The sequence below is a fragment of the Anguilla rostrata genome, chromosome 2 (genome assembly GCF_018555375.3).
Source record: "Anguilla rostrata isolate EN2019 chromosome 2, ASM1855537v3, whole genome shotgun sequence".
Classification (NCBI taxonomy): domain Eukaryota; kingdom Metazoa; phylum Chordata; class Actinopteri; order Anguilliformes; family Anguillidae; genus Anguilla; species Anguilla rostrata.
In genome coordinates, this window is record NC_057934.1 from 73,034,236 (window position 1) to 73,104,908 (window position 70,673).

Below are 70,673 nucleotides of genomic sequence, written 5' to 3' on the forward strand. Positions count from 1 at the left end.
AGAACGCAGCTGGTTCAGAACGCAGCTGGTTCAGAATGCAGCTGGTTCAGGGTGCAGCTGGTTCAGAATGCAGCTGGTTCAGGGTGCAGCTGGTTCAGAATGCAGCTGGCTCAGAGTGCAGCTGGTTCAGAGTGCAGCTGGTTCAGGGTACAGCTGGTTCAGAATGCAGCTGGTTCAGGGTGCAGCTGGTTCAGAGTGCAGCTGGTTCAGAGTGCAGCTGGTTCAGAACGCAGCTGGTTCAGAGTGCAGCTGGTTCCGAATGCAGCTGGTTCAGGGTGCAGCTGGCTCAGAGTGCAGCTGGTTCAGAGTGCAGCCGGTTCAGAACGCAGCTGGCTCAGAGTTCAGCTGGTTCAGAATGCAGCTGGCTCAGAGTGCAGCTGGTTCAGAGTGCAGCTGGTTCAGGGTGCAGCTGGTTCAGGGTGCAGCTGGCTCAGAGTGCAGCTGGTTCAGAATGCAGCTGGTTCAGAACGCAGCTGGCTCAGAGTGCAGCTGGTTCAGAATGCAGCTGGTTCAGGGTGCAGCTGGCTCAGAGTGCAGCTGGTTCAGAACGCAGCTGGTTCAGAACGCAGCTGGTTCAGAGTGCAGCTGGTTCAGAACGCAGTTCCGTGATCCGTCCTCCACAATGAGATGCACTGGAACCAATGTAAAACCTGGGATGCTGTTATTCTATTAATGACCACTGAGTGGCACTGTTGCCCTTCTCCAGAAATGCCAAAGGTGACCGCTTGCTGAGTGATTTTGCCTATGTGTGACTAGGACGTCCGTTCCTCTCATCGGGATGGAAAGAACAAGATGTTCCTGAGATTTACTGTTGGTGTGTGTATATATGTTTGTATGTGGTGTGTGTGTATGCATGTGGGCTGTGTATGTGTGTGTGTTTATGTACGTATATGGATTGTGTCTGTGTGTTCATGTATGTATGTGGGTTTTGTATGTTTATGTATGTATGTGGTGTGTGTGTATGTGTGTTTATGTATGTATATGGGTTGTGTATGTGTATATGCAGGCTGCAGCGTGTTTGTGTGCAGTAACTGTCTGAAGTCAGAGATCATGTGACAGGAGTTCGTCAACAGCATGACAGCGAACACACTGCAAACATGAGAACAGGTCACTGTTCAGTTATTGCGGCAACTAATCAGTTAAGCAATTGAACAATATATCAGCGTGTGCAGCGGACTGCAGTCTACCCCCAAGAGCTGTGTGTTCTGCTGCCTCTGCTGCTTTGGGTACGGTGGAGCAGTGGTTAGCACTGCTGCTCCTTTGGGTACGGTGGAGCAGTGGTTAGCACTGCTGCTCCTTTGGGTACGGTGGAGCAGTGGTTAGCACTGCTGCTCCTTTGGGTACGGTGGAGCAGTGGTTAGCACTGCTGCTCCTTTGGGTACGGTGGAGCAGTGGTTAGCACTGCTGCTCCTTTGGGTACGGTGGAGCAGTGGTTAGCACTGCTGCTCCTTTGGGTATGGTGGAGCAGTGGTTAGCGCTGCTGCTTTGGGTACGGTGGAGCAGTGGTTAGCGCTGCTGCTGCTTTGGGTACAGTGGAGCAGTGGTTAGCACTGCTGCTCCTTTGGGTACGGTGGAGCAGTGGTTAGCGCTGCTGCTCCTTTGGGTACGGTGGAGCAGTGGTTAGCACTGCTGCTCCTTTGGGTACGGTGGAGCAGTGGTTAGCGCTGCTGCTCCTTTGGGTACGGTGGAGCAGTGGTTAGCACTGCTGCTCCTTTGGGTACGGTGGAGCAGTGGTTAGCACTGCTGCTCCTTTGGGTATGGTGGAGCAGTGGTTAGCACTGCTGCTCCTTTGGGTATGGTGGAGCAGTGGTTAGCACTGCTGCTCCTTTGGGTATGGTGGTGCAGTGGTTAGCACTACTGCCTTGTAAGAAGGAGGCCAAGTTCAAGTTTGGATCCATCTGTGTGGCTGACTGAACTGGAGTTAAACCTGCAGACGCTGCGGCCTCCAGGACCAGTGTTAAACCTGCAGACGCTGTAGCCCTCCAGGACTGGAGTTAAACCTGCAGACACTGCGGCTCTCCAGGACTGGAGTTAAACCTGCAGACCCTGCGGCCCTCCAGGACTGGAGTTAAACCTGCAGACCCTGCGGCCCTCCAGGACTGGAGTTAAACCTGCAGACGCTGCGGCCCTCTAGGACTGGAGTTAAACCTGCAGACGCTGCGCCCTCCAGGACCAGTGTTAAACCTGCAGACGCTGTAGCCCTCCAGGACTGGAGTTAAACCTGCAGATGCTGTAGCCCTCCAGGACCAGAGTTAAACCTGCAGGTGCTAAAGAAATCCATGACTGGAGTTAAACCTTCAAACACTAGTTTTCCTCTGTGGACTTTTTGACAGTGTTTCCATAAAAATACAGCATTTAACTGGATTGGGTTAATCCTGCAGCTGCTTTGCACTCCCTTGTTAAAGGCTTACAGTGTGCATTTGCAGGGCATGATGGGAAGGTGAAAGGTGCTTAAAAACCCAGCATTGCACCCCATCACTGAGGAGACCAGGAGGGGTTAAAACACGGGTGCACAACCTGGGCCGATCTATTTTAGGATCTTGTGCCAACTTCTGCATTCAGTTTTTTAATTAGCTCAACCACAGTCTGATCTGACAGTTGTATAAGGACCAGCTACAGTCACAGACTACGTATCCTAAAGATTTTACTGTGGTCAAGTGCAGGAGTGAACCAGCGTAGTTTATAGAGCTGTCAGAAAACTAAAACTAAGGTAACTGGTTGGAAGAGAAACCAGCACCCAGGACCGGGGTTGTGTACCCCGGGTTAAATCCACCTTCACCCTGGGATCCTTGTTGCCCTTTCTGAGTTTATATGTTTTTCCTTCAGAACACAGACAGCGCAAAAACACTCCTCCTGGCACCGATAATGCATTTTCTGCATAGTTTCCATCTGGAGTAGATCACCACAGTTACACAAGCATGTCTGCACATACACACACACACATGCTACAGTATACACACACACACACACACACACTACACTATACACACACACACACACACACACATGCTACAGTATACACGCACACACACACACACACGCTACACTACACACACATACACACACACTACACTATACACACACACACACACACACATGCTACACTACACACACATACACACACACGTTACACTATTCACACACACACACACACACACACACACACGTCACACTACACACACACACGTCACACTACACACACACACACACACACATGCACAACATTTATATTTTAGGAATTTAGTGTGTGCTCTTAGCCAAAGAGACTTAAACACAGCTGGATATTTTACTGAACCAATTCAGGTTAAGTGCCTTGCCTGAAGATACAATGGCAGTGTCCCAACTGGGAATCAAACCTGTGTATGTGCCTGTGTGTGTGTACTGGATGTGTGTGTGTGTGTGTGTGTGCAGGTGTATGTACTGGATGTGTGTGTATGCATGTGTATGTACTGGATGTGTGTGTGTGTTTCCATGTGACTTGATATGTGTAAGTATGTGTTTATGTAAGCATTTCTAATGGGTTATGTTTGCAGAGTGATGAATGTGGGCTCTAAGTCTAGAAAACAGGAAGTGGTGTCACAAAGAAAAAGGATCTGCAGCCAATACTCACAGCAGCAGTGGCTACCCTCGACTCCCCCCCTCCCCCGCCCCTACCCCACCCCCACCCCGACCAGTCATCTGCACACACAGCAGTGGCAGATTAGTCCAACCCGTCAATCAACCTAGATGGTACTGTCTAAACACGGTACTGTCAGCAGAGCCATCGTCCCAGCACACAGTCATCCAGCACAATGGGCCTGCGACCATAACCACACAGTCCTGGCTGGAGGGAGCGAGGGCACAGTCTCCACTCAAAGTGCTGCTGTTTTGTTTTGTTTTTTTCAGAATCAGAGGAACCAAATTAAGGTTGGAACAGGGTCGGGCTGTGCTGCTGTAGAGCTGTATTAGTTTATGGCTAATATAATCACAGTGAAAACAATTACCGCCCCCCCCCCTCTACTGAACTCAGACATGCACAGATCATACACATGCATAACGGGGGGAGGCCCGTTTAGGCCACAGCGCTCACTGTCTGGTTTCATCAGCACAAGATGCAATTAGCCCACTGAGCTTCAGACCAAGGGAACTAACCACACTGTCATTGCTGCTCAGTGAAGTGATGTCACATCCTGTTGCAGACGTTCACATGAGCACACGCTCACGCACACACACACACAGGTATTGTCGTGCAGTGGTTTAGGAACTGGTCTTGTTCTGTGAGAGATTGAGCAGGTTCATAGTCTTCCTGGGGCTCTTGCATTCCAGCCTTGACTGGAATACCACCACCAGTAATGGGATAGAATAGAATGGGATAGAACTCGTTTTCCCAGGAAGAACTTCGGGTTTGTTCAAATATAAAGCAGCTGTACAATGGCATAATAATACTTTAAAATGTTTTATTTAAATTATAAGTACCTCTGGATAAAGTACACGTGCCAGGAATAATGACATATATGAGGAACACGTTTCCTAAACTTTATTTTTGCTGCTTCTTTTTTGTACTTCCAATGATTCTCCTCAGTCCTTCTCATGGTCCAACAATAGGGGGCCCCCTTTTTCTCTCCCGATGAGAAATATCAGGCCACTGCGAAGCGGAGAGAGAAAGGCCTGTAGCTCTTTAAATTAACGCATGAGAAGCTGACAGAGATTGCGATTTTAGGGTTTTGATTTGAATACAGGCTACGTCCACGTGACTGAGCCTCACCAGCCCCCGGGGGACCCACAGACCGGGACCCCTTAGTCCTTTTTTGCACATCGCCTCGGGCCCGAAGAACAAAAAAAAACAACCAAAGTGCAGAATCCTTACTGCTGAGTTCCAGGTGATCATTATTGATCAATTTTGCAGGGGCGTGTAAATTTTTCTCGTGATTTCCTTTCCAATTATAATGTATCATGTGACTTTTTTCAGGTTTGGATGGAAGCTGCATTACAGATTACAGAATCAGACCTGGGTCAAATACGCATTTGTTTTGGATTCAAATACTTCTCTACACTATACTGATCTTGTCTGGTGTTTTGGAACCAATGAAATACTCTCAAAAAGTGCAAACCCCGCCTTCTGATCATATTGGCAGGCTCAATTACACCAGGCAAGATCAACAGAGCACAGAAAAGTATTTGAATCCAAAACAAATACGTATTTGACCCAGGTCTGTACAGGATATATACACATATATATATATATATATATATATATACTTTTTTCCACACAGTGGTCGAGAATGTCAAATAAAGAAAGTGAAGTGGGTTTCGGAGAAGAGGAGGAAATGCCTGAAGAATATGACCGTGATGTTTTCTTAGGAGAGAGAGGGAGAGAGAGAGTGAGAGTGAGCCAGCTGAAGCCAGATTGAATTGGTTATTTTTAATGATGTCACCAAGTTTAACTCTCCCTCCCTTCCCCTCACTCTCTCTCTCTCTGTCTCTCTCTCTCTTTCTGTTTGTCTTTCTCTCTCCCTCTCTTTCTCTGTTTGTCTTTCTCAGTTCAGTGCAATTCAAATTAATGCTCAATTTTTCATTGTTTTTTTTTTTGTTTGTTTGTTTTGTTTGTATGGGACAAATACAGTAATCATTGCCAGTAAATATATTAAGAAAAAAAGTAAAAATTTTTTGTAGCTTTGCGCAGTTGGCCTATTCTTCTCCCCCCTCAGAGGGTGGGTTGTATTATTATATTGTTCAAATTCAGGGAGTTAAGGAAGAGGTGTGAGTTTGTGGAAAAGGGGTCTGTTCATGTGTCTGTACCTGTGCCATGTTGAGTACACGTTTGGTGTCTGTGCCTGTGCCATGTTGAGGACACGTTTGGTGTCTGTACCTGTGCCATGTTGAGGACACGTTTGGTGTCTGTACCTGTGCCATGTTGAGTACACGTTTGGTGTCTGTGCCTGTGCCATGTTGAGTACACGTTTGGTGTCTGTACCTGTGCCATGTTGAGTACACGTTTGGTGTCTGTGCCTGTGCCATGTTGAGTACAGGTTTGGTGTCTGTACCTGTGCCATGTTGAGTACACGTTTGGTGTCTGTGCCTGTGCCATGTTGAGTACACGTTTGGTGTCTGTGCCTGTGCCATGTTGAGTACACGTTTGGTGTCTGTGCCTGTGTCATTTGAGTACAGTTTGGTGTCTGTGCCTGTGCCATGTTGATACACGTTTGGTGTGTGTACCTGTGCCATGTTGAGTACACGTTTGGGGTCTGTGCCTGTGCCATGTTGAGTACACGTTTGGTGTCTGTGCCTGTGCCATGTTGAGTACACGTTTGGTGTCTGTGCCTGTGCCATGTTGAGTACACGTTTGGTGTGTGTACCTGTGCCATGTTGAGTACACGTTTGGTGTCTGTACCTGTGCCATGTTGAGTACACGTTTGGTGTCTGTACCTGTGCCATGTTGAGTACACGTTTGGTGTCTGTGCCTGTGCCATGTTGAGTACACGTTTGGTGTCTGTGCCTGTGCCATGTTGAGTACACGTTTGGTGTCTGTGCCTGTGCCATGTTGAGTACACGTTTGGTGTGTGTACCTGTGCCATGTTGAGTACAGGTTTGGTGTCTGTACCTGTGTCATGTTGAGTACACGTTTGGTGTCTGTACCTGTGCCATGTTGACAGAGGTGGACATTCCAGGGGTCAGAAAGTAAAAGTCCTGCCATGTATTTCATCCACCTCTGAACTCAGCCAGCTGATTTAGCTCTACCTCCTGGCTGAAGAATGGTGCTCATTAGCAAATCCAGGTGGCTGGAACAAAATCCTGGGATGAACTTTTACTTTCTGAACCTGGATTGTCCACCTCTGCATGTTGAGTACACGTTTGTCTCAACATCCTCACCTTTTACACTGTGAGCATTGCCTTGCTCTGTGTCTCTACCTGTTATTCCTGGTATGGGCGCAAAATGAATCTGGATACAATCATAGACAACAGCACAGAACCTAAAGCTTAAAATAGGTGAATAAACAGACAAATATTCCATCCATAGTCTCTTCTTTTGATTGTGAAAGAGTTTCTCTTGTGTACTCTTGTCTCCTTGTCCCAACTTTCTCTCTTTTTTCATCTCAAGTGCAAGTCCAGCAGACCTAGGATTGGCTGAGGTCTCTGTAATGTCAGACACTGCAGGGCCAGTTCATCTGAATGCAAATAAAATAAAATGGAATGTTACGAACAGGGAAGACAGGCTCTGGTCAGTGGGGTCCCCTCCTGAGGACTGAGTCTTAGGAGAGAGCAGACAGAACAAATGACAGAAGGGCACTCTGGGAGTTTCTGTCTAGCCCACCCCCCAGTCTGTAGTCCATATGAGCAGGCATGGTTTCAGCCTCCAGGCTGCCCAAGGGAGAGGTGCTGAAGATACGTTGTAATTTTGGACCTGCTTGCCGCCCCCCCCCCCCCTCCCCAAGACAGATGGTGCCCTAAGCAACCGCTTATGTCATCTATACCTGGAACCAACCCTAGGCATGAGCCAGAGAGTGGGAGATTGCTCCAAACCCTGCTGATGTACAGCCTGAGACTCACTGTGGCTGTTCCACACTGAAGAACACACACTTGCCTTTTTGTGCAGTATACATAAGCGTGAACATATGTATATACTATCCCTGATATTACTTTGAGTACAGCAGTTATTTTTGTGGTCATTTGGAAGCATTCTAATTTTTTTTTTTACTCACAGCATTGCTCTATTTAAGGACATCTAAGAGTTTGGAAAACTGTAAAATACAGAATGCTGAATCCATAAAACAGTTTTTTGTTGAGACATCAGGGTTACCAAGAGTTATTTTTTTGTTGATGAATCTCAAGAATGTACTTTTCTGCAATCATATTTTTGTCATTTAAAATGTTCTGTTGGATTTCTCTGTGCAGATTCTCAAAACAGACAATTCTTTCCAAATGGGCCCATCCTTCACAGTCTTTGTGGTTTTGCTGCACTTAAATGATTATCTAGCCCTACAACCTATCACCAGTGCACCAGTTCATGAACCTCGCTCTGCTATGTAGTGAGGTGTGTCTGTAGCAATTACTTCTTTACCTGTTCATACCCGACAAATTGAGAAGATGAGTTTTTACGTGCAATGTAATCAGTTGCGATCTCTGTTCATGAAGACAGGACCGAAGCTGTAATTTATGGGTTGTGTTGTTAAAGGGGCATTTCACCCAAAAATAAAAGCAATATTTTCATTGACCTGGAGTGCTATATATCTCTCCAGATTGTTTCACTGAGATTTGTTAAGTTTTCTGGATATCCTCTGCAGCTCAAGCTGATACAACGGACCTCAACGGTACCAAAGTTTGTGTCGCTTAAAGTGCCAAAAATGTACATTAAAAAACTCAACAGCAGTTTGTCTTTCCAAATATAATGACACAGTTACTCACAAACGCCCACAGACCTTGTTATGCACTGTTTCACTGAGAACTACTTTCTGTCGAAGTACGCCAACCGTGTATTTGCGCAAAGTCACAACCAAAGCACCCCGATATTCTGGGGCTCAGTGTCAACATTGTTGTAAAACATATTGACTACTCCAGGCTACTACTAACACCAGATATTTCTGGGGATGTGGTAGTTTATTCTTTGTGTCATTGTGATGTTTTGTTGTTACTGCTGAAATCGCTGGCATCCGTTTTAAGTTCTGAAATCGAGGATGAGTTGGGACAAGTTAATACCGGGTGGACTGAAAGTCTTATCCGCCCTGCTGTGAGCAAAGACACAGCCTGACCTTAAAATACCGTGCGGAGCCCCGGCCTCGTACAGCCAAATAAGAGCGAGACGCAGGAGAAGGGTGAAGCGCGCATACTACACGCGAACCTGCAGGAAACACTGCGGGTCTGATTTATCCGCATCCCCGGGACAAACAGAACACGAGAACTGCGTCCAATCAGAAGTCAAGATAGGAGACCAGAAAATCCGTTGAACACACCACTGTTTCGCGTCGCCGTTCATAGTGCAACAACACGGCCTTTAAAAGTAGCCTACCTAACGAGCCGCTGGGCCGACCTTCAGGCGAGGGAGGGGCCAGACAGAAGAATGCGCCTGATCTCAGCGAAAATCAAACAGACGCGTAGAACGCGGTGGAAGTAGATGACTCGAACCAACGCATAACAACAGCCTACACGTTGTAACTTACTCATCGATCAATATTCTGCTGCTGGATTAATTAAAATAGTCTTTCAGCGCGATCTAGCCTGCGGAGGACACGGGAACTCCGTTTTTTCTGTGTTGTTGTGCCGGGAATCTAGTGGAAGAGAAAGGCGAGCGTTTCTTCGCGGTCCGCTTGTTCATAGATCGGTCAGTTATTAGTTTTTAGAAGGTATAAAGTCACACAGTAAGGCGGTGGGAAAATGACTTGTACTGTACGCAGTTTCTTTGCCACCCTGGTTGTGCTGCTTTTCTGGCGCGCTGAAGAGGTTGCAGAAGCGTGCAGCTGTTCTCCTGTTCATCCCCAACAGGCATTTTGCAATGCAGACATAGGTAAGTAGTACGTTAAAGAGACTTGCAACCGCTCGTGAATTTAGCCAATAGTTGTCATAGTCGGAGTAGACGTGTAGTTGCTTGGATCCCATCACTGAATAAGGGTTTGTGGTGAACGCTTATGCTACGTACAGCAGGTTAAGTCTGGCACGAGGAACACCAATGACGTACGAAAAAATGCAGCTAGGTACTTAGCTGGCTCCATCGTCAGCGCATTCAGTTTTATTTTGAATTTTGACAGCGAAAGCAATGCTCAATTTTATAGGCCTGCGTAGGACTACTAGCGTCAATGTTTTGGCTTTAGTTTTTTTTCTCGACCTATACATCTTATTCTTTGGTAACCGATCAACTACATGTAGCCTAGTTGGTGGGTTTGAAAGAGCACTAACGCTAGCTAACTTTTGAACCGAAGTTGGGTGTTTTGAGTACAGCTAGCAAGCTATGGAAATGTATACATTTTGACCAGGCCAATGACGTAGCAAATATAGTAAATATTTATTGCATAGCTGATGGGTTGAGATTGACTAGTTTCCCGTGCATTACTACAGTCTGCACAGACATGATAAATGGCTTCTGTAATACGCTCTGGGTTAATTGCCGGACCGGTTGAGTTCTGTTAGTTTCGGCTGCCCCTTGGCAATCGGATTACTCGTGGTTTCGAAAGAATCAGGTCACCCAAATCTTCTGCTGCCAAAATATTTTCCTCACACAGCGTGCCATGAGAAATGTGTTAGTATACCTCTTCATTGGCTGGATTTGGGACGTTTTAAAGACTCTGAAGGATTTTTTTGGCCTACTAGGCAAGTGGTTCCCAGACTCGGTCGTGGGACACCCCTGTGTATGCTGGGTTTCCTTTTCAACCACAATTGCAATCCCAAAATTTTAACTAGCTGTTCATTTTTCTTAATTAGGTGCTTATCATGTTTAGAGATGTTATTTACCCTCTTAAACCACATTATGTCAGAAATAGCTGTGCATACCATGAAGAATAAAATTCCTGAGGTCATATTGTTCTTATTGCACTATATTGTAAAATTTTGGTGTAAGGGGGCAAGTCATCCCTCTAAAAATGAAAAGCACCGAATTAAGAAAAAGTTACATCTTGGTAAAATTCAGGGATTCCATCTATGGTTTTTAATCGCATACACAGGGGTGCCCCAGACCGTTTGGGAGCCACTGCTGTGGGCTACTTAAACACGTAATTTCCCAGCTGTGTGCCAGAGTATATCTGGCTTGTCTGAGCATTTCGACAACGATGCCACTGTTACTGGGACATTATCCGTTCATGGGAGTTTATTCAAACTTGTGTTTGTTGGTAAAGCCGTTAAAATCTCATTTGTATAGTTGCCACAGAATGTCTTTGGACGTTTTTGGGAAGATGCGGTGTAGGGTGTTGGGATATTGGAGGGGAACGAGCCCATTGTTAATGCTGTATCACGGTGTAGTTAAGGCCCTGTGCTGTATGATGCAGACCTGCAGATTTTAATGCTGTTCTAAGGTGTAGTTAAGGCACTGTGCTGTATTTTAATGCCGTGTTAAGGCACTGTGCCGTATTTTAATGCCGTGTTAAGGCGTAGTTAAGGCACTGTGCTGTATTTTAATGCCGTGTTAAGGTGTAGTTAAGGCACTGTGCTGTATTTTAATGCCGTGTTAAGGCACTGTGCCATATTTTTAATGCTGTGTTAAGGCGTAGTTAAGGCACTGTGCCATATTTTTAATTCTGTGTTAAGGCGTAGTTAAGGCACTGTGCCGTATTTTAATGCTGTGTTAAGGCACTGTGCTGTATTATGCAGATCACTCGTAGGCCGTGTTTACCTCGTGCCGTGGGCCTCAGCGCCAGGACGCCCTGGCGTAGCTTCGCGGCCTCCCTCACACGCGCGTATCGCTTTGTCACGCTCTGTAGATCCCCCGTCTTTTTCACTCCCTCTCTGTTTATTCCCACCTTTTTTTTGACATGCCCCGAGCCCCTGAGGCGCTTGGCCGGCCCTTCGCCTCTTCGGGCTTCCCAGCAGATAGGAATCTCTGTGCTAGTATTCAAATACAGCCTGAAACAAGCCAGCAGCTACAGGCTCCAGCACCCCTTTCCCCGAGTGTGAGAGGCTGTCTGGAACACCACAGATGTGCAGAGAAAAGCATTGTTCCTCAGTCACACGTGTCTCATGTTTAAAAGGAATTGTGTTATTATTATTAATAATGTATGTATTTATTTTATTTTGCTAAAAACTTCCAATCAGAATTATATACTTGTCTGAATAGCAGACTGTTTATCAAAGTGCATTCTGGGAGGGCCGCAGTGTATGCAGGTTTAACTCCAGTCCTGGAGGGCCGCAGTGTCTGCAGGTTTAACTCCAGTCCTGGAGGGCCGCAGGGTCTGCAGGTTTAACTCCAGTCCTGGAGGGCCACAGTGTCTGCAGGTTTAACTCCAGTCCTGGAGGGCCACAGTGTCTGCAGGTTTAACTCCAGTCCTGGAGGGCCGCAGGGTCTGCAGGTTTAACTCCAGTCCTGGGGGGCCACAGCTTATGCAGGTTTAACTCCAGTCCTGGAGGGCCGCAGTGTCTGCGGGTTTAACTCCAGTCCTGGAGGGCCACAGTGTCTGCAGGTTTAACTCCAGTCCTGGAGGGCCACAGTGTCTGCAGGTTTAACTCCAGTCCTGGAGGGCCGCAGGGTCTGCAGGTTTAACTCCAGTCCTGGGGGGCCACAGCTTATGCAGGTTTAACTCCAGTCCTGGAGGGCCGCAGTGTATGCAGGTTTAACTCCAGTCCTGGAGGGCCGCAGGGTCTGCAGGTTTAACTCCAGTCCTGGAGGGCCGCAGTGTCTGCAGGTTTAACTCCAGTCCTGGAGGGCCGCAGGGTCTGCAGGTTTAAGTCCAGTCCTGGAGGGCCACAGTGCCTGCGGGTTTAACTCCAGTCCTGGAGGGCCACAGTGTTATTTTTCCCAGGGGGAACTTCAGCTGAAGTAGCCGACATACAAAAAATGAAATAAACTATTTGTGTAAATTACTTTAAGGAATAAAATTCCAGAAAGTGTATTTCCTGGTTCCCCAAATTACATTTAATGTTATCACAGATTCATACTAAAGAGTCCATTAAGGAAGAACATCTCCCTCAGAGTGGGAGAAGGTTGGGAATACTGTGATGGGAATGCTGTAGTGATAATGCTGTGATGGGAATGTTGGGAATGCTGTGGTTTAGCTCTGCCAGAGATTTCAGGCTTTCCCACCCATGTCCAAATTGATTTGATGGGACAGCGCTGAGCACAGATGCTGCCCATGGCTGGAATGGGAGTCAGATTTAGTTTTAAATCTCTGCCTCTCTGGTCCAGTCGTGAGGAGAAAGTGGCCTCTGTTAACAGGGTTATTGGAAGTCCTTGTGTTAAGGAATGTCCTCTGAGTCATCATAAAAACGAGCAAAACAAATTCCAAAGTCTTCAGCTTTTTAAACTGGGTCACATTTACAGTGCTACATTTTAACTGCCACAGTGGGTGATGGATTCTCATTGGACAGGCTTTGTGAATGTGCAAAATGACTGTAGGACCAGATCATGAATCTTTCCTCTTGAGTCCACAAAGAGAATAAAAACTTTATTTTACTGATTCCTCATGGTGAACATAGACCTGCCAGTTCCTGCCCCAGCAGTGAGGGTTTGTGTTGTGCGGTGCCTGTGGAAATACTGCTTCTCTGGTTTCAGAGCAGAAGAGGCTTTCTTTGGCTCATTAGAGGTCTGTTAAGCCCTTACTCATATCCTCTCTATGGCTTTCACAGGGCTCCTACCCTCTCTCTTTCTGTGTGTGTGGAGGAAAAAAACAAGCTAAAATTAGGGTTTGGGAGAGCGCCGGTGCCTTGGCCACTCCGCCCGCTGGCAGCAGAGGAGGGGGCGTGTCTGCAGTTTGTCAGGACGGTGAGCGCACCAGTCAGCCCGGGGAGAACTGCCGTGAAATGGTCTGCAAATTTTGACTGGTGTGTTTCCGCGGTAACCACGATACATTCCGGCTGCGGAGCCATCCAGTGAAAACCTTCCCCGGTGGAGATTGGGTGTGGTCTAAGTATGGCCAATGAGGTGCCGTTTTAAGTTTGAATGATTAAGTACAGTGTTACGCTGTATGCCAAACCAGGCTCGTAAATCCTAAATACCTGAGGCTAGCAAGCCCGTAATCTAGTGCCTCTCCCTACGTGTTGCGTTAGACGTGAAAGGTGTTACCTGGACTTTCCTGGGTGAAGGTAACCTTTCCTGTCTGGGGGGCGTGTTTGTGGTTGACTCACCGCCAGGCCACCGTTCTGGCTTCCTGCGACCAGCTCACTCGGACCGGGCGACTCTTCGCTAGACACCCCTGGGGTGCGGTTCCGTCGGTCCGGTCGGCCAGCCCGCCCTCCGATATGGATGTTCAGTTTAAAAGGTGTATATACAGTGACAGTTTGTCGTGGTGTGTGAGACAAACTCCGTCTGTTTGTCTCCAAAACGTCTTGCCTCCGGCGTCTTACTCGTGGTGTGCGATCCAGGTCAAAACCCCCCCCACAATACGTCTCCCCACAGGTGCGACTGATTTCAGCTGAATGAGTCAGTGCCACCACCCCCCAAGTGTGACGCCAGCTCTGACCCTGCCTCCTACCGCCTGCCGAAACCACACCTACGTTTCACAGACATTCACAAAAATAAACCACTAAAGCTTTATCACAACAACCGAAACTCAAAATCTCTGACCATTTATGTCCATTTGTAATGTATTGTGTGGGTGTGCTCATTAACGTCTGAGGCTTTCATGTTTTTTGTGTTGTTTTGGGTGCCACTACGGTTGCTTTTGCTGTTCCCAGTAACCAGCGGCTGTATTCACGTCCCTGTGTGTGTAGAGCTGGTTCTGCGTCAGGGTGTACCTCCGCTGTGAGGACCTTGAGTGGTGCAGGGTTTATGGAACAGAGTGTACACGCAGCTGGTCAAAGGTCTGAGTCACAGGTGGGCCACACCTATTACAAAACGTAAAATCCTAAAATGCCGGTAATATTTGAAAAATTCTGAAACTTATTGCCTTCAAAAAATATACACTGTATACATTTGTTTTTTGTTTTTTACTGTCAGTAATCTGCAGGATTTTTAAAAATGAATCACAAAGACTGCACATCATTGGGGTTAAACGGTAGAAGAGCACGGGGGTGTGCTACATAGTGGTGCTGAGGAGGATGGGTGTGACAGGGACGCGAGGACTGGGGGGGGGGACTAAGTGGATGGATGTGTTGGGGGGAGGTGTGTTTCGGTCTGCTCAGAGAGGAGATTGTGCACTGGCTCTCTCTGTCTTTTTTCACCCGTGGTGCAAGTCCCTGGCTGGGGAAGTTTTCAGACTTGCGCTGTTCTGTGGGGCCGTGCTGTTCTGTGGGGCTGTGCTGTTCTGTGGTGCTACACTGTTCTGTGGGGCTGTGCTGTTCTGTGGGGCTACACTGTTCTGTGGGGCTGTGCTGTTCTGTGGGGCTACACTGTTCTGTGGGGCTGTGCTGTTCTGTGGGGCTACACGTTTGGCTGTATTTCTGTGGGTCACGTCTGTGGGCTTGTTCTGTGGCTGCGTGTCTGGTGCTACACTGTTCTGTGGTGGTGCTCACACTGTCTTCCTGTGTCGGGGGCTGTTCTGTGGCGTGCTGTTGTGGTCTCCCAGCTCCCACTGTACTGTAAGGGATCCCAGCATCTCTCTCCTGGACGGGGGGTGGGTGGGGTGGCTGGATGGTGCTGTGCCAGGAGCCTTGTTTATTTACCGTTCAGCCGAGCTGTGGTTGGCTACTCGCAGGAATTCTGAGGGAGTCAGCAGGATCTGGAGGGAAAAAGAGGGAGTAAAAGAAAAAGGCGAAACCCCTGGAATCCTTTGGTTCAAACCAGAGTTATGCCCGACATGTACCACAGACCTGTTCCCGAATCCATCATGGGCCTGTCCCAGAATTCATCACAGACCTGTCCCAGAATTCATCACAGAATTGTACCCAGAATTCATCATGGGCCTGTCCCAGAAATCATCATGGGCCTGTCCCAGAATTCATCGCAGACTTGTCCCAGAATTCATCATGGGCCTGTCCCAGAATTCATCACAGAATTGTACCCAGAATTCATCATGGAGCTGTTCCAGAATTTATTATCAGCCTGTCGAATATGTCACAGGCCTGGCCCAGAATTGTCATGGACCTGTTCCAGAATTTGTCACAGATCTGTCCCAGAATGAATCGGGGAACTGTGCCAGAATTCATTATGGACCTGTCCCAGAATTCATCGTGGTCCTATACCAGAATTCATTATGGACCTATCCCAGAATTTGTTAGCGATTTGTCCCAGAATTTGTCGTGGACCTGTCCCAGAATTTGTCACCAGTCGGTTCCAAATTTCATCATGGACCTGTCCTAGAATTTGTCATGGGTTTGTCCCAAAATTAATCACGAGACTGTCCCAGAATTCATCATGGACTTGTCCCAGAATGCAAAAAAGAGACGGGGAAGTTGAGCGTTGGGGAGTGATATTCGGAGAGAGAAAGAGGGAGAAAGAGATGGTATGAAGGACAGAGAAAGAGTCAGGCAGTTATGTATGGAGAGAGGGAGTGGGAAAGAATGAGAGAGGGAGGGGGAGGGATTAACAGGGAAACAGTGCTGACTGCAGTCTGCCCTCTGTCTGGAAGAAAGGGAGGCTCCATGTACCTGGGTCAGAAGTGTGTGTGTGTGTGTGTGTTAGTATGTGTGCCTGCTAGTGTGTGCACATGTAGTCATGTAAGTGTGAGTGTATATACACAAAATGCTCAAAAGTATGTGGACACCCCTTCTAATTAGTGGGTTTGACTACTTCAGCAACACCGATTAGTTACACGTGCATGAACTCAAACATACAGCCATGCTCTCTCCATAGACAAACATTGGCAGTAAAATGGGTCGTACTGTAGAGATCAGTGCCTTTCAATGTGGCACTGCCATGTGATGCCACCTTTCCACCAAGTCAGTTTGTCAGATTTATGCCCTGCTAGAGCTGTCATGGTCAACTGTAACTGCTGTTATTGTGAAGTGGAAACGTCTAGGAGCAGTAACGGCTCAGCTGTGAAGCGGTAGACCACACTGGCTCACAGAACGGTCCCATTATGTGAGCACCCCGCTGAGCACTGAAGCGTTTAGCGCGTTAAAATCGCCTGCCCTCGGTGCAACACTCTCTAGTGAGATCTGCCTCTGAAAGCAACGTCAACCCAAGAAATCACCGCGCGCAACGCCAGGCGTCGGCTGGAGTGGTGTAAAGCACAACGCCATTGGACTCTGGAGCATTGGAAATGCGTTCTCTGGAATGAGGAATCACGCGTCACTATCTGGCAGTCTGACAGATGAATCTGGTTTGGTGAATGGCAGGAGAATGCTCCCTGCCCGAATGCATAGTGCCAACTGTACAGTTTTGTGGAGGATGAATAATGAGTTGTTTTTGTGGTTCTGGCTAGGTCCCTTAGTTCCAGTGAAAGGAAATCTTAATGCTACAGGATGCAATCACATTCTAGAGAATTGTGCACTTCCAACTTTGTGGCAACAGTTTGGGGAAGGCCCTTTCCTGTTTCAGCATGGCAATGCCCCCGTGCCCTGACCTCAACCCCATTCACCTTTGGGATCAATTGGAAAGCCAACCTTGAGCCAGGCCTTATTGTCCAACATCAGTGCTCAAGCTCACTAATGTTCTTGTGGCTGAATGGAAGAGAATCCCCTAGCCATGTTCCAAAATCTAATAGACAGCCATCCCAGAAGACTGGAGGGGGGGACCAACTCCAATTAATGCCCTTGGTTTTGTAATGAGGTGTTCAACAAGCACTTATGGGTGTGATGTTTGGTTGTCCACATACCTTTGGCCATGTTGTGTGTGTGTGTGTGTGTGTAGTGGGATGGTAATAAGAATGTATTCAGTGCAGCATAGCTTTGTGTTTCTTAACATAACATGGTGAGATAATAAGAGGCCCTCAGAGCAGTGTAGCATCGCTTAGCATGGCATCATGGACTATCTTAGAAGGGCATTGAGACACTAGTGCAGCTTAGCATAGTTTTGTGTAGCTGAACACAGTATAGCCTTGCAGTGCATAGCAGGATGCTAATGAGAGAGTAGCCTTCTTAGGAGAGGTGCATCTTAGGTTAGCTTAGCATAGAACCTCTTCAGAGTTGCAGAGAGTTTGGGCGGGTGCCCATGTTCTGCCTATTCTCCTGAGCATACAAACGGACCCTCTCCTGTCACACCCCGACCTGCAGACGTTGTCAGGAGTGGGGACCCTCTCCTGTCTGCCCTGCAATAAAGAGACACAGCATCGAGCTTTTTCGCATTCATTTAAAATGTCAGAGCTTTGCCACTGCCGACTCCCTCTAAAGTATCAGGCTCTGTTATCCGATATCCCAATTGGACGATGTTCAGAGTGGCTGATAGCCCGATTGGCTGATTCTTTCAGAACCTCTCTCTTGGCATTCCAACACAGGATATATTTCCAAGCAAACTACGATCAGTTCAGTTTTGTTTTTACAAAATGCACTGTATAAAAAGATGTCCTGGGAGAACAGCAAAAACTGTGTGAAATTACTTTTTTTCTTACATTTAAGTGTTAATTTCCCCCAAGATAAAAAATATGTTGTTTTTTCAAATTTACAAACAAGAACGTAACAAAATTTTATTTTGCCGTAAAGTATGCAGGTCCTGAACACTGCTGCTAAAGTTCTGACTCAGTTCTGTAGAGGTACTCGCGTCAAGCTGACTTCTGATTGGTAGCCCACTTAACGGTCACACTGCTGATTGGTTTAGATATTTATGCCATAAACATGGTTACTAAGTGACAAATCTCTGAGTACAATAGACTGACCATCATAGCATTTGTTTTCTTCAGTTGTTTATGCATCGTATGACTGTTCAAAGTAGGGATTTTGAATGCGGAGTCTTTTAAAAACGAGGTGAAAAAAGATGGCATGCTTATGGTAGATGTGCGCAGGTAAGTCAGCCTGGGGGCGTGTGAAAGTGCGCTGGTGTGGCGAGCGGTCAGTGCAGTGAGTGACGCGCGGTGTCAGGCTGTCCTGCAGGAGGCGGGTTTTTGGGTTTTTAGAGCTCTCCGAGTCCAGGCGTGACTCGCATGCCGCAGGCTAAATGGCCCGTGCAGATGGGGTAAACGGTCTGTTTTAGTCATTACAGCCTTTTTTTTTTGTTCGTCTTTTGAAAACTTACCCTGTCCTTTGGGCTGTTTTTGTGGGTGAGGGTTATTTTGGGGGGTGGGGGGGGAGGAGTAAGGGTACGTAAGAGATGGGTTGGGGTGATTCAGCTGGATTTACGCACCACCCCAGATCCACAAGCGAAAACTGTACCCCTCTACCCCTCTACCCCTCATTACCCATAATCCATCTCTTCTCAAGCTTTGCTTCATGCAGAGGGGTACCTGTGTTAAAGTCAAGCAGAGAGAGACTTTGGGTAGCAGTATGTGGTGGTTTGGAGTACAGTATGTGGGGTTTGGGGTACAGTATGTGGTGGTTTGGGGTTCAATATGTGGGGTTTGAGGTACAGTATGTGGTGGTTTGGGGTACAATATGTGGGGTTTGAGGTACAGTATGTGGGGATTGGGGTGCAGTATGTGGGGTTTGGGGTGCAGTATGGTGGTTTGGAGTACAGTATGTGGTGGTTTGGGGTACAATATGTGGTGGTTTGGGGTACAATATGTGGTGGTTTGGGGTACAGTATGTGGGGATTGGGGTGCAGTGTGTGATGGTTTGAGGTACAGTATGTGGGGTTTGGGGTGCAGTATGTGGGGTTTGGGGTACAGTATGTGGGGATTGGGGTGCTGTATGGTGGTTTGGAGTACAGTATGTGGTGATTTGGGGTACAGTATGTGGGGTTGGGGTCAGTTGTGGTGTTTGGAGTGCAGTATGTGGGGTTGGGGTACAGTATGTGGGATTGGGGTACAGTATGTGGGGTTTGGGTACAGTATTTGGGATTGGGTACATTGGGGTTTGGGTCAGTGTGTGGTTTGGGGGTACGTATCTGGGGTTTGGGGTACAGTATGTGGGGATTGGGGTACAGTATGTGGGGTTTGGGGTACAGTATGTGGGGTTTGGGGTACAGGTTGGTGGTTTGGTACAGTATTGGGGTTGGGCTACAGTATGTGATTGGGACACATGTGGTTGGGTACAAGTATGAACAGGTTGAGCGTACAAGGTGGTACAGTACTCTTGGAGTTTGGGTACAGTATGTGGATTAGGGTACGTATGTGTGGGTTTGGGCAGCATGGTCACAGTATGTGGGGATTGTGGTGCAGTATGTGGTGGTTTGGGGTACAGTATGTGGGGGTTGGGGTACAGTGTGTGGTGGTTTTGGGTGCAGTATGTGGGGATTGGGGTACAGTATGTGGTGGTTTGGGGTACAGTATGTGGTGGTTTGGACAGAGTGTAGCACAGTGGGTAAGGAACTGGGCTTGTAACCGAAAGGTTGCAGGTTCGATTCCCGGGTAGGACACTGCCGTTGTACCTTTGAGCAAGGTACTTAACCAAAATTGCTTCAGTATATATCCAGCTGTATAAATGGATAGAATGTAAAAAATGCTATGTAAAAGTTGTGTAAGTCGCTCTGAATAAGAGCGTCTGCTAAATGCCTGTAATGTAATGTAATGGTTTGGGGTACAGTGTGTGGTGGTTTTGGGTGCAGTATGTGGGGATTGGGGTTCAGTGTGTGGTGGTTTTGGGTGCAGTATGTGGGGTTTGGGGTACAGTATGTGGGGTTTGGGGTACAGTGTGTGGTGGTTTTGGGTGCAGTATGTGGTGGTTTGGGGTGCAGTGTTTTGGGGTTTGGGGTGTAGTATGTCTGGGTTTGGGGTACAGTATGGTGGTTTGGGGTACAGTATGTTGTGATTTGGAGTACAGTATGGTCTGATCCATTAAAGCACATGTACTCGCACATAAACTGATGCACACATGCACGTGCACACAAATGCTTATAAACATAGACGCACACAGAGACACACTCGTACTCTTGCGCATTTGCATACATATGATTAAGCTGCGTGTGTGTGCAAGTATAAATGCGCATGCATGCATACGTGTGTGCTTACGTGTGTGTGTGTGTCCATGCGTTCGTCAGTGCGTGCGTCTGTGAGTGGGCTCTAACCTCTGCTCTCCTCCCCCTTCCTCTCCCTCTTCCTCAGTCATCAGGGCGAAGGTGGTCGGGGGGAAAGAGGTGGATTCTGGGAATGATATTTACGGTAACCCCATAAAGAGGATCCAGTATGACATCAAGCAGATCAAGGTAAGATGACAACAATAATAATAATAACAATAGTAATCTTCATCATTGGCATCATAATCATCATCATCTAATATAGTGCCTTTCATGGTTTTACATGTTATGTGCATTTCTGAACACCCCCCCCCCTCCCCATATTATGTCATATTTGGTGCTACTGCTGGTGCATTTCTGCATGGATTTGCTTCCATTCAGCCAGAAGAGCATTAATGAGGTCTGGCACTGATTGGGCGATTAAGCCTGGCTCACAGTTGTCTTTCCAACTGATCCCTAAGGTGTTGGACAGGGGTGAGGTCAGGGCTCTGAGCTGGCCAGTCTCAACAAAACCTTTTCTATATGGACCTCGCGGAGTGCCAGGGGGCATTGTCATGCTGAAACAGGAAAGGGTCTTTCTCAAACTGTTGGGGAAGCGCAGAATCGTCTAGAATGTGATTGTGTGCAGTAGCATTAAGATTTACCTTCACTGTAACTAAGGGGCCTAGACCAATCCATGAAAAACAGCCCCAGACCGAGGGGTGTCCAGATACTTTTGGTCCTGTAGTGTAATTGACTTTCATCTCCTCTCCCTGTTCATCCACTCCACTGTGTCTGTGTCTCACGGGTGAAGTTAGAATCAGAGTTTCCCCCTCAGTCTGGTCTGCACTGAGCTAATGTGATTGGTCAGAAAATGTTGGTCATATCCTGAAAGGTGTGACACCTTTGCGTCAGGGGTCACACTTGAAAGGGAACAGGTGTGGCCCCTGACCCATAATTCCCACAGCAGTTGTGTCAGTTTGCTTGCATTTGGGGAGCAGGTACAGAAAGGTTTCAGGCCTGCCTTCCTGTGCTGAGTCACTGGGCTGTTAGGGGTGTGTGTGTGTGTGTTAACCTTCCTCACCTGTGTTCAGATATTTAAAGGGACAGAGGTGTGTGTGTGTGTTAACCTTCTTCACCTGTGTTCAGATATTTGAAGGGACAGAGGTGTGTGTGTGTGTTAACCTTCCTCACCTGTGTTCAGATATTTAAAGGGACAGAGGTGTGTGTGTGTGTGTGTGTGTGTTAACCTTCCTCACCTGTGTTCAGATATTTAAAGAGACAGGGGTGTGTGTGTGTGTGTGTGTGTGTTAACCTTCCTCACCTGTGTTCAGATGTTTAAAGGGCCAAACAGGGACATTGAGGAGGTCTTCACTGCTCCTTCCTCAGCTGTGTGTGGAGTAACCCTGGACTCCAGCGGAAAAAAGGAGTACCTGATTGCAGGTAGGCCCCATATGAAGACGAGTACCTGATTGCTGGTAGGCCCCATATGAAGACGTCCATGGAAGGATCGTGTTGTTCAAACCTAGCCACCAGAAAACATATACACTGGCAAGCAGGTCATAGCTAGCTGTGGCTATTCAAACTCCTGGTGATTTGAAATCCAAAGACGGCACATGTCTCCTATTCATCATAATTACAAGAAACACCCATTCGTAAAACTAAAATACTTTATACCACACTGTAGATAAGACCTTGACAAAGATATACATGTAAGAATCTTGTTGTTCAAACAAGTTTGCCCGATGACCTAGCCACCAGAAATAATACGCTAGCAGCTGGTTATATCTGGCTATGGAATAGTATTCTATCTGCTGGGGATGCGGATTCCAGAGGGATGCGCACGTCTCCTTTTCACCATAATTACAAAAAACACCCTTTCGTAAAACTCAAATGCTTTATACCACAATGTAGATAAGACCTTGACGAAGAAATACATAAGCCGCGTTTCCACCAAAATTACCCGGAACTTTCAGTCCCAGGAACTACTTTACCAGGAACTAAAAGGTTCCTTCAGCCAATGGTTGTCTGCGTTTCCACCGGGGTCTAAAGTACCGCGAAGATTAGGCAAATTAGCCCACTGACGTTGTCGTCGGTCCATCTGTCATATGATTTCTTCTGTAACTCCATACTACCACCGAAGTAGCCTACATTATTTTCCAATAACCGGGACAGCCCGGAGGGGTTTATTCTACTTATATACAACGGGTTACCAACAATGACTATATATGGTTACTTTTGTATTTATTGATTTTCATATATCCTCTCAAACACATTCATTAACAGCAGAAAACATGCACACGTTGTAAACAATTTGCTGTTTTATTACTTTCTCGTCGTCAATTCCATGTAGGCTAATCGCAAAATGACAAAAATAGAACGAAAACTCGGACTTGCGTGAAAATGTGAATTAGTAGTGGTACAGCCACCGTTTGCTTTCCTTCGAAGTTACTGCTAGCCGAGCAGCGAAGTGTGCCCTCCAGATGCGAACCATGCACCATAAATTAGTCCATAGTCTTCCTGGTCTTTTCGTGGAATTGAAAAATGGCAGTAAAATTGAGTAAAATTACGGCAGTCTGAAAAAGCTAAAGGGAAGATTACTAGAATTAACCTCTTATTTTACCCGGATAAAAAGTGCGGAAGGTGATTTCCAGTTTGCTTGTACTGTATCACCAATGTTAATTATGCAGAACTACCGCATACCTCACATAACTGTATCAAACGTTTTGAGTCGATTACAACGGGCTAACAAAGAAAATCCGGAAGAAAATATTCAGCAACCGAATTAATCCGTTTGAATGTTTTGGTAGCCTACGTAATATGCTGTCCCAGCACGAATGCTTGGCATTTTATAAAACGAATACTAAAGCAAGAAAAGAACAGAAGAGCACACGTTATAATTCCAAGACGTTGACAGGCTATAACCAAAAGTAGGCTACTGCGCCGCATAACATACAAGTTTGATTTGAAGTTATTATGAAAATAAATTGGTTTGCCGCTGCATATTTTCAAACATGGCGGGTAATGGCGGAAAATAAATACAACACAAATGCTACGAGTACTCGACCAATCAGAAATGTTCAGCGCTGCAAGCTCCACCCAAAAGGTTCCTGTACTTTCGGAAAGTACTACCCCCCGAGCAGGAACGTTTTGGGGGGTAAAACAAAGCCCCCAGAACTAAATTTAGACCCTAGTTCCTGCGGTGGAAACGCACTGAGTTCCTCAAAAGGTTCCTAGTTCCGGGGTATAGTTCCTGCGGTGGAAACGCGGCTATATTAAAACATCATTGTTCAGTCGAGTTTTAGCTGTCTAGACATCCAAGAAAACATTTTATAGGGCCTCTTCCGAGGCATAATTTGGACGCATCGGAGTTGTTAGGATGATGTCAAGACAGGGATTGGCTACAATTTGAATAACATTTCATTTCAGCAAAACAAAATCCCTTCAGGGGTTATTTTGAATAATATAGCGACTGCCGTTTTTTTTGTTGCCACATCGCTTCTGAAATGGCTGTGGAATTCTAGGTCCTTCAGGACGCTGGCAGCTGTAACATTTTTAGGACACGTAACTATACAAACGTATCGATAACTAATAACCAATTAATATTTGAAACATTTCACAGTGAGTTTTTCTTGTGGTGAAATGAGTAATAATGCCTTCAGTGTGGTTGGATCTTTTATAATGACCCCACTCATTTTGGTGAAGCGTTAAGTGCAGACACAAATGCTCGTAAACAGAGCCAAGTTCGCAAAAAATTCCTGATTCCTAAAGTAAAAAAAAAAGACATTGCTGAACTATTAGTGCACTTTTGAAACGATTTAATAGCTCTGTCTACTCCGATTTTGTATGTATCTTTGTTAAATGACCTGTTAAAGTGAGCCCAGATGCCAATTTTGTTTTACGTTTCTGTGTGGAACTCCCATTGTAATTATATTGCAGGCATACTAGTAGAAGTTTAGGCCTGTAGTAAGTACTCCAGGTAGATTACAGTGGCACTAGTAGAAGTTTAGGCCTGTAGTAAGTACTCCAGTTAGATTACAGTGGCACTAGTAGAAGTTTAGGCCTGTAGTAAGTACTCCAGGTAGATTACAGTGGCGCTAGGAGAAGTGTAGGCCTGTAGTAAGTACTCCAGTTAGATTACAGTGGAACTAGTAGAAGTTTAGGCCTGTAGTAAGTACTCCAGTTAGATTACAGTGGAACTAGTAGAAGTTTAGGCCTGTAGTAAGTACTCCAGGTAGATTACAGTGGCACTAGTAGAAGTTTAGGCCTGTAATAAGTACTCCAGGTAGATTACAGTGGCACTAGTAGAAGTTTGGGCCTGTAGTAAGCACTCCAGGTAGATCACTGCAGTCTGACAGGTTACACACCACTGGTGTCATCATTCCTACCACAGCTCCTGGGTTAGACTGTGCTGTTGCTCAGGTAACTATTCTAAGATGTTTCACACAGGAACCTCTGCTAAATGAATGCTATAGCCGCGTTTCCACCGCAGGAACTATACCCCGGAACTAGGAACCTTTTGAGGAACTCAGTGCGTTTCCACCGCAGGAACTAGGGTCTAAATTTAGTTCCTGGGGCTTTATTTTACCCCCCAAAAGGTTCCTGCTCGGGGGGTAGTACTTTCCGAAAGTACAGGAACCTTTTGGGTGGAGCTTGCAGCGCTGAACATTTCTGATTGGTCGAGTACTCGCAGCATTTGTGTTGTATTTATTTTCCGCCATTACCCGCCATGTTTGAAAATATGCAGCGGCAAACCAATTTATTTTCATAATAATTTCAAATCAAACTTGTATGTTATGCGGCGCAGTAGCCTACTTTTGGTTATAGTCTGCCAACGTCTTGGAATTATAACGTGTGCTCTTCTGCTCTTTTCTTGCTTTAGTATTCGTTTTATAAAATGCTAAGCATTCGTGCTGGGACAGCATATTACGTACTAAAACATTCAAACGGATTAATTCGGTTGCTGAATATTTTCTTCCGGATTTTCTTTGTTAGCCCGTTGTAATTGACTCAAAACGTTTGATACAGATGTGAGGTATGCGGTAGTTCTGCATAATTAACATTGGTGATACAGTACAAGCATACTGGAAATCACCTTCCGCACTTTTTGTCCGGGTAAAATAACAGGTTAATTCTAGTAATCTTCCCTTTAGCTTTTTCAGACTGCCGTAATTTAACTCAATTTTACTGCCATTTTTCAATTCCACGAAAAGACCAGGAAGACTATGGACTAATTTATGCTGCATGGTTCGCATCTGGAGGGCACACTTCGCTGCTCGGCTAGCAGTAACTTCGAAGGAAAGCAAACGGTGGCTGTACCACTACTAATTTACATTTTCACGCAAGTCCGAGTTTTCGTTCTATTCTTGTCATTTTGCGATTAGCCTATATGGAATTGACGACGAGAAAGTAATCAAACAGCAAATTGTTTACAACGTGTGCATGTTTTCTGCTGTTGTTGCCAGTTATACATATAAATGTGAATGCATTCTGTCGCTTCGGATGTCAAGACATGAAAGCGAATGTTCGCATAAAAGCATAATGAATGTGTTTGAGAGGATATATGAAAATCAATAAATACAAAAGTAACCATATATAGTCATTGTTGGTAACCCGTTGTATATAAGTGGAATAAACCCCTCCGGGCTGTCCCGGTTATTAGAAAATAATGTAGGCTACTTCGGTGGTAGTATGGGATTACAGAAGCGACAACGTCGCTTTTTCATACGTCAGTGGGCTAATTTGCCTAATCTTCGCGGTACTTTAGACCCCGGTGGAAACGCAGACAACCATTGGCTGAAGGAACCTTTTAGTTCCTGGTAAAGTAGTTCCTGGGACTGAAAGTTCCGGGTAATTTTGGTGGAAACGCGGCTTATGCTAAGTGGTGTATTGTTTATCGCACAAAATAGTGTGCAGTGTTACTGTTTGTGTACTAAGTGTACCAACTAGTGTGAGAGTGAAGCTTCATAAGCGCCATCATGGGTGGAGCTAAATGACCTGTCAATCGTTGGAATGTTTGAACGAATAAAAAGATCTTGATCTCCACAGAAAGACCCAATTGATTGGGTCAAATCAGAGAGTAACTTGGTGTACTAAATGGTAACAAAATTGTATTTGGTGGTGCTACATGGTAATGGATCTGTTCAGAGCTGCAGTGGAAATGTACTCAGTGGTGGAGTCATGCTGTGTGTTTCAGTGTGTACTAAGACCTTATGGGTGATGTCATGGCTGTACTAAGTGCTGATAGGTTGTGCTAAGAGTTGACTGTTGTGCTGAGTAGCGTGCTGCGCTGTCTGTGCTGCCTGTGCTGCCTCTGCTGTGGGATGTACGGCGTGACTGTTCTACTGAGTAGCGTGCTGTGCTGCCTGTGCTGTGGAATTTACGGCGTGACTGTGTTCTACTGTGCATCGTGCTGTGCTGCCTGTGCTGACTGCGGGCCGCTCTGTCCCCAGGGAAGGCGGAGTCGAACGGGAAGATGCACGTGACCCTGTGTGACTTCATCGTTCCCTGGGAGACCATGAGCCACACCCAGAAGAAGAGCCTGAGCCAGCGCTACGACATGGGCTGCGGCTGCCGGGTGAGGGGGGGGGGGGGGGGGGGGCAGAGAGAGGAGAGAGGGAAGGAGGTAGGGAGAGAGGAGGGGGGAGAGAGAGAGAGAGGGGGGAGAGAGTCAGACATACAGACAGACCGAGCCAGAGAGAATCGAACCTCTGGCCACATGGGGGTTGTATATACTTAGTTGAATGTACAGCCATTACAGCTGCAGACACATCTGTTCAGCCTCTACCTTGACTGACTCACTCATGCTATGCAGTTCTGCCATAGTTCAACTTCAATGACCTAATCACTGTTGGTTTAAATGTCATTGCAGCTAATCAAGGCTTTTCAGAGGAAAGCTGGTTAGCATGTTAGCTGCCTAGCTTGACCCAGCCCTCTCCTGCTTTCACAGTTTCGTGAGCCATTTGCTATTAGCACGTTGGAATTCTGTGTTACAAGCTCTCATTTAAAAAATATACAAATCATAACTGTATTAATCATAATCATAACTCTCTCCCTCTTCTCCCTTCCTCCCTCTCCCTCCCTTCATCTCTCACTCTCCTCTTTCTATCCCTCTCTCTCATCTGTCTCCCTCTCTCTCTGTTCTTCCCCCCTTTTTCCCCTCTCTCCCCCCTTTCTTTCTCTTCCCCCCCCTTACTCTCCCTCTCCCCCCTCTCACACTGTCACTCACTGTCTCTCTCTCAGATTACACGCTGTCCCTCCATCCCTTGCTCCATCAGCAGTCCGGAGGAGTGCCTGTGGACTGATTGGGTGATGGAGAAGAAAATCAGTGGTCGCCAGGCCAACCATTACGCCTGCATCAAGAGGAACGATGGGTCCTGTGCCTGGTACCGCGGCCTGGCCGCCCCCAAAAACGAGTTCATGGACATCGAGGACCCCTAACCACCCCACTGTCGCCTCACTGCCCAATTAAAAAAAAAAACAAGAGACCGAAACAAAGCCAAAATGTAACTTTTTTAAGAAATGAAGAAACTAGTAAATACATGAACAGGTAACCAAAAAATAAGATAAAGAAGAAAAGATTTCAAGTAAATTATAATTTAGTGAAACGATCATGAGAACAAGAGAGACAGGTTTAGACTGGACAAGTGATGTCACTTCCCCAAGTAGGCTGGCTACAGGAAGTAGTATTTTGGACGATCCTGGAAAGAAGGCACTTTCTGCCCCAAAAAGCGCTTAACACCCCCCCCCCCTTCCCCCACTGATACAAATGAGTACAGATTAAAATCACAAAGCAAAACTGAGTCTTTTGCATCACGTGATCTTGCACACGTCATTACAAACCCAAATTGCTTTTGGTCAGTGGCCCCCACCCTGCACTTCTCTCTCTCTCTCTCCGTCACACACACGCACACGCGCACACAACACACGCACGTGCACACACTGGCACACAACACACACGCACGTGCGCACACGCACACACAACACACACGTGCACACAACACACATGCACGTGCACACACACACACGCACGTGCGCACACACAACACACACGTGCACACAACACACACGCACGCGCACACAACACACAGGCACACGCACACACACACCTGGGGGGGGGGGGGGACATCCTGGGTGAGTCAGGAAAGGCGTTGTGTGCTGAAGCTGAGGCTCCCCCTGAGCCTAACCCCCCTCCTCCTCGTCCCGCCGGGCCCCTGAGCCTAACCCCCCTCCCCCTCGTCCCGCGGGGCCCCTGAGCCTAACCCCCCTCCCCCTCGTCCCGCCGGGCCCCTGAGCCTAACCCCCCTCCCCTCGTCCCGCCGGGCCCCTGAGCCTAACCCCCCTCCCCCTCGTCCCGCCGGGCCCCGGAGCCTAACCCCCCTCTCCCTCGTCCCGCCGGGCTCACGGGGTAGTGTGCTATGTCCCAGCTCTTTATATTTCTCCTGTGCGTGCGTGCGTGCTTATGCGTGCTTAATAATCAAACGTAATTGGTCCAGGTCTGTTAGACACTGCTAGCTCCGCCCATCTTGACGCCCATGCCCACATCACTGTGCTGGCTCCCCATTGTAATATGAGTGTGTGTGCGTTAAGACTCAGTGTAATGTGTGCGTTAAGACTCAGTGTAATGTGTGCGTTAAGACTCAGTGTAGTGTGTGCGTTAAGACTCAGTGTAATGTGTGTGTTAAGACTCAGTGTAATGTGTGCGTTAAGACTCAGTGTAATGTGTGCGTTAAGACTCAGTGTAATGTGTGTGTTAAGACTCAGTGTAATGTGTGCGTTAAGACTCAGTGTAGGGTGTGCATTAAGACTCAGTGTAGTGTGTGCGTTAAGACTCAGTGTAATGTGAGTGAAAGGGATTCCGGTGTGATGCCAAAACTACTGCGGCTCACGCAAACATGGATATGTCAGACCACGGGGGTCATTACTCCGCTCTTATTGGGCCTTTCCTGGGGAACGGCCTTCTGCTAGAACCAGGTCAGGAGGATGGGGAGGGCTATGGGAAATGATGTCACACTGTGCATCCGGGAGGCATGATCTGATTGGACACCTCTTGACGACTGTCTCTGCCTCCCAGGGCCTCTGCACAGTTGTTTATACAACTTTTTTTTTTTTTTTTTTGCCTGCGTTTGGGGGGACAGCTAAGCTTGTATGGCAGGTGCTGATTGGCTGGTCTAGCGTGGTACATGCTGATTGGCTGGGCTTAGGTACAGTGGATAGTAATTGGCTGGGCTTGCATGGTGGATTGTCATTGGCTGAATTGAGTGGTATGGAGGGGGTTTCTATGGAACTGGCTGCTTGACATCATGTGACGACCCCTTGTGAAAAAATATGTGATAAAATCCAATATATAAAGAATATATATATTTTTGTATATGTCAAAATGTAATACATATGTTTGATAGTACTGGTTATTGCCACATTCGTATTTCATTTTACACATACATTCTACTGTCAAAATATATTCTCCAGCATGTTGTCCAATATATGCATTAAATTGGCCAGTGGCATTATATTTAGTACTATATGCTTGTATATTTTGACATATATTCAGGATAGATTTTTTAGAAACATTCTTTAGTGTTTTTGTTTGCCATGGTAAGCAGTTTTCTTATCCCTGCCAATCACACATCACTACCAGCAAACTTTCACCTGCAGCGATTCATTTTAGAGAAATCTTACCTGAGAAACTTTACCTGCTCTTAAGACCACAAATGAGAGATTTCCGTTTACTTGCTTTTTTATACTCGTTCTATTGCTAGTATTAAATATATTGGGAAATGCTGACATAATTTAAAACTTGGTCGATCTGTGTTTTTACTTGTCATTTTATATAATTATTATAATTATTATTATTTTAATGTAATTTTTCTTTGTCTTTTTTTTATCTTTCTCTTACTTTTTTTGCAGAAAGTATAGTTTGAGACTTGTTGTGCTGGAACCACACAGGGGAGATTGTGTAATCAGAAGCAGATTATGCATGTCTTTGTTTAAATTCACATGTGGCCATTCACTCAGTGGATGAGAACATACAGTATTATCAAATAAAAGTGTAGAATTGACAGCTGTGGTACGGCGTGCTTCTTTTCTGACCTGTGCGTCACCCTGAGGTTTTGCAGAGCGGGGAGGGTGTGGCTGGGGTGCAGGTTTTGAAGATTGATTGGCTGGACTAAGTAAAAGGAGGAGGGGGGTGGTCCTTCAGGTAGCATTAACATCGATGTGTTCAAATGATGTTCCAAAAAAATAAAACCTATTGGCCACAAACACAGAAGAACACACTAGCCTGATGTTTCTCCCCTTTCTTCTTCTGGCTGGAACTTCCCAATGGCGTTTCCTCTCTCATGGCCCTACACTGCCTCCCTGTGGCAATTATGTTTATTGCCGATTTTAGGGGACAGAGTTCTACCAACTTGTGAGTGACCCTTTTACACACCAGTGAATCCCTGTAGTTAAATATGTGTATTTATTTTCAAATTAGACTTTACTACAGGGATTTCTGAAATTGCTCCCATTGAGGAGAAAATAAACTCTAAAAACATGCCTGCGTTTTGACCTGAGCTTTTAACATATAAATAGAACCTGCTACTCGTTGGGTAGTGCAAACTCAGTTGATAAAAATTAGACTTAAGTCTAATGAAGTCCACCAGAATAACTTACCGAGTCTAGTAAAACCTTTACACTTCATCTTAAGTCTTTCCTCATAGCTTTTATCTAAATTAATTCCTGGTATGCAAGATAACAGCTATGAGGAATGGTATACAATGCTTAATCACTTCAAGTTTAGTAAAAGGAGACTCGGGTGATTTGATTGAGGCTTTTAAATTCATAAATGGGATCAATAAACTGAACTACAATAGATTCTTCAGGTTGAGTTCTGTTAGTAGAACAAGGGAGCATAAATGGAAATTAGCAAAAGGTAAATTCCCCACAGACATTAGGAATAATTTTTTCATGCAGAGACCAGGCATGTGTGGAATAGCCTGCCAGGTCACATAGTAGAGGCAGAAAGTCTTGTGGTTTTCAAGACAAGGCTTATAGTGTTAGATACTGTATAGCACTAGGTAATCAGAGCACGTACAGTTTGGTTAGGAAAATTGCGAGCATTGTATGCAATACAACTGTTCAGTTTGCAGCTATTGCTCAAAAATAGCACATCACATAAACGATTGAGCTAACGGAATAATTATAAGCAGAAGTTGGCCTGAAATCTCGAAACTGGTGGCCAAGCTTTGCGTGTTAAAAAGCAGAACTCTGGTCAGAGAACAATATTTGCCATATCGTGTGATGTCACCACTCAGTTGTGGCGGAGCAGGTGTCCAGCCCATCGAGAGTTATGGTATGGATGAATGAGCACGCGCCGAAGTGCAATGCGATTCACCTGCGCGCGAGGGAAACGTAGTTGAGGGACGCTGCGTGTACCAGGGGGAAGGCTAAAATTCAGACAGTCATTTTTTCCAATACAGGCAGCGAGAAAGCTTTGTGTGTGTGTGTGTGTGTGTGTGTGTGCGTGGAGGAGGACGTGAACTGGAGATCGACGCGCCAGCAGCCACGGGGTAGAGGAGCCAAGAGCAGTTGGCCAGATTGCACCAGCAGCGACAGCATGGACGTGGATAACTACGGTAGGAACCCGACAGCACGCGGGACCGACTGACGTGTCATTAAGCAGGTCTGCGATTTGACCGGCTGTGGGGGAACAGCTGCGAAGTTTGGTGGACAGGCGCGCCTGTTCGTCCGTCCCGCGTGCGATGGTGGATGACTGATGGCTGCTTCGCGAGTTAATATGCCGGGGTTTGCTGGAACAGGTGATGTGTGGGAGGGAGCGCTTCCAAAAAAAGTTATGCCACGTGGGATCGGAGATTTGTAGCTACGTGTTTATTCGCGTGCACCCCCTCTCTCCCTGGTACTGGTGGTTTTTTGACGCGCAGCCTCGAAGTTTCCTGAACGCACACAGTTCAGAACTATAACGGCGGAATCGACGCCAGGTAGAAAACGGGCTCGCCAAACGTCTAATTATTTAACATCACCGCGTAGCATGGCTTCGGACTCTGATTTATCGTTAAAGCTGTATTTAAAAGAGTGGACAGTTTATAAACACTATCTTTGCTTGATGACTTTGTTGTACTGTTTAATTTAGAGTTTTGAAACAAACAGAACAAGCACAGAAACATATGTTTTTTTGTCATTGACAAAATTAACAAGGCAACAGGAGAGCCTACTGTGGTCATGAATTCAGTTGACAGCACTGCTGTCTTAAAGCTTAAAGCTGTCTGAAATCAGCTGAAGAGTACTGGCTGGGAGGTCATTGGGAATGAGAAGCTGCACACAGGGAACCTCTTACCCGAGAGGGAGGTTTACTGCAGTGTCTTGGGGTGACCACTAGGGGGCGATCTCAGCTCATGAAAAACCCAGGCTTTGCTAGACCCAAGAATGGAGCAGGAGTGTGAATCTCATAAATTTATGAACAGGCAGTGTGTGTGTGTGTGTGAGAGAGAGAGAGAGAGAGAGAGAAAGAGTGAGAGGGAGAGAGAAAGAGTGTGTGTGTGAGAGACAGAGAGTGTTAAAAAGGCCAGACTCAGTGTAGAGACATTTTCTTTTCCTGTTGTTTTTCTATTGGCCAATAAGAGACATGATTGGCATACAGTTAAAAGCCCGCCCTAGTTAAGTTTGTTTCTGTTAAGGACGAGATGTTTTAGCGGTGCTCTGAACCGTGTTCTTTATTATCTCTGTGCATGCGTGTATATTAGGAGAGAATAAAGAGTGGCACTTGGACACCTGTGTCTGCATTCTTGTTGGATGACCTGGAGTGGTCACGACTATCTCGATCCACATCACCTACTTTATCATAAAGATCTTTAACAGAGAGAGAGCTTTCTGAAAGTGAGAGACAGAGCTAGCAGTGGCAGCGCTTGTTTGCGTATGAAGCTCATATTTACCGTATAAAAGTGATGTGTACAGTGTGAATCTCATACAGTGCCCTCCATCATGTTTTTTCTTGATTTGCCTGTGCACTCGACAGTTTTAGGTTTGTAATCAAATGAACAGAATGTGGTTAAAGGTCAGATTCTCTGCTTTTACATTTTGATTTCACAAGAAATTACTGTAGTTTTCATACATATCCCCCACATTTTACGGCGCCATAATGTTTGGGACATATCAATGCTTTCTGAATGAAAGTAGTCACGTTCAATACTTCGATTACAAATCTGAAGTTGTGGAGTGCAGAGCCAAACGAAGAGAAATTATGTGTTTGTGCTGAACAGTGTGGAGCTCACTGTATGTTCAGTCTGAAGCTGTGAGAGGAGTGTATTGTGGAGCTTGCTGTACGTTCAGTCTGAAGCTGTGAGAGGAGTGTATTGTGGAGCTTGCTGTATGTTCTGTCTGAAGCTGTGAGAGGAGTGTATTGTGAGCTGCTGTATGTTCTGTCTGAATGAGAGTGATGGTGCTGTGTGAGAGGAGTGTATTGTGGAGCTTGCTGTACGTTCAGTCTGAAGCTGTGAGAGGAGTGTATTGTGGAGCTTGCTGTATGTTCTGTCTGAAGCTGTGAGAGGAGTGTATTGTGGAGCTCGCTGTATGTTCTGTCTGAAGCTGTGAGAGGAGTGCATTGTGGAGCTTGCTGTATGTTCTGTCTGAGTGTGAGAGGAGTGATTGTGGAGCTGCTGTAGTTGTCTGAAGCTGTGAAGGAGTGCATTGTGGAGCTTGCTGTATGTTCTGTCTGAAGCTGTGAGAGGAGTGTATTGTGGAGCTCGCTGTATGTTCTGTCTGAAGCTGTGAGAGGAGTGTATTGTGGAGCTTGCTGTATGTTCTGTCTGAAGCTGTGAGAGGAGTGTATTGTGGAGCTCGCTGTATGTTCTGTCTGAAGCTGTGAGAGGAGTGTATTGTGGAGCTCGCTGTACGTTCTGTCTGAAGCTGTGAGAGGAGTGTATTGTGGAGCTCGCTGTACGTTCAGTCTGAAGCTGTGAGAGGAGTGCATTGTGGAGCTTGCTGTATGTTCTGTCTGAAGCTGTGAGAGGAGTGTATTGTGGAGCTCGCTGTACGTTCTGTCTGAAGCTGTGAGAGGAGTGCATTGTGGAGCTTGCTGTATGTTCTGTCTGAAGCTGTGAGAGGAGTGTATTGTGGAGCTTGCTGTATGTTCTGTCTGAAGCTGTGAGAGGAGTGCATTGTGGAGCTTGCTGTATGTTCTGTCTGAAGCTGTGAGAGGAGTGTATTGTGGAGCTCGCTGTATGTTCTGTCTGAAGCTGTGAGAGGAGTGTATTGTGGAGCTTGCTGTATGTTCAGTCTGAAGCTGTGAGAGGAGTGTATTGTGGAGCTCGCTGTATGTTCTGTCTGAAGCTGTGAGAGGAGTGTATTGTGGAGCTCGCTGTACGTTCAATCTGAAGCTGTGAGAGGAGTGTATTGTGGAGCTCGCTGTACGTTCAGTCTGAAGCTGTGAGAGGAGTGCATTGTGGAGCTTGCTGTATGTTCTGTCTGAAGCTGTGAGAGGAGTGTATTGTGGAGCTCGCTGTACGTTCTGTCTGAAGCTGTGAGAGGAGTGTATTATTTCTGAAGAAGCAGGACAAGACTGCCGCTGTACTTACAGCAGCTACGGCTGTGCCTGCCTTTGAGAACGCTGCAGCACCACACGCAGCTTGACTGATTCTGTGTGGATGTGGAATTTTGCGGACTCCTCTTGATGAGCCTGGCTGTCCCATCATGCCCCAGCCACTTTGCTAGCGTGCCAAGGCCCTGACTCGGCACATTCTGCAGCAACTGTTGACAGTTATTAGGAGGGTAATTACTGGCCATTAGAATATAAAAGGATAAGAGAAGGTGTGCTGGCGCTGGGGAGTTATGAGCTGGTGAAGCACAGGCAGGTCCCGGAGGAGGGGGGGGGGGAGGAGGAGGGGAGGCACAGGGCTTATTCTGCCTGAGTGAAGGGCCCAGTCTCCCACAGGCAGGTCCCGGGAGGAGGGGGGGGGGGGGGGTAACTGCTGTTTAATGCTGAAAGAGTCATTTATACATGAGCATGAATGTCCATGTAAATGAGAGTTTTAAAGAAAGGCTCCATTGTGGCCTGTGGAAGGAGCAAGGAGAGCTCACTGTGTGCTGAAGGCGATGTTAATCAGCCGACACCTCATTTACTGGTGTATCACCATGCAAAGGACCCAACCGCAGCCTACATTACTGTGTGTGTGTGTGTGTGTGTGTGTGTGTGAGAGAGTGAGAGAGAGAGTCTCTGTGTGGATATGAAAGAGAGAGTATGTGTGTGTGTGTGTGTGTGTGTGTGTGTGTGTGAGAGAGAGATAATGTGTGTGTGTGAGAGTGTGAGAGAGAGAGAGAGTGAGTCTGTGTGTGTATGTGAAAGTGAGAGTATGTGTGTGTGTGAGAGAGAGTGTGTGTGTGTGTGTGTGAGAGAGAGAGAGAGAGAGAAAGAGAGAGAATGTGTGTGTGTGTGAAAGAGAGAGAGAAAGAGAGAAAGAGAATGTGTGTGTGTGTGTGTGTGAGAGAGAGAGAGAGAGAGAGAGAGATACCCCATATAAACATGTACATATTTATTGATTTACTTCTGTTGCTGTCAATGCTGTTATTTGTATATATTGTTACATTTACCATTATTATTTTAATATTATTATTATTTTACATATTATATATGTATGCTTTGGCAATACGTATGTTTGTATTTCATGCCAATAAAGCAACTTAAATTGAAAAATTGAATTGAGTCTCTGTGTGGATATGAAAGAGAGAGTATATGTGTGTGTGTGTGTGTGTGTGTGTGTGTGAAAGAGAGACAGATTGTATGTATGTGTTTGTGTTTCTGTGTGAGAGGGGGAGATAGAAAGTGTATGTGTGTGTGTGTTTGTAAATCATCTGGGTGTAAGTATCTCATAGCCACTGCATAGAGCAAAGGTAGAAAGAAAGGGGAGGGAGAGAGAGAGATAGGAAGGAAGAGAGGGATAGAGAGAGGGAGGGATAGAGTGAGATAGGAAGGGAGAGAGAGAGGGAGATATAGAGTGAGAGAGGGAGAGGGAGAGGGTGGGAGTGAAAGGGAAACCTCAGAGAGTGAGGGATGGAGGTAGAGGACAGACCTGCGTAAGAGAAAGATGAGATTATTTGGAATTATTTGACGCATTTGAAACAAATCTCTGGGATTCTGCTTACTCATACCACACACACACACACACTCTCTCACAGACTAACACACGCACACACGTACATACACACACTCTCTCACAGACTCACACACACACACACTCTCTCACAGACTAACACACGCACACACGTACATACACACACTCACACCACACACACGCTCTCTCTCACAGACTCACACACACACACGTACATACACACACTCTCTCACAGACTCACACACACACACACACTCTCTCTCTCACAGACTCACACACACACACACTTGCATACACACACACTCCCACTCACACCACACACACACACCCTCTCAGACTCACACACACACACACGTACATACACACACACTCTCATTCACACCACACACACGCTCTCTCTTACAGACTTAGACACACACACACACACACACACACATACACGCTCTCTCACACTCCCACACACACACGCACTCTCACACACACTGCATATGTTCTGTCTCACACACACTTTCACTTGTACTCAAATAATCACATGCTCTCTCTCATTCATACAAGCACATACTATCATACAGAACACACTCTCTCCCTCTCTCTCTCTCTCTCTCTCTCTTACATTCACACATACACTCCAGTCAGTAAGTGGATTTTTCGCTGGGTGGTTGCCATGGGGACAGTGAGTGAACTTTGCGCCTCCAGTTTCCAGGCATTCCTGTGTCCGACAGTGCACCCCGCACCCCCAGGTGGGTCCCCCAAATCTCTCCACTCTCACCTGGTCTGCCTGCTACGGCTTTGAGCTTCACTGACTGCTGTATTTTGGAGATGCTAAAGATTTTGTAAAGAAAAGATGATTTCTTATTCTGATTGCCAGTTACTGCAATTTGTTCTAGTTATCTTTCCCTTTATGAGGGAACATGGAGCATGGTATTATGGTTAGTGGTTGTTTGGTTGGGACATGGTAGTGTGGTTGGTTGGGACATGGTAGTGTGGTTGTCTGGTGGTGACATTGTAGTGTGGTTGTCTGGTTGTGACATTGTAGTGCGGTTGTATGGTTGGGACATCATTGTGCGGTTGTATGGTTGGGACATGGTAGTGTGGTTGTATGGTTGGGACATGGTAGTGTGGTTGGTTAGGACATGGTAGTGCAGTTGTATGGTTGGGACATGGTAGTGCAGTTGTATGGTTGGGACATGGTAGTGTGGTTGTATGGTTGGGACGTGGTAGTGCGGTTGTATGTTTGGGACACAGTAGTGTGGTTGGTTGGGACATGGTAGTGTGGTTGTCTGGTTGGGACATGGTAGTGTGGTTGTCTGGTTGGGACATGGTAGTGTGGTTGTATGGTTGGGACATGGTAGTGTGGTTGTATGGTTGGGACATGGTAGTGTGGTTGTATGGTTGGGACATGGTAGTGTGGTTGTATGGTTGGGACATGGTAGTGTGGTTGTATGGTTGGAACATAGTTGTCTGGTTGGGACATGGTAGTGTGGTTGTATGGTTGGAACATGGTAGTGCGGTTGTATCGTTGGGGCATGGTAGTGTGGTTGGTTCGGACACGGTAGTGTGTTCTAGGACACTGTTGCTTTCAGCTACCAGTCGTGATTACTGCGTGAACTAGACTTGATATTCATGGCTATGGATAACTGATACTTTATGGGTATTGTACCTTATCGGACCTATGATTTTCAGTTGTTCCAATGACCTTCCACATACACTTATTGTACATCACTTTGGATGAAAGTGTCTGACAAATAAAATGTGATGTAAAATATGATGTAATAACTTCTTCCTCCTGGCTGAAGAATTGTGCTAATTACCAAATCCATGTGATTGGAACAGAATCCTGGGGCAGGCTTTTACTGTCTGAACCTGATTTTCCACCTGTGCCTGTGGGTACTAGTGCAGCAGCAGGCTGAGTTTGCACCAGTCCCCCCCCCCCTTCCCCCAACCCCTCGTGTGTGGGAACGGGGCCGTCACGTCATCTAACTGCCCCCGCTGGACAGAGCTTTGCCGTTGTCCTGACGATATAAAATTAAATAAATGTCACCGTGGTGTCAGAAATGTCAGCAGGAAAGTGCTGGGGGGGGGGGGGGGCAGAGTGCTGTGTGTTCTCAGGGTGGGTGGGTGGGTGGGAGGAAGGGGGGTTCAAGCTGCTCTGTGTTCTCAGGCCTGCTCTGATTCCACTCTGAATAATAACCTGCTGTTTGTGTTTTCACTTAAAGCTGTGAGTAACACTGTCCTGCTTTGTGTGTGTATGTGTGCATGTGCGTGTGTGTGTGTGTACCATGAGCATGTGTGTGTGTGTGTGTGTACCATGAGCATGCCTGTGTGTATGTGTGCATGTGTGTGCGTGTGTGTGTACCATGAGCATACCTGTATTTGCGCGCGTGTGTGTGTGTATGTGTGCGTGTGTATGTGTGTGTGTGTGTGTCTGTGTGTACCATGGGCATGCCTGTGTGTGTGTGTCTGTGTCTGTGTGTGTGTGTATGTACCATGAGCATGCCTGTGTGTGTGTGTGTGTGTGTGTGTGTGTGTGCCTGTGCGTGTGTGTGGGTGTGTGTGTCTGTGTGTACCATGAGCATGCCTGTGTGTGTGTGTGTGTGTGTGTGTGTGTGTGCATGTGTGCATGTTTGTGTGTGTGTGTGTGCATGTTTGTGTGTGTGTGTGTGTGCATGTTTGTGTGTGTGTGTGTGTGCATGTTTGTGTGGTATGTGTGTGTGTGTGTGTGTCTAACCTGCATTTTGTTATCCCTACTGGCATGCTTTCTGCCAGTCAAGGCCATCAGACATCAGACAGAAGGATATCAGACAGCAACTGAAATATATTTGGGCCCTTATGATGTATTTTATAAATGTGGACCTAAATAAAGAATTAAAATGTGTGTGTGTGTGTGTTTGTGTGCGTGTACGTACCATGAGCATGCCTGTGTGTGTGTGTATGTGTGCATGTGCGTGTGTGTGTAGACATCATGTATCCTGTACAGTATGTTATGCTTCTGTGTTCTGTACAGTGTGTATGTGTACAAATGTGTATGCTTCTTCCCCCACACACACTCTCACATACACACACACACACACACACACACACACACACACAGGCATGCTCATGGTACACACTCACACTCACACACACACACACACAGATACACACATTCACACTCACACACACAGACACACACTCACACTCACACTCACACACACAGACACACACTCACACTCACTCACACACACACACACACACACACACACACACACACTCACACACACACACACACACACACACACAGCACCTGGTCTTGTGGGATTATCATTCGCACATGGCTGCTGTCGGAAGGTTTATTTTACCTTCTGTGTGCGATTCATTCAGGTGAAGGCCGGCTGTTTCTCTTTGTTTCAGTACCGAATATGGCCAGTAGATGTCGCCATAATCACTCTGTATACAGCTTGGATGTGTGAGTGAACTGGCATACCAGCAGAACCATTTGATGTCCTTTGACTTAAAAAAAATATAAACATTTTTTGCCTAATTATTTTTCTGAATAGATTTCAGATGTCAGTTAACACTCAATAAGTGCAAATATTTACATGTTCTCTTAAGGTTGAAGCTGCATCATTCATTTTTCATGTCTTCATACAAACAGTCCGTGTGTTTATCTGAGCGTTGTTTCCCAGACAATACAGACTTGATTATTTTCTATAATTATATACCGTTTTCAGCCGTAAGCTGGAAAAACTGGTGAGCTGAAGCTGAACGGGCAAAGCCACTTACCGACTGTCCCTCCCCATTTCACCATTGTGCTCGCTTGTGGTCATAAATAAATAAATTATTATTATTATTATTATTTAAAACTTTCAACGCTTGTTGCTGTTGCAGTACGGTCATGCATGTTATTTCAAATTGTTCCCTTAAAATAATAGAACAGTTACCATGTGTTTGTTTTCTTTAAAGTTTTAGTTTGGTACATGTTGTATTGCAAGGTTTTGAGTCTTTGATGGAGCGCCTTTTATCGCTGACAACACTGCTGTACATGAGATCTATTACTTTATTAAATTAATGTCTTTTTTTAATGTTGTGATTTCTGCTGCTTTTTCAGTTTTCTGTGAAAATGTTGCCTTGTCTGCTGCATGATTTTAGCCAGTATTTTCTGTGACAAACACACAGCCTTTCTCATTGGTAGTGAGTAGCGCAGACTGCCGTTAGCATTAGTGCTCATTGGTAATGAATGGTGTAAACTCTGCCATTAGCATTAGCGCTCATTGGTAATGAATGGTGAAGACTCTGCCGTTAGCATTAGAGCTCATTGGTAATGAATGGTGTAAACTCTGCCATTAGCATTAGAGCTCATTGGTAATGAATGGTGAAGACAATGCCATTAGCATTAGCGCTCATTGGTAATGAATGGTGAAGACTCTGCCATTAGCATTAGCGCTCATTGGAAATGAATGGTGAAGACTCTGCCGTTAGCATTAGAGCTCATTGGTAGTGAGTAGCGCAGACTGCCGTTAGCATTAGTGCTCATTGGTAATGAATGGTGTAAACTCTGCCACTAGCATTAGCGCTCATTGGTAATGAATGGTGAAGACTCTGCCGTTAGCATTAGAGCTCATTGGTAATGAATGGTGTAAACTCTGCCATTAGCATTAGAGCTCATTGGTAATGAATGGTGAAGACAATGCCATTAGCATTAGCGCTCATTGGTAATGAATGGTGAAGACTCTGCCATTAGCATTAGCGCTCATTGGAAATGAATGGTGAAGACTCTGCCATTAGCATTAGCGCTCATTGGTAATGAATGGTGAAGACTCTGCCGTTAGCATTAGAGCTCATTGGTAATGAATGGTGAAGACTCTGCCGTTAGCATTAGCGCTCATTGGAAATGAATGGTGAAGACTCTGCCACTAGCATTAGCGCTCATTGGTAATGAATGGTGAAGACTCTGCCGTTAGCATTAGAGCTCATTGGTAATGAATGGTGTAAACTCTGCCATTAGCATTAGAGCTCATTGGTAATGAATGGTGAAGACGATGCCATTAGCATTAGCGCTCATTGGTAATGAATGGTGAAGACTCTGCCATTAGCATTAGCGCTCATTGGAAATGAATGGTGAAGACTCTGCCATTAGCATTAGCGCTCATTGGTAATGAATGGTGAAGACTCTGCCGTTAGCATTAGCACTCATTGGAAATGAATGGTGAAGACTCTGCCATTAGCATTAGCACTCATTGGGAATGAATGCTGAAGACTCTGCCATTAGCATTAGCGCTCATTGGTAATGAATGGTGAAGACTCTGCCATTAGCATTAGCGCTCATCGGGAATGAATGGTGAAGACTCTGCCATTAGCATTAGCGCTCATTGGGAATGAATGGTGAAGACTCTGCCATTAGCATTAGCGCTCATTGGGAATGAATGGTGAAGACTCTGCCATTAGCATTAGCGCTCATTGGTAATGAATGGTGAAGACTCTGCCGTTAGCATTAGCGCTCATTGGGAATGAATGGTGAAGACTCTGCCATTAGCATTAGCGCTCATTGGTAATGAATGGTGAAGACTCTGCCATTAGCATTAGCGCTCATTGGTAATGAATGGTGAAGACTCTGCCATTAGCATTAGCGCTCATTGGAAATGAATGGTGAAGACTCTGCCATTAGCATTAGCGCACATTGGAAATGACTGGTGAAGACTCTGCCATTAGCATTAGCGCTCATTGGAAATGACTGGTGAAGACTCTGCCGTTAGCATTAGTGCTCATTGGTAATGACTGGTGATGATTCTACTCATTGGTAATGAGTAGAATGCATGTTGTATGCACTTTATTTTAGAGCAGGAAGGTTTGAGTGCTTGTGTGTGAGAGAAGTGTGTATGTGTGTGTGGGGGGGACAGAGAATCTCACGGATTTGTAAAATGCACACGTGTGTGGTGGTGGGGACGGAGAGAGCGTATGTATGTCAGATTGCACACTTCTGAGTGGTGGTGGCTGTTTTGGTGGTGTGAGCTTTTATGTGAGAGTGGGCTGGCACACCTGCCATTAGGTGGCGCCTCAGTGCATAGCAGTGACAGTTGATAGACAGAGGAGAGGGAGTTTCTCCAGAGCATTTGGATAAGCAGGCTACACAGTGATCACTGTGCGCTATACTGTACGTATCAACTGGGCTCTCGTTCTTTCTCTGTCTGTCCCTCCCCCTCACTTCATCCCTCCTCCTTCCTTCCTTCCTTCCTCCCTCCTTCTCTCCCTCTCTCTCTCTCTCTCTCTCTCGCTCTCGCTCTCTTGCTCTTGCCCTGGAGCGGTTGTGCATGTCACTGATGGAGTCCCTGCGATCACTGGCGACCACTCGGGCGAGCTGACCCTGTCCTGCTCTCTGTACGGACGGACGGACAGACAGACGGACAGAGAGACTCTGAGATCCACGGCGAGACTCAGAAGGTGTAAGTGACCAGACGCTGAGGCCTGTGGGGAAGGGCTTCTGGTAGGAGCTCTCGTAGAGAGTATGTTGGTTGTGTTTGCTTGGTGCTCAGATGGCGGGGGGGGGGCTGTCTCTGTGTCTGGGGGCTGCTGGAGGGGGACTAGTGTGGCTTCGGTTTCAGTACTTTCAGCATCGCGCTTGTGTTCAGGGGCTGAATGCAGATTACACTGGATGGTCAGAGTGGTCCTGGGGAAGAATGGATGACATTGGACAGTTTTGGGATGTTTGATTGCAAATTTGATTGCAAACCAAAAAGGTGTCAGGAGCATGTACAGCTATGCAAGTCTTTTACTTGGGACTCTTCAGTCCCTTTGTGCTTTGGATGTGAGTGTGTGTACGCGCGTGTGTATGTGTGTGTGTACGCGTGTGTGTGTGTGTGTGCGTGTGTGTGCATGTGTGTGCATGTGTATGGGTGTGTGTGTGTGCGTGCGTGTGTATGTGTGTGGGTGTTTATGGGTATGTATATGCGTGTGTGTGCGTGTATGTGAGCATGTGGGTGTGTATGTGTGTGTTATGTGCATGTGTATGGGTGTGTATGTGTGTGTGCATGTGTGTGGGTGTGTGTGTGCATGCGTGTTATCAGTATTCAGGGGAAATGAGTGTGGAACAGTGAGAGAAGCTGTAACGGGTGATCTGTGTTGATAAAGCTGAGCTGCACTCTGTGTCTCTGTGCTGATTAGGCCTGCTGTCTAATACAGGGTTTTCTCTGTAATTACCCCTTGTTATCAGGGCTAGAGCAGAAGCCTGTACATGTGGCTGTCCTCTCCATACATTACACTAGTGCTAGGATCAGCTCCAGCACATTTATACCAGGGACTAGGATCGGCTGCAGCACATTTAAACCAGGGACTAGGATCAGCTCCCACACATTTAAAGAGATGGAGTGAGCTGTGTGACTGTAGGCATAGTGATGGAGTGAGCTGTGTGACTGTAGTCATGGAGATGGAGTGAGCTGTGTGACTGTAGTCATAGTGATGGAGTGAGCTGTGTTACTGTAGTCATGGAGATGGAGTGAGCTGTGTGACTGTAGTCATAGTGATGGAGTGAGCTGTGTGACTGTAGTCATAGTGATGGAGTGAGCTGTGTTACTGTAGTCATGGAGATGGAGTGAGCTGTGTGACTGTAAGCATAGTGATGGAGTGAGCTGTGTGACTGTAGTCATGGAGATGGAGTGAGCTGTGTGACTGTAGTGGTAGAGATGGAGTGAGCTGTGTGACTGTAGTCATAGAGATGGAGTGAGCTGTGTGACTGTAGTCATAGAGATGGAGTGAGCTGTGTGACTGTAGTGGTAGAGATGGAGTGAGCTGTGTGACTATAAGCATAGAGATGGAGTGAGCTGTGTGACTGTAAGCATAGAGATGGAGTGAGCTGTGTGACTGTAGTGGTAGAGATGGAGTGAGCTGTGTGACTGTAGGCATAGAGATGGAGTGAGCTTTGTGACTGTAGTGGTAGAGATGGAGTGAGCTGTGTGACTGTAGGCATAGAAATGGAGTGAGCTGTGTGACTGTAGCCATGGAGATGGAGTGAGCTGTGTGACTGTAGTGGTAGAGATGGAGTGAGCTGTGTGACTGTAGCCATGGAGATAGAGTGAGCTGTGTGACTGTAGTCATGGAGATGGAGTGAGCTGTGTGACTGTAGTGGTAGAGATGGAGTGAGCTGTGTGACTGTAGTCATAGTGATGGAGTGAGCTGTGTGACTGTAGTCATGGAGATGGAGTGAGCTGTGTGACTGTAGTCATAGAGATGGAGTGAGCTGTGTGACTGTAGGCATAGAGATGGAGTGAGCTTTGTGACTGTAGTCATGGAGATGGAGTGAGCTGTGTGACTGTAGTGGTAGAGATGGAGTGAGCTGTGTGACTGTAGTCATAGTGATGGAGTGAGCTGTGTGACTGTAGTCATGGAGATGGAGTGAGCTGTGTGACTGTAGTGGTAGAGATGGAGCAAGCTGTGTGACTGTAGCCATGGAGATGGAGTGAGCTGTGTGACTGTAGCCATGGAGATGGAGTTAGTGGTTTGACTGATGTGCCCCCACCTCCCCCCCCCCTCCCACTTCCCCCAGTCCCTGATGCCCTCACTCCAGAGGAGCAGCAGGACCTGGAGAACATCCAAAAACGCAAACGAGAGCTGCTGCAGGAGATACAGGTACAGTACCCTCCCTCTGTCTGTCTGTCTGTCTGTCTGCATGGCAAAAAGGTACAGTACCCTCCCTCTGTCTGTCTGCATGACAAACAGGTACAGTACCCTCCCTCTGTCTGTCTGTCTGCATGACAAACAGGTACAGTACCCTCCCTCTGTCTGTCTGTCTGTCTGTCTGTCTGTCTGCATGACAAACAGGTACAGTACCGTCCCTCTGTCTGTCTGTCTGTCTGCATGACAAACAGGTACAGTACCGTCCCTCTGTCTGTCTGTCTGTCTATCTGCTGGACATACAGGTACAGCACATGGCCTCTGTTGTCTCTTTGTGAATTTGATGCCCCACCCCCTGGCAAGCACACACACACACACACAAACGCATGCACACACACACGCACACGCACACACACATTCACGCACACACATACACACACATATACTACACTCTGTGCATTGATCTTTTGGAGGATTTGTCACTCTTCCTCTATTCCTCTCTCTGCATCTCTCCCTCTCTCTCTATCCTTTTCTCTCACACTTACTCTCCCTCTTCCTCTCGCTGCTCCCTCTCCCTCTGTCATTCTCAGTCTCATTTCCTCTTTTCTTCTCTTTCTCTCTCTCTCTCTTCCCCCCCCCCCCCCTTATTCTCCATCTCCCTGCTCTCATTGTTTCTCATCCTCTCTCTCATGGTTAGTCTAAACCCCCTCTCCCTGACCCCTCCCCTACAATTCCACAGATATGGCATCTTTGTGAGCTCAGATTCATTGCGCGCTCCAGGGGTGGGAGGTCAGGGCAGCACCTGAATACTCCAGCGCCTCCCAGGGGTGGGAGGTCAGGGCAGCACCTGAATACTCCAGAGCCTCCCAGGGGTGGGAGGTCAGGGCAGCACCAGAATATGGTGGTACTTCACACGTACCTGCTCATTTAAACACACCCCTCCCCCCTCTGCCCCCCTCCCCAGCACCTAAAGGATGAGATAGCAGAGGTGACCAATGAGATCGAGAACCTGGGCTCCACAGAAGAGAGGTACACTGCAGTACACTGCCTGTGTGTGTGTGTGTGTGTGTGTGTGTGAGTGTGTGTGTGTGTGTGTGTGAATGGTTTCTGCTTGTGTCTTTTTTGAGCTCTCTCTGTCAGATCATGTCGTCCATAATTGAGGGGCACATCAATAAAATGTATTTTTGTTGCAGGAAAAACATGCAGAGGAATAAACATGTGGCCATGGGCCGCAAGAAATTCAACATGGATCCTAAAAAGGTATGCCCCACCTTTGCCATCACACTGACTGCTGTTTCACTGACTGATCACACTGAGCTCTGCAAGCTGATTGGATACTGTGCCGGTTGGTCTCTGACTGTGTCTCTGTGTGCTGATTGGTCAGGGGATCCAGTTCCTGATTGAGAATGACCTGCTGAAGAACACCTGTGAAGACATTGCCCAGTTCCTCTACAAAGGGGAGGGGCTTAACAAGACTGCTATTGGAGATTACCTGGGGGAGAGGTGAGAGCGCTCCTGCACTTCCTGTGTGCTTCTGTACCTGCACAGTCTGCTCACCTGTGTGCTGCTGTACCTGCAGCCTGCTCACCTGTGTGCTGCTGTACCTGTACAGTCTGCTCACCTGTGTGCTGCTGTACCTGCACAGTCTGCTCACCTGTGTGCTGCTGTACCTGCAGCCTGCTCACCTGTGTGCTAGTGTACCTGCACAGTCTGCTCACCTGTGTGCTGCTGTACCTTCACAGTCTGCTAACCTGTGTGCTAGTGTATCTGCACAGTCTGCTCACCTGTGTGCTGCTGTACCTGCACAGTCTGCTCACCTGTGTGCTAGTGTACCTGAACAGTCTCTGCTCACCTGTGTGCTGCTGTACCTGCACAGTCTGCTCACCTGTGTGCTGCTGTACCTGCACAGTCTGCTCACCTGTGTGCTGCTGTACCTGCACAGTCTGCTAACCTGTGTGCTGCTGTACCTGCACAGTCTGCTCACCTGTGTGCTGCTGTACCTGCACAGTCTGCTCACCTGTGTGCTGCTGTACCTGCACAGTCTGCTCACCTGTGTGCTGCTGTACCTGCACAGTCTGCTCACCTGTGTGCTAGTGTATCTGCACAGTCTCTGCTAGAACACCTGTTAATATTAGGCTTGGAAAAAGTGAGAAATTAAAAAAAAATAAAAGATTCATAACATAAGAACATAAGGAAGGCTGTGTAGTATAATGGGTAAGGAGCTGGTCTCATAACCTAAAGGTTTCAGGTTCGATTCCCAGGTTGGACACTGCTGTTGTACCCTTGAGCAAGATACTTAACCTGCATTGCTTTAGCATATATCCAGCTGTATAAATGTGTGCAATGCAAAAAGTGTAAGTGTGTAAGTCGCTCTGGATAAGAGTGTCTGGTAAATGCCTGTAATGTAATGTTCTTCTCCTGGGCCTGACAGAACTCATTTGAGAGGGTGGCGGGGTTGACCCCTAGTTCATCGTCATGGGTCCTCAATCCCATCATCACGCTGTTGCCTAGTGATGGGCATGTAGCCAATAGCCCTGTTCAGGGGCCAGGTTATAAAAAGCTCTCCTATGTGGGTTAATGCGTAAAATTATGGACTTGCCCCCAATTCACATGTTCAATTTTTACTGAGCCACTGTGATGGACCCACATGAATGTCAGAGAGGACTACAGGCTTACCCTAGTGAGCATCAGATTGTGTGTTTATGAGGACTACAGGCTTACACTAATGAGTATCAGAATGTGTGTTTATGAGGACTACAGGCTTACACTAGTGAGCATCAGAATGTGTGTTTATGAGGACTACAGGCTTACACTACTAGTGAGCATCAGAATGTGTGTTTATGAGGACTACAGGCTTACACTACTAGTGAGCATCAGAATGTGTGTTTATGAGGACTACAGGCTTACACTACTAGTGAGCATCAGAATGTGTGTTTATGAGGACTACAGGCTTACACTAGTGAGCATTAGAATGTGTGTTTATGAGGACTACAGGCTTGCACTAGTGAGCATTAGAATGTGTGTTTATGAGGACTACAGGCTTGTACTAGTGAGCTGTAGAATGTGTGTTTATGAGGACTACAGGCTTACACTAGTGAGTATCAGAATGTGTGTTTATGAGGACTATCCATCCATCCATCTATCCATCCATTATCTATACCCGCTTATCCTGAGCAGGGTCGTGGGGGGTGCTGGAGCCTATCCCAGTGTACATTGGGCGAGAGGCAGGAATACACCCTGGACAGGCTGCCAATCTGTCGCATGGCACACACACCATTCACTCACACACTCATACCTACTGGCAATTTAGAGTCTCCAATTAGTCTACCTACATGTCTTTGGAGGAAACCAGAGTACCCGAAGGAAACCCACGTGGACACAGGGAGAACATGCTACCCACTGCACCTCCCGTTTATGAAGACTAGATTATCTAAATTGTCTCACTTATCTACTGTCTGACAAGTGATGTCATAATTGAATTCAGTTGTCTACTTGGTGACTTCATACTGTAATTAGCTAACCGGGCGCCTGTGTAGTGTAATGGTGGTAAATGTTAACTGTGTTTCAGGGATGACTTTAACATCCAGGTCCTGCATGTGTTCGTGGATCTCCATGAGTTCACAGACCTGAACCTGGTCCAGGCCCTCAGGTAAGTAACCACCCCCCACCCCTCCTTGCGGCTTATTGGCTGATTTTTCAGGCAGTTCCTGTGATTCTCGTGGCTCATCGGCTGGTTTTACAGACAGTTTCTGTGATTTTGCAGCTCATTGGCTGGTTTTGCAGGCAGTTCCTGTAATTCTTGCGGCTTATTGGCTGGTTTTGCAGGCAGTTCCTGTGATTCTTGCGGCTCATTGGCTGGTTTTGCAGGCAGTTCCTTTGATTCTTGCGGCTCATTGGCTGGTTTTGCAGGCTGTTTCTGTGATTCTTGTGGCTCATTGGCTGGTTTTTCAGGCAGTTTCTGTGACTCTTGCGGCTCATTGGCTGGTTTTGCAGGCAGTTCCTGCCATTCTTGCAGCTTATTGGCTGGTTTTGCAGGCAGTTCCTGTGGAGTTTCCGGTTACCGGGGGAGGCGCAGAAGATCGACCGCATGATGGAAGCTTTTGCCCAGAGATACTGCCAGTGCAATCCTGGGGTCTTCCAGTCTACAGGTGCATCTGTACCTGTGTATCTGTGTACAAGTGTGTGTGTACCTGTGTACCAGTGTATGTATGTACCTGTGCATCTGTGTACCAGTGTGTGTGTACCTGTGTGTCTGTGTACTAGTGTGTGTGTACCTGTGTACCAGTGTATGTGTGTACCTGTGTGTCTGTGTACCAGTGTACTTGTGTGCCTGCATACCTGTGTGTCTGTGTATTTGTGTGCCTGTATACCTGTGTATCTTTGCGTCTGTGTACCTGTGTACCTGCATATCTGTGTATCTGTGTGTCTGTGTACTTGTGTGTCTGTATTTGACTGGTGTTCCTGATCTGGGTTTGCCCAGTGTCCCTAGTTTGGGTTTGACTTGTGTTCCTGATCAGTATTTGACTGGTGGTCCTCATCAGGGTTTGACTAGTGCTCCTGATTGCAGATACCTGCTACGTTCTGTCATTCGCCGTCATCATGCTGAACACCAGCCTGCACAACCCCAACGTGAAGGACAAGCCGTCTGTGGAGCGATTTATCGCCATGAACCACGGCATCAACGACGGGGGAGACCTTCCTAAAGAGCTGCTGAGGGTCAGTGTGTCCCTGAGAGTCAGACCTCTCTGTGCTGATCTCTTTCTGCTGATCTCTCACAGATCTCCCTCTGAGCTGATCTCTCTCAGATCCCTCTCTGTGCTGATCTCTCTCAGCTGATCTCTCTCAGATCCCTCTCTCTGCCGATCTCTCTCAGATCCTTCTCTATGCTGATCTCTCTCAGATCTCTCTCTGTGCTGATCTCTCTCAGATCTCTCTCTCTCTGCTGATCTCTCTCAGATCTCACTCTGAGCTGATCTCTCTCAGCTCCCTCTCTGAGCTGATCTCTTTCTGCTGATCTCCCTCAGATCTCCCTTTGAGCTGTTCTCTCTCAGATCTCTCTCTGTGCTGATCTCTCTCAGCTGATCTCTCTCAGATCTCCCTCTGAGCTGATCTCTCTCAGATCCCTCTCTGTGCTAATCTCTCTGCTGATCTCTCTCAGATCTCCCTTTGAGCTGATCTCTCTCAGATCCCTCTCTGTGCTGATCTCTCTCTGCTGATCTCTCTCAGATCCCACTCTGTGCTGATCTCTCTCTGCTGATCTCTCTCAGATCTCCCTTTGAGCTGATCTCTCTCAGATCCCTCTCTGTGCTGATCTCTCTCAGATCTCCCTCTGAGCTGATCTCTCTCAGATCCCTCTCTCTGTGAATCTCTTTTTGTGCTGGTCTCTGTGCAGGTATCTCTGCTGATGTCTGTAGATCTCTCGTTCCTTTAGAAGTTGTATGAGAGCATAAAGAACGAGCCTTTCAAGATCCCAGAGGATGATGGGAATGATCTCACTCACACCTTCTTTAACCCGGACCGTGAAGGCTGGCTCCTTAAACTGGGTGAGTGAGGGACCCGCAAGCAGCACACATGCATGTGCAAGAACACACACTAACTCACATACACACACACTCACACTAACTCACATACACACACACACACACACACACACACACACACACTAACTCACATACACACAATAATACTTGTGCAAATACACTCACACTCTCTCTCTCACACAATCACGCACACACACACACACACACACACACACACATAGTACATCCCCGTGCACGCTGAGCACTGCTGGCCCAGAGGGTGACCTCAGTATTCCATGTAGAGCCCTGGTATGTAGAGCCTTGTAGGCTGTCTCCCTGGCTAGTCACTCCCTCTGGTGGCCAGTTTAAAAAGTGTCCAACAGTCATGCTCCAGATTCCTTGTTTGATGATGAATTTGCATGTGGGTTACGGCTCATTGTACAAACTTGTTTGTATAATTTCATTTTGACCCCTGAAATTTGTTCATTCAGAGTGAGATTCTTTATGATTTAATTTCTTTATTCCTTTTTTTCCCCTTTGTTTTTTTTTTGTGTTTCTGCGATTTTGGCGGTTGTTGTTTCTTCAGGAGGTATGTACCGCCCTCCATAGCTCCGCCCCCTCAGGTGCTTCACTGGTGCTCTGCTAGGCTGTCTGTTTTAACCTTTGACCTTTATCTGGTATTTGTAGTTTTATTCTGAAGGGCATTGCTGCAGTGTTTTCTGTGTTTGGCTTTATTTACTGGCGGTCTGTCCATGCACGTTTTCTGCTCTGCTTCAGCATTTTCGCGGCATTTCCTGCGTGGCTGGACCGCTCTCCATGTCGCTTGTGACCGATGGCGAGTCGGTCGTCTGTCGCTGTGGTGTGTGCGCTTATTCGCCATCTGGGATGCTGCAGTATTCCCATTGAGACTCCCAGAATGCCTGACTGGCATGGAAAAATACATTAAAATGATGATCTTTAATACCCAGTCTGATCTCTCCTTAGGGAAGGGGACACTATGTTAGGGCTCTGATTTTACTCCTTAGGGAAGGGGACACTATGTTAGGGCTCTGATTTTACTCCTTAGGGAAGGGGACACTATGTTAGGGCTCTGGTTTTAATCTTTAGGGAAGGGGACACTAGGTTAGGGCTCTGGTTTTTCTCCTTAGGGAAGGGGACACTATGTTACAGCTCTGGTTTTTCTCTTTAGGGAAGGGGACACTATATTAGGGCTCTGGTTTTTCTCCTTAGGGAAGGGGACACTATGTTAGGGCTCTGGTTTTAATCTTTAGGGAAGGGGACACTAGGTTAGGGCTCTGGTTTTTCTCCTTAGGGAAGGGGACACTATGTTACAGCTCTGGTTTTTCTCTTTAGGGAAGGGGACACTATATTAGGGCTCTGGTTTTTCTCCTTAGGGAAGGGGGCTCTATGTTAAGGCCCTGGTTTTACTCTTAAGGAAGGGGACACTATGTTAAGGTCCTGATTTCTCTCACCCTGAAGGGAAGGGGACACTATTAGGGTCCTGCGTTCCGTCCCTTGGTCAAGAGGACACAACATTTTAACCAAAGAGGCTACTGCTCCACTAAAACAGTGTTTGTCTTCTTTGGCTTCTTTGATGCAAGTAACTACAGTATGAGCAGGGGTTAAATTGGGATTTGGGAGGTGGGTGGACCCTGAGATCCGGTGGGAAGTGAGTGAAAAAAGGTACAATGAATGTCTCAGCTCAAAACAGTTGTATCTTTAATGTATTGTGCACAAAATTGTAATTAAGGAAAATAATGTTTTAAAAAGAATGTATACTATTGATGCAAGCTTTTACATTATTTTACAAATATTTCAAGTTTGTCAAGTGTCATTAATGCTGAGAATTTTTTTTTTACCCCCAAAAATAATCTGTCGTCATCCTTTTTTGTCCTCACTTTCTTCCTCCTTTATCCATCTTTCTTAAACTGTCGAATTGAAACAAAATAAAACCAGCGGCGACTGGTGAGCTGAAAATTGGTGATGCGCAAAACTTTCCTTTAAACTAATTATTGATCTCAAACTGTTTTAATTCATTTTCAGTGAGTAACAAGCATGCAAACATCTGACTAATGAATTGGAAAGGGACACACAGCTTCTTCGCATTGTGTTAGGGAGATTAAATGATAAATGCGATTTAGAAAAATCAATTTTAATCACTAAACGGGGAGTATAAATACAATTAATCCACAAAATAGGATACTCAATACTATCATATATAGCCAGCTGTCCCCAAATAGGCAGTTTTAGCGAGTAGTCTTGGCCTTATAGCCTACATGTATTTTCATTTGCAGTACGAAATTGTGCACATTTTTAATCAACATTATTTGCGGATAAATTCCGCACTTCTTTCTCCGCACTCGTATTCATGGCAAATATCTGCAATGCGTAGATTGTAAACAAAATTGAATTGCAGGTTTTGTTTTTGCTGGTTATTTTGAAAGCTAACACAGTAGATAACAGACTGGTGTATCTTGTTTGTTAAGTGTAGACTACTTTGTGATTAAAACCGATTTTTAACGGATAAATTGAATTTATGATTTAATCACCCTAACACGGTATGAAGACGCTCTGTGTTAGACTACTTGCCATTTGATTAGTCTGATCGTTGGCACGCTTGATAATAAAGGGAAATTACTGATGAAAACAGGTTGAGATCAATGATTAGTTTAAAGGAAAGTTTTGCGCCCCACCAATTTTCAGCTCACTAGTCACCAGTCGCCGCTGAATAAAACGTTATGTGGGAAATAGCTATTCAATCCTAGCTTAGCTGCTGACCAGCAACCTGCTGATTTTGTTCAAGCAATCAAAGTTGCCATTAATAACAGCCGGTGTTCGTGGGGGCTGTTTATTCATCTCTCTTTAAAATGTTGCATAGATGAAATTACATGTTAATGAAATTACCTACCGCATCCGCTTCCAAACAATCAAGACAATCAACGATATTTTTCTTTCTGTGCCTGTTCCTCCTGAGTTTTTTTTCTTCAGATTTTTGATTGGTTGAGCGAGTAACTGGCTAGAGGGAACACATGGACTCGAGTATACGAAAAATGGACTGGATTGTCATAGTTATTTGTAAAACTGCCGGTCAAAATTATTTATTTATTTACCAAAGGCGTCCACCCCCAATTTAACCCCTGAGTATGAGTAGTGTATATGTGTGTTGTGGTAAGTGATGAATAGTTTGTGTATAGTTGTAGGTGATGAGTTTCAGTCATGTGTAACAATGAAACGACTATTTGAGTAAGTGGTGGCAGAATCTCAGCCTGGCCTGGAGACTAAAAGTAACTGGAACACCTCTCATTTGCTGGCTTCTTCTGTCCATTTTTGTCCGGCCCCGCCCTCATTCCACACTGCTGCTCTGATTGGCTGACATTACCAGCGCCACTCCGTGTCCTCTGACCTCACTGCTGTGTGTCTGCTCCCCCAGGCGGTCGAGTGAAGACCTGGAAAAGGCGGTGGTTCATCCTCACAGACAACTGCCTGTACTACTTTGAGTACACCACTGTGAGTGACTACACATCCCATAATGCACCTGTCCCGTCCTCTCTGTGGCACACGCCAGTACTTCTCCCTCTGTTTTTAGGACAAAGAGCCGAGAGGGATTATCCCGCTGGAGAACTTGAGTATACGGCAGGTAGAGGACTCCAAGAAGCCAGTAAGCCCCCCCAGCCCCCCCCCCCCCCCATAATGCTGCAGCTCCTTCCCCTGATTGACACAACTGGTGATTCTGTTAGCAATATCAAATCAAATCAAATTTTATTTATATAGCGTATTTTACAACAGTTGTCACAATACGCTTTACAGACAGCCCTAGCCTAAACCCCCACAGGAGCAAGCCTAAGGCAACAGTGGCAAGGAAAAACTCCCTGTGGCAGATGGGGAGAAACCTTGGAAGGAACCAGGCTCAAGGGGGAAACCCATCCTCCTCTGGTCGGCTCAGGGTGCCGACTGGTGACCAGCATGTCAGCCAGTTTATGCAGAAGATATGATAAGTGATGTGGCTCAGATGATGGGTGGGGCCAGGTGGCGGTGATGGGGAACAGCAGGTGGCGGCAGATGTGGGCAGGGTGGAGGCAATGACGAAGGAGGGGCTGGACCGCAGAGGTGGGGGAGACCAGACGACTCTCGAAGCACTCTCGAGGGTTGGGGCAAGAGCCCCGCCGGCAGCGTGGGGAAGAGGGTGGAAACAGCAGTTAAGGGATTTGCAATATACCAGACAGTGAGTAAGTGCCAGTGCTATGTATTGTGGGACGCCGCCAGGAGTAGAATATGGCTGCATATCTACTAGGACAGGGATGGAGAGCCCATGCAGTCATGAGGGGTAGACAACCATACCCGCCTATCAAGAGCCAGCCCATGTAAAGTCGGGTCACAGCTGATTGACAGGTGACAGTAAGGAAAGGATTGCCACCTAGAAAGCTCTATGACTACAGGCTTCTCGCACCCTGTCTCCAGACTATAACTGATTGTAAGCTTGAGCATAGAGGTGCGTTTTTAATCTAGATTTAAATATTGAGACTGTGTCTGACTCCTTTATAAATAATGGAAGCTGGTTCCACAGTAGTGGGGCCCTGTAGGAGAAAGCCCTACCACCTTTTAGGTTCTTGGAAATTCTTGGGACTACCAAGTAGCCTGCGTCTTGAGATCGGAGTGACCTTGTGGGCTTATAAGGTAGGAGCAGGTTCGATATGTACACAGGTGCACGTCCATGCAGAGCTTTAAAAGTCAGGAGCAGAACCTTGAAGTCTATCCTATACTTAATGGGTAGCCAGTGAAGCGACGCTAGTACTGGTGTAATGTGCTCATACTTCTTAGTTCTGCTCAGGATACGAGCAGCTGCATTCTGCACAAGCTGGAGACTCTTTAACGAGTTATTAGGGCAGCCAGAAAGCAGGGCGTTACAGTAGTCTAACCTAGACGTAACAAATGCATGGATCAATTTTTCAGCATCCTCGACTGACAGGAAATGTCTAATTTTAGCTATGTTGCGCAGCTGAAAGGGAACGCCCCCCCCCCCCCTCAGTGTTCAGATTGCATTAGAGCCTCTTCTTCTGTATTCAAATTTACTGTCCCCTCTGTCTGAACTACCCCGTTGCTCCCGCCCCACAGCACTGCTTTGAGCTCTTCATCCCGGACAGTAAGGACCGGGTGATAAAGGCCTGTAAGACCGAGGCAGATGGGCGGATGGTGCAGGGGAACCACACCTTCTACCGAATCTCCGCCCCCACCGCCGAGGAGATGGAGGATTGGATCAACAGCATCAGGTGAGTCTGTCTGTCCATCCCTGCATCCATCTGTCTGTCTGTCTGTCTATCCAAATCTGCATTGTCTGTCTGTCTGTCTGTCCATCCCTTCATCCATCTGTCTGTCTGTCTATCCAACTCTGCATTGTCTGTCTGTCTGTCCATCCCTTCATCCATCTGTCTGTCCATCCCTGCATCCATCTGTCTGTCCATCCCTGCATCCATCTGTCTGTCTGTCTATCCAACTCTGCATTGTCTGTCTGTCCATCCCTTCATCCATCTGTCTGTCTGTCTATCCAACTCTGCATTGTCTGTCTGTCTGTCCATCCCTTCATCCATCTGTCTGTCCATCCCTGCATCCATCTGTCTGTCCATCCCTGCATCCATCTGTCTGTCTGTCTATCCAACTCTGCATTGTCTGTCTGTCCATCCCTGCATCCATCTGTCTGTCTGTCTATCCAACTCTGCATTGTCTGTCTGTCCATCCCTTCATCCATCTGTCTATCCATCCCTGCATCCATCTGTCTGCCCAACCCTGCATCCATCTGTCTGTCTGTCTATCCAACTCTGCATTGTCTGTCTGTCTGTCTGTCCATCCCTTCATCCATCTGTCTGTCCAACTCTCCATCCATCTGTCTGTCTGTCTGTCCAACCCTGCATCCATCTCTCTGTCCAACCCTGCATCCATCTGTCTGTCCATCCCTGCATCCATCTGTCTGTCTGTCTATCCAACCCAGCATTGTCTGTCTGTCCAACCCTGCATCCATCTGTCTGTCTGTCTATCCAACTCTGCATTGTCTGTCTGTCCATCCCTTCATCCATCTGTCTATCCATCCCTGCATCCATCTGTCTGCCCAACCCTGCATCCATCTGTCTGTCTGTCTATCCAACTCTGCATTGTCTGTCTGTCTGTCTGTCCATCCCTTCATCCATTTGTCTGTCCAACTCTCCATCCATCTGTCTGTCTGTCTGTCCAACCCTGCATCCATCTCTCTGTCCAACCCTGCATCCATCTGTCTGTCCATCCCTGCATCCATCTGTCTGTCTGTCTATCCAACCCAGCATTGTCTGTCTGTCCAACCCTGCATCCATCTGTCTGTCTGTCTATCCAAGCCTGCATTGTCTGTCTGTCTGTCCAACCCTGCATCCATCTGTCTGTCCAACCCTGCATCCGTCTGTCTGTCCATCCCTGCATCCATCTGTCTGTGTGTCTATCCATTCGTCTGTCCCTAGCAAGGTACCTAATCTGATCCGGCTGTAAGAAATAATAATAATCAGAGCGTCTGCTACATGGCAATGATGTTGAACAGAGAGGATTATTTGTGTTCAGGAGCTGACAAACCACCCCCCCCCCCCCCCCCCGCCGCCCCCCGACCCCCCCTGCAGGGCAGCCATCAGCCGGGACCCTTTCTATGAGATGCTAGCAGCCAGGAAGAAGAAAGCATCCTCCCTGAAGAGGCACTAGCCGTGCTAGCCAGGTGCAGCCAAGACTGTTCAGTATCAGAGCACCAGCCACTATTGAGACTCTCCACTAGCCTGCCTGGCTAGGCATTAGCAGGCGCATTAACCTGGCTGGCTAGGCATTAGCAGGCTGTGCACTAGCCTGGCAGCCTTGGCATCAGTGGGCTGTGTACTAACCTGGCTGGCTAGGCATCAATGGGCTGTGCACTAGCCTGGCTAGCTAGGCATCAGTGGGCTTTGCACTAGCCTGGCTAGCTAGGTTCAGCTTTTTTAGCAGAGCTGTCTTTTGCGCTTGAGGATGTGGGCTGTGTGAATCAGCTACTCTCAGGGGAGGGCCTTCATTGGTGGGAGGAGCCAGGGGGTGGGATCTCAGCAGGATGAAGCTCTGGGATTGGATGAAACTCTGGGAATGCTGGTAGCTAATGATTCTGCCTACTGACCTTCAACCGAACAGGACATAGCCATGCCCTGCCATGCCCCCTTCCTCTCTCCTCTCTCTTGCCGGGCACTGATGTTCCTCACTGGTTTTCTCAGCTCACACACGCACACACACACATACAGGTGCGCATGCTCACACACACACACATACACACTCATGGACACATACATACACACACGCACACGTACAAGCTTACACAGGCACGCACGCACACACACACACACACACATACAGGTGCGCATGTTCACACACTCACATACACACACTTGGACACATACATACACACATTCACATGCGCACACACACGCACGCTCACACACACGCACACATGCACACGCTTGCACACACACGCACGCTCACACACATGCTTGCACACACGCACACACACACACGCTCACACACGCGCACACTCACACACACGCACACACACACACGCTTGCACAGGCACGCACACACACACACACGCTTGCACAGGCACGCACACACACACACACACTCACACACACACACACACACACACACACACACTAATGCAGCTTTCACCCCAGTGTGCTCTAGGTGTATAGGTATAGAGTGTGCTCTAGGTGTATAGGTATAGGCAGAGTGTGTATTTTTCACACCCAGATGTGCGCCTCTGTTCCCTCTCAAGGGCATCTCAGGGGCGAGGGCCACGCCCTGTCACTGCTGGTGTTCTTTCTGTTCTTTCTGGGTTTTTTTATTTATCTTTTTAGAGCTTTCCCCATCATTGGCCACCCCCCACTTCTCTTATCACTTATTCGCTTATTTCCTAGCTTTCTATTGGTTGCAACTTCTACGGGGGGTGGGGGGCACACAGTAATAAGAGAGATCTGTCTGGGACTGACGATCAATCATTGAGTAAACACATTGAGCAATGTGGAGGGAGAGAGAGCGAGAGAGAAAAGATAGAGAGCGAGAGAGAGAGAGGGAGACGGGGCAGTCAAGTGATGGGAAAAGTTATCCGGCATTGGGTGTTGAGGACCATGGGAAGAGATTTTGGCTGTAAATTCTCAGGAATCTCATGTTCATCTTTGTGCCAGTAGAGTTTTGGGGTGTGGCCTGCGCTGACCAATAAGGAGTGGCCTTGAAGGCCGGATGCAGAAATGGTGGCAGAAGTGAGTGCCAGGGCCTGGTCAGCCGCTCCACGCCTGCAGAAGGTCAAAGGTCACAGAAGTGGTTCTCACCAGCAGTGGATGATTAAGAGATGGGGTCGAATGAAGGAGTGAAAACACTTCCCAGCTGACTGGTTAAGGGTCCTTTAACAGGAACTCACTCACATGCCTCTTCCCGTCCTGACTGAACATACTTCCTCTGGTCTTCTCCTCGTTTATGAAGTTCATAAAAAGTCAAACTGGATTATGTGCCTGCAGAGTAGATCATGATTGATACGGGTAGGCTGGTTCCAAAACAGTTTCAGAGATACGTAAAGGCTTAATGCACACACTGTACCCACTCCAGGCAGACGTGTGCTTAGCTCCACATTATAGCAGTACACACTACAGACGTGAACTCATACGCAACAGTAAATTACTTTCCTCACTCCCTACTGTGTGGGTCACAGTTGACATACATGGTTATAAAGCAGTGCAGTGTGGGTAATGTAGTACCCACTGTACTCTCTGCTTCTGTAGATGGCGTACCTCTTTATTGGTACCCCGTGTGCCGTTGCTATGCTGAAATACAGAGTGGGCCCGCACCCCCAAAATAATGGGGGTGGGGGCGTGCGGCCATAGGAATTATGCAGATGCACCCGGCTGTAGCCCCGCCCCCACTCTTCAGAAAGGGACATATCTGTCTCTCCCTCTGTCCTGTCCTGCAAAAAAAACTACATTTGTGTGTGAAAGCGAAGCTGAGATTTCTTACGGTGATCACAGGTTGGTGAATGCACCTGTTCGTTTCTGTTTGATCAGCATTTAAATGCAGATCTGTGTGTGCTGACCTCTGCGCCGCCTTTTCTGTGCCTTTGCACCCCAGAGTGCTGACTAAACACAAAAGGAGATTATATTATATATTATTATATATGTTATATAGTATTGCATTACATATTATTCGTCTCATCACAGCTGTATGTTCACATCCCTATAGTTTTGGGCCTAATTTATAATGTCATTATTTGCATTTACTCTAGAAAAGCAGCAGGTTTTTTTTTTTTCATTTTTGTATCATTGTTGGATTTCAGCCATGTACTGTGGACCCAATAAAGGAAACACAAATTTAAGAGCTTTAAAATGTCTTTATTGTGAAATTTCAGTTCACACTGTGTCCAGCTATTCAAGCAAACACTCGCCATACAGTAGCCCAGTAAAGCTCACACTGCCCATTTAACACCTGTAAGAGTCTGACTCAGGTGCTGTAGATCTTATAGGACACACTGCGCATTTAACACCTGTAAGAGTCTGACTCAGGTGCTGTAGATCTTATAGGACACACTGCACATTTAACACCTGTAAGAGTCTGACTCAGGTGCTGTAGATCTTATAGGACACACTGCGCATTTAACACCTGTAAGAGTCTGACTCAGGTGCTGTAGATCTTATAGGACACACTGCGCATTTAACACCTGTAAGAGTCTGACTCAGGTGCTGTAGATCTTAAAGGACACACTATGCATTTAACACCTGTAAAAGTCTGACTCAGGTGCTGTAGATCTTAAAGGACACACTGCCCATTTAACACCTGTAAGAGTCTGACTCAGGCCGGTAACCTACCTCTGCACAGTTATAGCGTGTTCTGGGAGTTCACCTGTGTACAGGTGAGAGGTGTCTACAGGTAGGCCGGTAACCTACCTCTGCACAGTTATAGCGTGTTCTGGGAGTTCACCTGTGTACAGGTGAGAGGTGTCTACAGGTAGGCCGGTAACCTACCTCTGCACAGTTATAGCGTGTTCTGGGAGTTCACCTGCGTACAGGTGAGAGGTGTCTACAGGTAGGCCGGTAACCTACCTCTGCACAGTTATAGCGTGTTCTGGGAGTTCACAGGCGTAATGTCACTGAAGTCCTTCACTATGGATCACAGCTCTACCCTCTACACTGCTGAACTACACAGGGTGTAAAGATGAGATCCCTGAAGGATTTAATCACCTGCGAAGCCCCTTCCTGTGTGGGACAGGTATGACACAGTCTTCATCATCCCTTACAGAACCTGTACCAGGAAATTCCCATTCAGTCCTGTGGGCTCTACCAAATCTTTTTTATTGGATACCTATGAAAAAAAATTACAATAAAAAAATCTTGGGACAGTTCTACGAACAAATCAATCTGTATGCAATGTATAAGAGGTCTGCACCCGTTACCAAGGCTACATAGTTAATACACAGAGATCTAAAAAATCTGAATCCATGACGATTTCCTGACACCTCGTGACATTAGCCCATACTGCTGTAAAAAAAACTTGATTCTTTTCTAGCGTGTTCTTACTTGTGTACAAGTCTTGTGATTTGTGTACGTTTACTGTAGTTCCAGAGTGAGTGTCTTGTTTTGATAAGTTTGCCCAGCAAACGTGACGTTCCGGTGTTGCAGCATTCTTTGCTGTAAGAATAGCAGGAAACAGAGCTCGCAGGTGACAGCGGTGTGGAGTTATGACACTGCCAGCGGTTTTTGTTTTTATTTTTAAACGGACGGTTATTCCCGTCCATCCAAACATGCAACAAAAGGAGTGGTTCATGTAAACTGCTGTGGCTGGAGGGTGAACAGGGAAGCGCGCGAGTTCCCCTGGACTTGCCCCTGGATTTTTAAAAGTGTCAAAAGAGCTAAAACAAATTGCACAACTGTTATCTGTCCGCGTACATAAGTCCGCCGCAGACTACTGCCGCGTAAAGATAATGAGACGTCTGCAGTCTCTTAACTGCCTACAGCACCGGACTGAAATGAAGACCTAGCTTGTGTGAGAAACCTAGAGAACTGCACTGAAATTAAAGGGGACGTCGCTAGAACGGCCATTTTCGCGGCATTTTCGTAACGCTTCGGCATGGACCGGACCTGGATTCTGCTGCTGCAGTCGGTTCTCTGGACTGTGCAACCGCCCGCCGGCGCTGCTCCCTGGCCGCGGGACCCCCGAGCGGCTCTGGACGAGTACGTCAACGCCTTCGACCCGCACTACTCGTATACGGTACTCGATAACCTCACCATGAGAGAGGAGGAGTTCACCACGTACGTCCTCAACATGACATCTCTGCAGTGGCTGAATGGTATGAGGGTACACCAGAATGGGGGGACCGGAGATCCTACGCATAGTGAAATTTAGCATCACAAAAATAATTGACCGATGACGTTTTCTTTTATTGTTAAATCACCTTGGTTTTCTTCATTGAATTCAATGGGCAGCAAGCGCTTTTGACCTCGAGCATGCGCAGTAGAGGTTGTTTTCAGTTACTTCCTAGCCTTCACTGCCTGGCCCCTCCCACCCTCTCCGGTTCCTCTGTACGCTCCATGTTTTGAAAACAGTAGGTTCTAAGCGCAACTTGATACCGAATGTGGGTTTTTCTAATCTTAAATATTAAGTTATAGAATTGTGATTTGAGTAGTAATGAAAGTAATTCTGATTAATGAAAGCTTCTTGGCAAGTTTGACTATTTTTCATGTCTTTATACAGTTCTGAGTCTTCTAATAATACTCACATTTAAAGAAAGATTCGCATACTAATTTAAAATACGTTTATTTATAAAGAGTTCATTTGAAAATATTTTTTTTACCCACTTACTGTAAGCCATTTACTAAGTTTATAAAGTGAATCACATTCAGGTCATTATCATAGTAGTTTTATAGTACTCACGTTCAGCTTAGTGTTTTTCAGCAATCTTATTACTCACTGTAAAATTAAAAATGTAGGTTTTGAAACAACACAGCATGTACTGCATAAACGCTGCCGCTAAACAGGTTTTCAAATTCTCTACGCTCAAAAAAAGAACCCAACATTTTTTTGTTACTTGCATGATCATGATAAAAGACAGTAAAGTCTATTGGGTCACATGGTTTAGACTGGGCTGCTGCTTATTGATTTACTGACTGTGTATTTGTCACATAGCCCACATTTCCTCACTGTCCTGTAAGGACGATGGGACCAACACTGACAGCAGTGCTGACTCTGCCCTCATGCCTTTGTGTGATTGGTCACTCCTTCCCCCTTCCCTGCATGTGATTGGTCTATCCCTCTCCACCTTCCTTCTGCTTGCGTGTGATTGGCCCATCCCTCTCTCCTGCCTGTGTGTGATTGGCATGTCCCTCTCTCCTGTCTGTGTGTGATTGGCCCATCCCTCTCTCCTGCCTGTGTGTGATTGGCCCATCCCTCTCTCCTGCCTGTGTGTGATTGGCCCATCCCTCTCTCCTGCCTGCATGTGATTGGCACGTCCCTCTCTCCTGCCTGCATGTGATTGGACCATCCCTCTCTCCTGTCTGTGTGTGATTGGCCCGTCCCTCTCTCCTCTCCTGCGTGTGATTGGCCGGTCCCTCTCTCCTGTCTGCGTGTGATTGGCCTGTCCCTCTCTCCTGCCTGCGTGTGATTGGCCCATCCCTGTCTTCTGCCTGCGTGTGATTGGCCGGTCCCTCTCTCCTCTCCCGCGTGTGATTGGCGTGTCCCTCTCTCATGTCTGCGTGCGATTGGCCTATGCCTCTCTCATGTCTCTCTGCGTGTGATTGGCCTATGCCTCTCTCATGTCTCTCTGCGTGTGATTGGTTGATTGGTAGAGTCGCTGGTGGATCGGCCGCTGTGGTGGCACTACATGACGGTGACGGTGCCCCGCCGGATCACGCCGGGGCTGGAGGACTCCGGCTTCCTGTTTGTGGATCAGGGAGATAACGGGCCGCAGCCCCCCACCAACACCAGCTCCATGCAGGCCGTCATTGCCGCCTTCGCCGCCAGCAGTGGCACGTAAGTCCTGCCTGAGTTTAAGGGCTGGGGCTCAGGCATTACATCACAGCATGTGCACTACATCACAGCGTGTGCATTTCATCACAGCGTGTGCACTACATCACAGCGTGTGCATTACATCACAGCGGGTGCACTACATCCCAGCATGTGCACTACATCACAGCGTGTGCATTTCATCACAGCGTGTGCACTACATCACAGCGTGTGCATTACATCACAGCATGTGCACTACATCACAGCGTGTGCATTACATCCCAGCGTGTGCATTACATCACAGCGTGTGCATTACATCACAGCGTGTGCACTACATCCCAGCGTGTGCATTTCATCACAGCATGTGCATTTCATCACAGCATGTGCACTACATCACAGCATGTGCATTTCATCACAGCGTGTGCATTACATCACAGTGTGCATTACATCACAGCGTGTGCACTACATCACAGCGTGTGCATTACATCACAGTGTGCATTACATCACAGCGTATGCATTACATGACAGCGTGTGCATTACAATACAGTGTGCATTACATCACAGCATGTGCATTACATCACAGCGTGTGCATTACATCACAGTGTGCACTACATCACAGCATGTGCATTTCATCACAGCATGTGCATGACATCACAGCATGTGCATTTCATCACAGCATGTGCATGACATCACAGCATGTGCATTACATCACAGTGTGCACATTTCATCACAGCATATGCATCACATCACAGCGTGTGCATTACATCACAGTGTGCACTACATCACAGTGTGCGTATTACATCACAGTGTGTGCATTACATCACAGCGTGTGCACTACATCACAGTGTGCATATTTCATCACGGTGTGTGCATTACATCACAGCATGTACACTACATCACAGTGTGTGCATTACATCACAGTGCACAGGGTGTGCATTACATCACAGCGTGTGCATTACATCACAGAGCACCACAGTGGGCTCATTCTAACAGCTTATTTTGTCTGTCCTGGTCTCCATGGTCCTCAGCTGACCAGGAAATCCATCAAGGGCCGCCATCTTTAAGGGCATTCCAAACTGTTAAATGCTCCTCAGGAGGGAGGAGCAAGGAGGCTCCTGGAGGAAACATAAGTGCATCCTTTTTGCAGAAGTATTTTTTCAAAACATGTTACGTATAGATGATTGACCTGTGGATCCACCTCTCCACATTTGCCATGTCGGTAATTGATGTGGTGTCAAACTGATGCTTGACGTTCCATTTTCCAAAAACGTTTGCTTGATTCCTCAATTCTCATATTGTTTCCTCACATCCTTTCCTTGTGTCCTCGAATGGGTGGAGCTGAAGAATGAGGAAAGGGTGCAAGATGTGAAAATAAGCAATTGAAATGAGCCAAGTGTGTTGCATTGTGTGTGGTACTTGTTAGAGTGATAGTGGTGCAATGTTTTGCAGTGTGCAGTGTTTGTTAATGTTGCAGTGTTTGCAGTGTGTAGTGTTTGTTAGTGTTGCAGTGTTTGCAGTGTGCAGTGTTTGTTAATGTTGCAGTGTTTGCAGTGTGTAGTGTTTGTTAGTGTTGCGGTGTTTGCATTGTGCAGTAGTTTGTATGAGGCAGTTTGTACAGTGAGTACTGTATGAGGCAGATTGTTAGTGTGTTAGAGTGTTTTTCTGTTTCAGTAAACCAATAGCGTTCCTGGTGCACTTGACTGACAGCTCTTCTCTCTTCCAGGGTCACTGCCTGTCTGACTCAGATCCCCAACCAGCCGCTGTCCTTCCTGGTACAGACCCACAGCCTGCGGCCGTTTCACATCTAACACACTGCCCTCAACATGCCTGTCAGCTCATCTAACACACTGCCCCCAACATGCCTGTCAGCTCATCTAACACACTGCCCTCAACATGCCTGTCAGCTCATCTAACACACTGCCCTCAACATGCCTGTCAGCTCATCTAACACACTGCCCCCAACATGCCTGTCAGCTCATCTAACACACTGCCCTCAACATGCCTGTCAGCTCATCTAACACACTGCCCTCAACATGCCTGTCAGCTCATCTAACACACTGCCCTCAACATGCCTGTCAGCTCATCTAACACACTGCCCTCAACATGCCTGTCAACTCATCTAACACACTGCCCTCAACATGCCTGTCATTGATTTAACTGAACACGGCATTTCCATTTGCTGCTTAGCATGTACAGATTCAGAAATAAAAAATTATTAAATATGAAATGAAATTACAAGCATGTACATACAGTGAACAGCAGTGAGTAACATTTAGATAAGCAAAAATGCTGGTAAATAATCTTTTTATTTTTATTTAACCTTTATTTACCCAGGGTATGTTCGCTGAGCACGGATGCTCTTTTGCAGCAACGCCCTGCTTCACACTCATACACATTCACACCTGGGAGCTGCCCAGTACAACCACAATCCTCTGTTGTTGGCCACTGAGCAGCTCCACTGGAGGGAGAGAACATTTTTTAGCCAATTAAATCAGGGGATAATTAGGTGGCAAGTTTTTGCGAGAGCCAGATCTGGGATTTTAGCCAGGACACCGAGGAACCCCCTACTCTTTGCGTATAGTGTCACGGGTTCTTTAATGACCACATGAGTCAGGACCTCGGTTTAACGTCTCATCCGAAAGACGGCATCTCCTACAGCACAGTGTCCCCGTCACTGCACTTGGGCATTGGGGTTTATTTGACCAGAGGGAAGATTGCCCCCTGCTGGCCCACTGACACCACTTCCAGCAGCAACTCAGTATTCCCTGGTGGTCTCCCATCCAAGTACTAACCAAGCCCACACTTGCTTCTCTGCATGTGTTTCTGCATGTGGATGAATCATGTTCCCTTATGTTTCTGAGTGTGGATGAATCATGTTCCCTTATGTTTCTGAGTATGGATGAATCATGTTCCCTTATGTTTCTGAGTGTGGATGAATCATGTTCCCTTATGTTTCTGAGTGTGGATGAATCATGTTCCCTTATGTTTCTGAGTATGGATGAATCATGTTCCCTTATGTTTCTGAGTGTGGATGAATCATGTTCCCTTATGTTTCTGAGTATGGATGAATCATGTTCCCTTATGTTTCTGAGTGTGGATGAATCATGTTCCCTTATGTTTCTGAGTGTGGATGAATCATGTTCCCTTATGTTTCTGAGTATGGATGAATCATGTTCCCTTATGTTTCTGAGTGTGGATGAGTCATGTTCCCTTATGTTTCTGAGTGTGGATGAACTGTGTTCTTGCTGTTGTGTCGATTAACTGTGTTCTTTTGTTTGGATGAACCTTGTTTTCGCTGTGTGGATGAACTGTGTTCTCGCTGTTGTGTGGATTAACTGTGTCCTTTTGTTTGGATGAACCTTGTTCTCGTTGTGTGGATGAACTGTGTTCTCGCTATTGTGTGGCACCACAGCACGACGCGGAGGGAAAGAAGTCTCGCAGTGAGGACAGCCTCATGGCCTACACCTGGTGGCACTTCCTGAGCAATCTCAACGACGAGCCCCAGTGGCTCCTCCTCTTCCCAATGACTAAGGTGACTGTCATAGCTTCATGCTGTGTCTCTGGCCCCTCCCACATGCATTACTAACCCCCCCCACATCTCCACTGGCCCTTCCCTCATCTCCCCTGGCTCCTCCCTAATACCGCCCACATCTCCACTGGCTCCTCCCACTTATTTCCCCTGGTCCCTTACACATCTTCCCATGGCCCCTCCCACTTACTGCCCTGGCCCCTCCCACATGTGTGTACTGATCCATCCCAGATCTCCCATGGTGGGCTGGATCCTCTGATGTTAATGCCAGCCGGATGGGCTGATGTCTGACGGGGCTGGTGTGGGTATCACATCCACATGGTGTACAGATTGAGTCGCATCTCTGCTCTGGGTCTGCACAGGCATGCGTCCGGGGCATAGACACAGTCACTGACTTCATGCTCAAGATCTCTGCAGGCAAGCAGCGCATCGAGAGGTTCACTGTGGCGGGGGCTTCCAAGGTGAGAACTGCCCCCCCCCCCCCCCCCAGGGGGTCTGGACCTGGTTCAGGGCGTGACTTTATTTATATATCCCATATATAAATATGGATGGGGTACGTTTGTAGGTTTATGTGCGGTGTATCAGTCCAGTCTACTAGATCTGATAATGATAATTGTTCACTTTCTATGACTGCTTATGCTTCTGTGACTACTACTACTATAATAACAACAACAACAACAATAGTAATAATAATAATAATAATAATAATAATAATAATAATAATAAAAACTTGGTGATAAGCTCTGTGCTTGTGTGTTTCTGATATGTGTGTGTGTGTGTGTGTGTATGTGTGTGTGATTTGCTATGTGTGTGTGTGTGTGAGCTTTGCTGCTGTGTGTGTGTGTGTGTGTGTGTGTGTGTTTGTGTGATTTGCTGTGTGTATGTAATTTGCTCTGTGTGTGCGTGTGTGTATGTGTGTGTGTGTGTGATTTGCTATGTGTGTGTGTGTGTGGTGTATGTGATTTGCTGTGTGTGTGTGTGTGTGTGTGGTGTATGTGATTTGCTGTGTGTGTGTGTGTGTGTGTGGTGTATGTGATTTGCTGTGTGTGTGTGTGTGTGTGTGTGTGTGTGGTGTATGTAATTTGCTCTGTGTGTGTGTGTGAGCAGAGGGGCTGGGCAGCCTGGTTGGTGGCAGCAGTGGACAGCAGAGTGGTGTCCTTCTTGCCCATTGTATTGGACCTTCTGAACATCTCAGAGGTGAGGAGGGCTGGGCGTCGCTAGGGCAGGGCTCTTACTCACCAGAGTTACTTTATGAACACACAGGTGCTCTGTTCCATGGGAAAGATCCTGTCTTATAGATGCTTAAAGTACCACTCCACTGTTTTAGCTTTGTTTCTGAAATGCTAATTGGGCTTATTCTTTGTGATTGAGTTGTGTGCATGTGTGTGTGTGTGTGTGTACATGGGACTGGTTGTGTGTGTGTGTCTGTGTAGAATCTCCATCACCATTTCAGAGCGTATGGAGGCTGGTCCTTCGCCTTCCAGAACTACTATGAGCTGAACATCACTCAGTTCCTGGACTCGCCTCGAATGAGATTAGTAGCCAGCATGATCGACCCCTTGGGTGAGAAAATCATCCACTAGCACTACACACACGCACACACACACACACTTGTGCGTACATGCATTACCAGCCCTGTAGGTTTATAATTTTAGCAGTCCTGTAAGGTGTTTGGTATTAACAGTCCTGTAGGGTGTTTGGTATTAACAGTCCTGTAGGGTGTTTGGTACAGTATTAGCAGTCCTGTCGGGTGTATGGTACTGTATTAACAGTCCTGTCGGGTGTATGGTAGTAACAGTCCTGTAGGGTGTGTGGTAGTAACAGTTCTGTAGGGTGTATGGTAGTAACAGTCCTGTAGGGTGTTTGGTACAGTATTAGCAGTCCTGTAGGGTGTTTGGTAGTAACAGTCCTGTAGGGTGTGTGGTAGTAACAGTTCTGTAGGGTGTATGGTAGTAACAGTCCTGTAGGGTGTGTGGTAGTAACAGTTCTGTCGGGTGTGTGGTAGTAACAGTCCTGTAGGGTGTATGGTAGTAACAGTTCTGTCGGGTGTGTGGTAGTAACAGTCCTGTAGGGTGTGTGGTAGTAACAGTTCTGTCGGGTGTATGGTAGTAACAGTCCTGTAGGGTGTGTGGTAGTAACAGTTCTGTAGGGTGTATGGTAGTAACAGTTCTGTCGGGTGTATGGTAGTAACAGTCCTGTAGGGTGTGTGGTAGTAACAGTTCTGTAGGGTGTATGGTAGTAACAGTCCTGTAGGGTGTATGGTAGTAACAGTCCTGTAGGGTGTATGGTAGTAACAGTCCTGTAGGGTGTGTGGTAGTAACAGTTCTGTCGGGTGTGTGGTAGTAACAGTCCTGTAGGGTGTAGTGGTCCGCTGTGTTTCTCTCAGCCTACAGTGAGCGCTACAGAATGAAGCCCAAGCTAATCATCTCCACCGGCGGCGATGAGTTCTTCCTCCCCGACGACTCCCGCTACTACTACCAGCAGCTTCCCGGAGAGAAACACCTCAGGCAAGGTTACTGCATGGGATTGTGTGTGTGTGTGTGTGTGTGCATTGTGGTTATATTGTAGTATTAGTGGTGTTTCGTGTGTGTGTGTTTGTGTTTGTATGTTGTGGTTATGTTGTAGTTACATTGTACTGTTAGTGGTACTGCTGTGTGTGTGTGTTGTGGTTATGTTGTTGCTCTGTTGTAGCATTAGTGGTGCTGTGTGTGTGTTGTGGTTATGTTGTAGTTATGTGATAGTATTAGTGGTGCTGTGTGTGTGTTGTGGTTATGTTGTTGCTATGTTGTAGCATTAGTGGTGCTGTGTGTGTGTTGTGGTTATGTTGTAGTTATGTTGTAGCATTAGTGGTGCTGTGTGTGTGTTGTGGTTATGTTATTGCTATGTTGTAGCATTAGTGGTGCTGTGTGTGTGTTGTGGTTATGTTGTAGTTATGTTGTAGCATTAGTGGAGCTGTGTGTGTGTTGTGGTATGTTACATTGCATTACATTACAGGCATTTGGCAGACGCTCTTATCCAGATCGACGTACAACAAAGTGTATAACCATAACCAGGAACAAGTATGACAAAACCCCTAGAGAGAAGTACCGGTCCAAGTGCAGGGAACAACCGCATAGTTCAACTTGGACCCTGAAGGTTAAACTGATTAACACTAACACAACGAGAACGGCAACAACGCAGTCTATGGAAAAAATACAAGCAGTAGTTAAGACAGTTAATGCACCTAAGTCACCTACGAAACAGCTGCCTAGTTACAACCCTAAGCTTACAGTTATTTACAGGGGGGTAGGGGAGGGATGGGGAGAGGTGCAGCCTGAAGAGGTGAGTCTTCAGTTGTCGTTTGAAATGGGTCAGTGTCTCAGCTGTTCTGACCTCCACGGGGAGGTCATTCCACCATCGTGGGGCCAGAACAGACAGGAGACGTG

At 46.8% G+C, this 70,673-nt stretch overlaps 3 protein-coding genes across 7 annotated transcripts in view; all 3 read left to right on the forward strand.

Annotated features, from left to right (window-relative positions):
• Nucleotides 1-8,751: 8,751 nt before the first annotated feature.
• On the forward strand, nt 8,752-30,570 carry LOC135249437 (metalloproteinase inhibitor 2-like). Its single transcript, XM_064325088.1, has 5 exons — nt 8,752-9,478; nt 20,622-20,722; nt 21,847-21,955; nt 26,965-27,089; nt 27,755-30,570. Exons 1-5 carry the CDS (start codon nt 9,349-9,351, stop codon nt 27,950-27,952), a joined length of 663 nt encoding a protein of 220 aa, XP_064181158.1. The 5' UTR covers nt 8,752-9,348; the 3' UTR covers nt 27,953-30,570.
• Nucleotides 30,571-31,710: 1,140 nt separating this feature from the next.
• Nucleotides 31,711-60,099, forward strand: LOC135249432 (cytohesin-1). Of its 4 annotated transcripts, none has more exons than XM_064325075.1 (13): nt 31,711-32,127; nt 45,131-45,213; nt 46,163-46,227; nt 46,392-46,458; nt 46,583-46,701; nt 48,767-48,847; nt 49,192-49,346; nt 49,766-49,914; nt 50,630-50,742; nt 54,146-54,224; nt 54,304-54,375; nt 55,830-55,984; nt 57,350-60,099. In XM_064325075.1, exons 1-13 carry the CDS (start codon nt 32,109-32,111, stop codon nt 57,426-57,428), a joined length of 1,236 nt encoding a protein of 411 aa, XP_064181145.1. In that variant the 5' UTR covers nt 31,711-32,108; the 3' UTR covers nt 57,429-60,099. The 4 variants fall into 4 exon arrangements, with proteins under 4 accessions (XP_064181145.1, XP_064181146.1, XP_064181143.1 ...); XM_064325076.1 differs by lacking the exon at nt 31,711-32,127 and adding an exon at nt 36,757-37,355 and having other exon boundaries at nt 49,234-49,346; nt 50,630-50,741; nt 54,148-54,224; XM_064325073.1 differs by lacking the exon at nt 31,711-32,127 and adding an exon at nt 43,189-43,955 and having other exon boundaries at nt 50,630-50,741; nt 54,148-54,224.
• A 1,216-nt stretch (nt 60,100-61,315) lies between these two features.
• The window catches only part of LOC135249422 (autocrine proliferation repressor protein A-like), a 16,601-nt gene continuing 7,243 nt past the window's right edge, over nt 61,316-70,673 (forward strand). The window contains exons 1-8 of one of the 2 annotated variants that reach the window (XM_064325058.1): nt 61,316-62,067; nt 63,563-63,746; nt 65,443-65,491; nt 67,132-67,251; nt 67,611-67,709; nt 68,356-68,445; nt 68,682-68,811; nt 69,635-69,755. In XM_064325058.1, coding sequence (XP_064181128.1) covers nt 61,848-62,067; nt 63,563-63,746; nt 65,443-65,491; nt 67,132-67,251; nt 67,611-67,709; nt 68,356-68,445; nt 68,682-68,811; nt 69,635-69,755 — 1,013 coding nt within the window. In that variant the 5' untranslated portion in view covers nt 61,316-61,847. The remainder of the gene's footprint in view (nt 62,068-63,562; nt 63,747-65,442; nt 65,492-67,131; nt 67,252-67,610; nt 67,710-68,355; nt 68,446-68,681; nt 68,812-69,634; nt 69,756-70,673) is intronic. The other variant, XM_064325059.1, reaches the window with a different exon arrangement.

What these genes read in the sequence shown, in the direction of transcription:
- LOC135249437 (XM_064325088.1), top strand. Translation starts at nt 9,349, where the DNA reads ATGACTTGTACTGTACGCAGTTTCTTTGCCACCCTGGTTGTGCTGCTT. An exon ending in ATGACATCAAGCAGATCAAG is followed by an intron (nt 20,723 to 21,846) that starts GTAAGATGACAA and finishes ACCTGTGTTCAG; the next exon opens with ATGTTTAAAGGGCCAAACAG. An exon ending in AAAGGAGTACCTGATTGCAG is followed by an intron (nt 21,956 to 26,964) that starts GTAGGCCCCATA and finishes CTCTGTCCCCAG; the next exon opens with GGAAGGCGGAGTCGAACGGG.
- LOC135249432 (XM_064325076.1), top strand. Translation starts at nt 37,148, where the DNA reads ATGCTCTCTCTCATTCATACAAGCACATACTATCATACAGAACACACT. An exon ending in CTGGGCTCCACAGAAGAGAG is followed by an intron (nt 46,228 to 46,391) that starts GTACACTGCAGT and finishes TTTTTGTTGCAG; the next exon opens with GAAAAACATGCAGAGGAATA. An exon ending in ACTACTTTGAGTACACCACT is followed by an intron (nt 54,225 to 54,303) that starts GTGAGTGACTAC and finishes CTCTGTTTTTAG; the next exon opens with GACAAAGAGCCGAGAGGGAT.